Source organism: Oryzias latipes, chromosome 17 (assembly GCF_053564925.1).
Source record: "Oryzias latipes strain Hd-rR chromosome 17, Olatipes_Hd-rR_3.1".
In the NCBI taxonomy this organism is placed as follows: Eukaryota; Metazoa; Chordata; class Actinopteri; order Beloniformes; family Adrianichthyidae; genus Oryzias; species Oryzias latipes.
Genome location: NC_136253.1, coordinates 27,676,727 through 27,737,674, shown reverse-complemented (window position 1 = coordinate 27,737,674; position 60,948 = coordinate 27,676,727). Strand labels below are relative to the sequence as shown.

Below are 60,948 nucleotides of genomic sequence, written 5' to 3'. Positions count from 1 at the left end.
GTGTTCTGTAAACAAAGGGTTTGCATTTGTGTGTCAGCTGGCTCAGTAATTTTAATTTTCTTTTTAGAAACTAATCCAAAGCCTTCCAAAGTCTTTGTTTATCAATGCCATTTTGACAATTTTTACCATTTTTGTTAGTTATTCTAGGTCAACTTTGTACCCCTCAGTCCTTAATCTGTGGACCTGAAGAGTTTACATGCTTCCACAATAAACTGGATTTGGATTAAGATATTAACAAGTCACCTTAGCCTATTTAAAAAAAATGCACTCGTAAATTTGCTCTCAAGTAAATTAAGGTAAGTTTAGAGCAGAAGTGGTATGATGTGAATTTACATCAATAGGGTACAATGGTTTAAATACCTGCACTGCAGGTTCTGGTTCAGCTTCAGGTTTAAGCAAACACAAATTAAATATATTTATTAGCATTATTTTTCCGTCCCCTTTTTCTTTTCCTTCCGGCTTTTCCTTCAGGGGTTGCCACAGCGAATCAGCTTCCTCCATCACCAGCCTCCTTCATGTCTTCCCTTTTTCCATCTCCTAATTTTTACATTATCCTTTAAATGTTAGAGAATAGATCATAAAGATTGTGAAAATGATCTTAAAACCAGTGTAGTTTTCTTTCCTATATGTTTCTCTATTTTTGTCTTATACTATGTCCACGTTAACCAGATAAACCTAAGTCTTAATAAGAAAAAATATTCATCCAGTGAACCAGTAAAAAAAATCTTTGTGTAAATAATTTCACAGAATAAATGAATAGCAATACTTTATTTTAATCCTCCATCTGTCATTATTTCAAACCATTTATTAGAATTGGCTCCTTCTCTGCAGGGTGTGGCAGAGAGGTTGAGGCTTGTACCAGTGATGCTTGAAGAAGATGCTGGAAGTTTCCATCCTCTGCACCACGCCACCTCGCACAGGGACACATAAAACCAAGTAAGACCAACAAGCATGCACTCTCATCCCCTTGAAAAGTCCCCCCATCATGAAATGCAAGGTTTGGGTTTAGGAGAAATCTAAACTGAAAGAAAAATGGCTTTTTGATGTAATCAAAACTTTTATTTTTTATTGTGCAGTTACATCCAAAAACAGTAGTAATATTGATATTTGATGCTTACCACAGAGACGGCACATAACTTACCTTTTTTTAAGTGCTTTCCTAATAAAATGCTGGTTGTCTTCCTCCTACTTCTGTGCCCTTTTCCCTTGGTGGTGTTGTCCCGTCTGATTGACTGCCTTTCTCTTTGCTGGCAGTTGGAGACAGGTGCTGAGTGTTGCTGAGTCTTGCTGCGTGTGTGGGCCCGAGAGGCCTACTTCGACATTCCATTGATAGTTTGATAGACACAGTCGTTTGAGGGGGGCAGAAGGTTTGAAGGTTAGCAAATGCTGAAATGATGAAGAGCTAGGGGTTAAGTGAAGCCCAGTGAATATGCAAGGGAGTCCTAATACAAGTTCCTGCTTCCTGGTTTAATAAGTTGTTTTACTTCTTGATATCTCAGCTTACAAACTGCTCTGCAGTGTCAAACGCTCTTCCTCTTTTCCCACCCTCACATGCACAGTTTATACATGCAGAATCCTTTATGTGTGCATTCAATCTTTTTTTTCTCCAAAGGGTGGCATCCCTATAAAACCTTTTTTGTCAAGCTAACTATTAAAATTTCTATGTATATTTTTTGCTCTAACTGGAAGGGAGGTGTTTTTAAAATGTGCTGTAAATACTGGAAGCAGAACTAGACTGCAATATATTTAGAATTCTCTCTATTGTTTCACCTCTTTATTCTGTTGACACCAATAAAGTTTATTTCAGTAAATTTCTTTTACATACTGTGGCTTTGTTAATCAGTACATATGCATGTCTCACCACGTGTGTCAAACACAGTTGTGCAAATGCAAAGAAAAGGGAAGTTATGAAAAGGGGATCCAGAAAGGGGTGGCGAATGTAAGAAGTTGACCATATTTGGCATGAGTACATATTGAAAGCTGAAGATGCAAATGAGATAAGAAGTTGTTGCCATGGAAACTTGATGAAACAGTGATGGTTTTACTGCAAACCTGACCACATTTGCGATATGACCGTTGCCTAGCAGAAGGTGCTATTATGAGAGTGTGAGAGAGCAGAGAGAAGTCGATGAAGAAAGAAATTAGGATGTCAGTTCAACCCCCATTGCATCAGCATGACCCATGTTGAAGCGGCGTTGTTTGTCACAGTGGCACGTCGGCGATAGAAAGGCGCACAGGTAAACCTTCTTCATGCAAGATTTTTATTTGCACACAGCTAAAAACATCAACTAAAATGTCCATTTAAAAAAAAAGGTTTCTGTTATTTTTAATGCTTTGTTTAAACTTCTATTTTTTTTTAAGAAAACTGACTTTGACCTGGTGAGCTTTATCATTAAATGTAGTTTTAAAATAGGGGAAACTCGGCTGTGTATTGTCTAACATACTTCACGTGTTTACTCTTTTATTCTTTGTTTAGAAGTGTTAAACCTTTTTCTTTAGTGAAGAGCACATGAAGGTCTGGAATGTAGACAGCAGATAATAGGCCTGCATATTTGCTGGTTACATTTGTGCAAAAGAATCGAGGAAAGCTTTAATGAAAGTCGATGCTTCTGGTCTCTACATGTTTTTTTAAATATCTTTTTTATCGTGAAATCCATGTTTTTTGTTGTATTCACTTGCATACCTTGTGGTGTCAGTCGGTTACAAGGCAGTGTGCTATTCTCTCTGTGTATACTTCTAACCAAATGAAAATGCACCTGCTTCCTCCTGCTGTTTCAAAATGGAAGAAAGTTAAGTGAAAACCGCAAGAAGTCAAATGTGGCTGCAAATCTGCATAAGCGGAAGAACGCCTGACGAAGCTTCTGCAATATTTTGTTTGTGTTCTCCCCCCTGTGGAATCTGCCGAAATGCATACAAAGACAAAAATATGCTTGTTCTCTATACTGTTTTGGTTCTACTGTTGTGCTAAGAAGCTGTCATTTGAACAAAAACGCTTCTGTTAAGGTATTGCAGCCACTGGTGCAAGAGATGTGATCTTTTGTAATGTGAGTGTTATGTGTATTTGGAGGCTTGGTGATAGCTGAGCTGTCACAGTTTGGCATGCAGAAGCTCTTGGGCGTTTCTTCAGAGAAGTGAGAGTTCACGTCTGACAGTCAGTGTCATTTACAGACGACTGCGAACTGACATTGCTCCGAGAGGATAAAGGGCCCTTAAAGTGGAAAATTGTGTTCAACACAGACGAAAAGCAAATTGAACTTGAATGGTTAAATTGTAATTTGTCACTGAGGCTGAAACAACCAGATTAAGTGTTGATAGGGACTAGTTTATTTATTTATTCAGTAATTTGTATGTCTAAATGACAAACACTTTAGAATGGATGTAGCAGGTAGTTTCCCATAATGCAATTTTGCTGTGACCTTTCTTGGGTTATTTTTCCAGACACTGACAACGGTCCCTTGAGATTCACGGAAGACATGATACAACAGCTTTTTGGAGGCTGAATAATTCTCTCTGTGACTTGTCGAGTGCCTTGGTAAAAGTGTCGGAATTCCCCCTTAGTAGCACAGGCACACCCCTTCCTACTTTCAGTTGGTTACTATTGCTATGAGTCTCAAGTTTACTTAACGTTGGTATGTTTGTGGCTTCTTGGATTTACCAAACTCTAGAGAGAATAACCGTCATACATTCTTATGATCGGTGAGACACAAGAAATCATCACGGTTCAAGCATTTATTGATGTTACATATCAAGCATTTCTATGTTAAAATATGTACATCCATATGTACCGGTATGTTTTGCATATGGTGAAGCAGTCAAAAGCTAAATTATTGAAGTTAAGTGGTTTTGCATTCTTTATTGCATGTTTTCCATAAGTTTTGCTCAGCTGTTAGGTCTGTTTCTGGAGCAGAGGAAGTAAAACTGGGTTGTTTCAGAAATAGACATTTAATTGTGTGAAGCTTTCCGTGGGGCATTTTGGGCACTTTTTTCATTGTCGTAAATGACAGGAAGTTGATTAATCCAGATGAGTGGACACAATAAAAACTAAAAGGGAACTTTTACCTACTGTCTAAATTTTGGTGAGAATATCTTTCTTAAAGCAGATGAAACTAGCTTCAGATTTCTATCTCAATCTAAAAGACTGCAGGGAAGCAAGGCCAATGTGATTAATGGAAAGTCATCTGTGATCAAGGATGGAACATCCTACGATTTATTTTAATTTGATATTTCTACCTGTTTTTGTTCTCCCTCTGTGGGAGAACAGAATTTGTGCTGCTGCTCCCTATAACACAGATTAACACCCAGGGTTTAAGAGGCAGACGTGTGAATTAGAGATGACTTATCACCAGCTTTGCAAAAAAAAACTGAACAGCAGAAACCTATGTGTAGAGATTGAGAGGCAGTTGATGTGGCAGTAAGAGTTTACGGAAACAATCTGATATGTATGGTTTGTTGAACATGTGCTTTTCGAATTTATATATCAATTTATGATAATAATAAATACTAATATAATCCTTATTCACTTAAGTATTATGCAGCAGTTACCCCCTTTGAAAAAAACTTTGTGTCATTTGCACAACAGACTTTCGAGTTTTTTTCTTCTCTGCAGTTAAAAAAAATCTAGATAAAAGAGGGAAAACAATGTGCCTGATCAAAAGATAACTTTCCTCATAGCAGGGAATGTGTGGAGATCCCTGAAGATCATGGGGCTGCTTTTTTCATAACTGCTAGATCCTGTTGGATCAGCTTCATATAACAACATTTCAAGGCTCCTCAAACCTCTCCAGCTTTCTCTGGTTAGAAGGTATAAACCGGCTAAATCTTTCTGTCAACATTAATACATGAGAGTGAGAGTTGCCTCTGGGTTTTCTTGTTTGGAGTTTGTACTGTATTAGTGTCCAATGTACATATCAAGTGTTTACACGTCAGATGTTAAGACTGGATCTCTGTTGGTAGTAAAGTTTGTTTCCTCTCATTTCTCTGTATTGTTGTGTTGAAGAAAATTGTGTTTTTGGTGCGCCGCTCCACTATGATGCATCCACTTGCAGACAAATAGATCCATGCACGTCTTAATTTTCCTCGTTTGAGATAGTATCTGGCTCAAAACTGTACGGCTGGATAGCTCCAATACTGCTCAAAACAGCATGATCGTTGTTAAAAGATCTCTGGGAATGCTTTTAAAACAGCTCAAAAGATGACAGTCAGATAGAAGTCAAACTATGATGATATCTTTTCATTTTATTATGTTGCTTGTCTTTCTTTAAGATTCCTTTTCTACCTTTTTTCCTTTTTTTTTTTTAGAACAGTTTGTCTCTTTTTGTGTGATATATTTTTTTCCAGGTGCCATGTTTTCCTAGACTCCCCTTCCTGTTTCTTTTCTCTCTCCTTCCTCTGCCTCACTGGAAAGGCAAGGGCAGTTCTGCTGTATCTGAGCCAGCACTTCCTGGTGTTGTTTTAGGTGGGGGCGTGGCCAGCTTTAGTGAGGAGGAAAAGGAGGGAGAGGTAACTGCAGAATCTGTATGCTCAGAGCAGTCAGTGCTCCCTCCTCCTCCTCCTTTTCCTCCTCCTCCTCCTCCTCCTCTACAGCTGTTGCTACTGCCGCCCAGCTAGCAGCACTTCCCTGCAGCAGACAGACAATCCAGAGGCTTGGGAGTCAGTAAAGACACAGCCCAGCCCGTCTCAGCACGGCTCTGCACAGCCCAGCCACTTAAAGAGGCTGGGGAGGGGAGACACTAGCGCACACAGCCAATGCTGCAACACACACAAGGGCGCGCACACTCATACGCAAACACAGACTTGCACAGACAAACACTCCTCCTCTCTCTCACTCTGGTGCTCGGTTCCGCACAGCCCCTTTACTCATTTGCCGCTGATTCACTGGCTCAGTCGCTTGCCCCCTCTGCCAGTCGCTCTGCCTCGCTGTGTTCCGCCTGCCTGCCTGCCTGAGAATGGTCCAGCCGGTGCCTGAGGGTCTGCTGTCGCGGCCTGTCTGAATACACGCAGAAACATACAGAGCCTGTCGACACGCGGAAGCACACAAACACCAACCGGAGAGCAATGTGAGAGGTAAGAGCTTGCTCTATTACCTTCCTCCCTGCTGTGTCGTTTCATCTAGATCTTTCTTCCTGTCTGTGCTTCTGTCCTGACTTTCTAAAGTAAGTCCATGCAGTACAGTATAGACAGAGGTATGGAGGCTGTCTGCCTGCCTTTCTGTCTGTCTGGCTTATGCCTGCCGTGTATGTTCAGTATTCGGACCCTGGGGCTAACTTTTATTTGTTATGATTGTTTTTGCAGGTATAGCCGCACACACACTGAGAGACGCAATCTAGGCTCAAATCAGACTCACAGCAGCAACTTCTGACAGGTCGTGCTAGTTAGCAGGAAAATTTGCTGCTGTGTGTTTGTGTGTGGCAGGCCGTGGTTGTTCCAGGAAGTAGAGAATCGATAGATCGCCCACTCAGCTTTCATTCCCCTCCATCTAACTCAACCCTGTACGTTAGGGGTTATCTTCCAGGGCTCGGTCAAGTAACAGTAAAAGTGAAAAACCTGCTGAAAGCGTCCGTCCCTTTGCTGTGTCAGCGTTCAGTTGGGGGAGCATGCTTTTGCATGTGGATGCGGGTTTACTAACGGTGGCGTGCTTTGTCAAGCAAACTCCCGCCTTAAATGTATGTAAATGTATTTGTGACATGTGAAGCTGCTGCTTCCTTATATGGTGAGCAGTATTTCAGTACAGTAGAATCTTGCCAAGCATTCCGGGTCGTGGGAGGAGAGTGTTAGACAGTCAGTCTTTCTGTGTTGTGTGTGTCTAAGTGTTTGCACACGCCTGACAGGAGGGTATATGAGTGAAAATGAAAAGTTTAAGGGATTGGGAAAGAGGAACAGGAACGAGAGACAAACGGGGGATAGGAATCCAGTAAATGTTGGATGAAATGGAGTAAAAGTGAGTTACTTTAGGCTCTTCTACAGTGTTTATTTTAAAGAGGTCAGGATTTTAGTTGGTATTCATGGAAACTTTTATCCTCTGCTTCGCAGAGGTTAAAAACACAAATGTTGTTTAAAAGAAAGTAAGCAAACAGAAATATGAGAGCTGAAGGATGTTTGAGCCTTTAAACTGTAACCTACATTCCATCTTCTCCTTTTGCTCCTCTCCTCACCATCTCGTCCCTCCTCCTCCTCTTCCGAGCCTCTTTGGGTTTCCTCTTGGTGGTATGGCTGTGGTCGAGGCACTAATGTGGAATGTTGTTGTTGTGACTGAGTTGGATTCCCAGTGGCTCAGACAGTAGCACACACAGAGGCAGGCGCAACACTGACAGATGTGTGACATTCCCTTTATGATATTTGTCTAAATCCTCTATGTAGCACTGCTGCACTCGGGCTGTCAGTCTGTCCGGCAGATGAGCAACAAGAAGTGATGCATGACTGTTTACACATATCAGGTCTGGTGCTAACTTTTGTCCGCTTTTCATTTCGCCTGCAATCTGTCCTGCAGACAGGATTATGCGCTTGCTTGACTCTGCATTGACAGGTTAAGCCTCTATGTCACAGGAGCAGCTTCCTGTTATGTTATGTTATGGTAACAGTTCGGGTTTAAAGGACAATACCACAAGTCCAACCTCATGGAAATTGACTTCACAACCTATCAGAGCTTATTAGCCTGATAATTAACCCGTCATAATACTTAATTGTTTCTCTAAAAATTATGTAATTTGCAGGATAACAGGCAGAATTTTAATTTATAATAACATGCAAGAAAAGTATTCAAATCCCATTCAGATTAATTTGGCCAATTTAAATTGTCTATCATTATGGAAGACTGTAAACATGTCTCTAATTATCAGGAGTTCCTTTTTATTTTTTCATTTAAAAACTTTATCTTTTTATGCTGCAAATATTCCCAATAGTGAAAAAATACTTGTATGCTTTCAATTTATATAGAATATACAATATTCTTTAATTTTGCAAATTACAGAAAGCCAATGAAGAAACGCTGCCTAAATAATTTACTCAGTAACTAAAGTAATTATCAATGAACAATAGTCTTCCTTTAAACAAACTGAACACAAAACTCTTAAGTTCAGCTAAATGGGATCTGCTGATCTAGTTTTTGCTGAACACTGTTTAAAATGTCACTATTTTATTTCAAACATTTTATTCCTCTTGAGGCCAAAGTTACATGGATTTGTAGATCTGTACAGGCAAAAAGCAGCGCTATTCATTCTGCCATGAGGCTGAGCATTATGCTGTGGATTTCATCACATCTTTACATTCACAGAGGTGCAGTGTTGCGCACAATTAGATATTGACCCCAGCCAAGGAATGCTTGGTGTTAGGAAAGACAGAGGTTGGTGTTTTTGCAGAGGTTTGCATTTGTGTGTGTTGTCAATGGGTTGTCTTTGAGTGTGCGTCGGTGTGTGTATGTGTATGTGTGTAGTTCTGTCTATGTATGCTAAACAAGAGATCTCATTGTCTCCAGAGATTTGGTCCAAGAAGAATCGATAGGCATTGTTTATTTTGCTTTTCTGGACCAGGCCTCCCTTTCAGAGCCGCTTGATATAATTGCTGGACGAAAGTCGTAATGATACAAATTGTTAATAGAGCTAGCTGCTGTGATCATGAGGACAATAATGATGTTAGAATAAAAGGTTACCAAATGAAATGAGACTCAAAGTTTTGTCAAAAAATTCATTTTAGTGGATTTCAAACAAAAAATAGTTTTATTTAACTTTTTAATCAGCGTACTAAAGCTTGTGGACTTACCGTATATTAACTAACTTCATATTAGAGTCTACAAGAAAAGAGGAATGTAACAGAAAATACTTAACAGATAAGCAGATGGTCTTATCTAAAAAACAAAATTCACATTCTCATTCTGTATGTGTATCTATGCTCTAAAATATACAACTAAATCTAAAGGTTAGTGAGGACACTATTGACAATCTATATTCAGAGCAGAAGGAGCAGTACAAGCAAAAAAGACAGGGGGTGTTGTATTTCCTGATGCTTTTTCTGCTGTGATAGCCTGCATTAGCACACTGTCACCCTGACTCCACTTCTGTGGAAATGCTGAGACTCTTCCCCCTCTACTGACTTCTAACAAACCACGAGAACCGAACGCTTCAGACTCTGTAGTCAAACCTGACAGCAGCAGCCTGTGCTCACTAAGTTGTCTTAATAACCATGGATCTAACCAACGGTATCACTCCACTTATGGTTTGACTTTGTTGCAATGAGTTTTTTTATTTGCAAAATACACAAAGGTCTGGTTTGGACCTAAGTTGTTTTCATCCAAGCACATGATTGTTCTTGGAGAGGGATCGTTTCCTCTGTCCTCTTGTTTCTCATGAAGTAAGGCACTCCGTATTTACTCTTTAATCCAAGCTTGACTGCTCCTATCACATGTCACTCATTCATTTGTCTAGAAGTCTTTTCATAACTAAAGTGCACCCCCCCCCCCCCCCTTTGGTCTCTAAGAGCTGCAGTAACAACAATCTTATGTTTCTTTGGATTCTAATGTTCTTCACTCAGTCAAAATGTGTCTTGTTGGCGAAAAATAAGGCGGTCTTCTGTCATTTAGGGCATTTTCGAGGTATCTAAGCAAGATAAAAGATCTTTTTTTGTCCATGTCAGAACCAACTTTTCATGACTGTATTACCTGTTCTTGCTGCATCAGACGTGCTGCTGAAATGTCTTAATTTTCTGCATGTTAACAACAGATTCTCAGAGCATTAGGAGGACCTCATTTTTCAGTTTCTTTCACTCAAACTGATAACTTCTGTAGGTGACCTTGCACTGACCTTGACCTTGAAGGTTGAAGTGGTGATTCTGAGGATGATGGACATTTTTAGATCTTGAGGTGGTGAAACTAGTCGACAGATCAGAGAAATCAAATGTAGGAGTTACAGTTTTAGACCAAAACAACATCTTTTTGAGCTGAAAAAAGATCTGAAGGAATCTAATAGCACTGGCACATATAGCCGAATGAAGGAAAAACACTGTCATGTTAACCAGGGTAACAAAAAAAAAAGAACTCAGTAGGGCAAGGTTAATCCATGTCCAGACATGATGGATCACAGTGAGTGCTCATTATCACTACAATGTTTTTTCTCTCACAGATGTGCCCTTGTCTGAACCTAATAGGAACAACAGAAACTGATTTGGTAGAAAAGGAGAACTTAGGGGGGCATCATTTCTTCTTGCACCCAGTCAGTTTCCTCTCTCACGGAGACCGTTGCTCAGGCCTTGACATGGAAAAAAAAATCTTTAAATAGATGCTTCTGTTTTAATTTATTGATAGTCTGGCTGCAGCTATAATCTGTTTTTTGTTAAAATATCAGCATTATATAGTAAAAAAAAAAAAAGAGAAAACACCCCCCAAGCCACTTAAAGATTTGACATGGCCGACTTTTCACTGAAGTGTTAGTAAAATAAGCAAAAACCTTTTAATCATTTCAAAACAAAAAGTTCAGTCAAGTTACTCTCAGTCCACCTTTTGTATTTAAATGTTGTTGTGTTTGAAATTAATTTTCCTTTTTTTTAAAGGGGAACGTTTGATGAAATGTTCCATTTATTTTTAAAGTCCTGCTCCGCTCATCTTTTGATCTATTTTAAAAGCGTTCCCAATGGTCTTTTAATTATAAAAACATGACATAGTTTCTGCAGAGTGGCAAAAGTTGGTCCGAAATTTGCCTTGAGTTGTGGCGCAGCGTAAGCCTGCACTCATTTCTCATGATCCCTTTGTTTACACTCTTCCAGTAGTTTATAGTCCCTCTGAACCCTAACAACAGGCGAGCAATATCAGTGCTGTCTAGCTGTACACTTTTGAGCCAGATGCCAGGTTAGATGCGGAAAACAAAGATGTACATGGATCTATTTGTCTGCAAATGGATGCCTTGGAATGGAGCAGAGCAGAAAGCTTGTGGCCTGCCAACAATAGCAGCTGTGTCACTGCAGGCTTTTTCTGCTTCTGATTCACTACGATTTGAATAACCAAATACTCAGAAATGCTGGTTTAATCTTAATTTTATTGGTATATGTCCTCCATCTTTGGAAAAATTCTACATGAACATGTTGAAACACCAAAACACACGATAAATATTGAAAATGGAAATTCTTGAACTTTTCTGCATTATGCATCCGTCACAGACGTTGTGCCCATAGTGTGAGCTTGTGTGTGCACTTAAGTTTGTGCAGAACTGTAAGTGTATTTGTGTTAGTGTGCGTTTGCCGCTGATGTTCGTGTCTTTCAACAGCACCGTTTTGCTACAGGGGTCATCCAAGGTGAAAAGAAGCAGTTTGTCCTTACTCTCTCTCCCCTGCCTTCCCTGTTTTCTCCAGGGTCACGGTGGCCTGGGCTGCACTGCTGCAGAGACTAATGCAGTGTTGCAAGCGTTGTAAAGCTAGTGGTGGTTTTGTTGCATTGCTGAAGGTGTGTGTGTTTTCTTTTTTTTTCTGGGGAAAGCAATTTCTCTGCACAGGGTGTGGTGACTCATGCTGTTTGTGTGATAAGAACAGAACGGGCCCCTGGGAGCCCAATCATGCAGATTCCCCCCATCAATTGAAGTGCTGCACAATGAGTACATCAAACATAGAAACAAAGTCTGAACAGAAACACATCATGCATTGTGATAACAACCTGAAAACCACATTATTACACTTTTTAGCGAAAAGGAATCTTTTGTAGTTGTACTAAAACATTCATCCAACAATGCCTTATTTGGATTCTTTATGACTTGTTGTGTGACACATTTATTTTTAATCTCCTCAGAAAGCAACAGGTTGTCATAGAAATAGAAGACATGGTGTTTATTTCAGTCTGCGTCTCTGTTTTTCTCCAGCAGCGGGCAGGTCAGCCGCCTGTTTGCTCCTCCCCTGCTCTCACCTGGCCCTCAGCCCAGAATGTTGCTGCAACTCTGCTCGCTCTCATTGGTTACCCCCTTTCACAAGACTTTGCATGAAAGGAAATGACTAACTTCTTCTCCTTCATGCCCTGGCTCAACTTCCCTCTTGCTTTCGCTCACTTCTTTTTCTTTTTACCACTAAACACATTAGCCTTGCTTTTCCGGATCGCATATGATACAGGATTTGATCTGGTTTTCTCGCGTCGCCCAGAAGAGGTGGAAAGTTGTGAATGGCTGCTTTGTGCATTTTTTTTTGTGTGTGAGTATGATTTCAGTGGCGTGAAGAGCATGTGCGTGCCCGATGTGAGTCTCGAACGCAGCTCAGGGCAAAGGTTTTATTTGTTTGAGCTGTACATTTTTAACATTTTTAAATATTTTCACTCCCCGGCTGCATAGCGTTGCTCTGAAGGACCACAAAAGACAATAAAAATTGCACCAGATGGGATGATCTTTAAATAGCAAAACAAAATATTTAGTTTATTTCTTTACAATTGCACTAATCATTTTGTCTCTCCTCTGTTGTATCTCCCTTTCTCCTCAGAGGAAGTGCCTTCCCTGATGTCTGCTGCAGCTTTGACCTGCTTCTCCAGCTGAAGCTCCACCCTCCCCCCTGCCTCGCTAGCTTGCTGCCACAGTAACACGAGTGCAAGGACAGCAGCCACACCATCCTTGCAGCCTCTGCTCAACGCGGTTCTCTCTCTTCTACCATCACCATTCACTGCACACAGTCAGGTTCCAGCCTCAGATCCTCCCATCAGACGGCCTTGTGGCCAAACACCACCAGCTGAACCAGCCTTACCACTGCAGCCCTGCACACCACTCGGCCCACACAGCATTTTTTAACCTTCGCCTTCAACCCCAGAAGCCTCCACCGAGCCTTCAGTGTCTTCACCCTCCCTGAAGCAGATTTCACCCAGACTGCCACCGTTGTTGCCTGCTTCACTTACCTGATCGCAGGGCTCACACACCGGCCCGCCGTTTTTGCTTGGGAATGCTGTAGATAAGGTCGTTGTGTATGCAATAAACAGTGACGGCCAAGCAGGGAGAGATAACGTTGGAGGATAAGTTCCTTAGGCGTTTTTTTTTTTTCTTAGCTGCTGTTTGACCAGAGTAATGAACCGTTAAAATCAACAGCAGATGTCCTGCAACATTTCACCTTGGAAAAGGATCACTCCCAATCTGTAGGAGTTTATTTCATTTTTTTAATTAATCATTTCAACTCTTTAAAGGAAACGCTGAAACGACACCAAGACAATAAAAAACAGCTCCCCAACACTTTGGATTAATTAGAGCTACTTTATTTACACGTGAACACATCTCTGCTAGGATTCTTTTGATCTGTGCGCCATCATGGCTATGAACATAGCGCACATCCGTGATACAAAGTGGCTGACTCTAGAAGTTTGCAGAGAGTTTCAGAGGGGCACGTGCTCTCGCTCCGACCAAGAGTGCAAGTTTGCTCATCCAGCCAAGAGCTGCCAGGTGGACAACGGACGCGTGATCGCTTGCTTCGACTCACTGAAGGTAAGAAAGGAGAAGTGATGCGCAGAGAGTCGACAGCATGAATTTCAGGCAAAGTAACAGCTGACAAACAGCTTGACAAGTTTTGGAAATGGTTTGCAAACGGAAAACATACGTTATGCACTATTGAACCATAGCATGTAATTAACTTATTCCTGCCACTCATAGTCACAAAAAGAGAGGAAGTTATACTTTCTTGAAGCCAAGCAAATCTTTAAATAGAGTGTACTTGAAATTTTTGGAACTGATTCAATATTTTACCAAGAAACACAGTTTTTAAAACTAGATGTGTTTCCAGTTGGTTAAACATCATCCCTTTTAAGAAAACTTATTTTCTAGCTTTTTTAAAGATTAGCTCAAATAGGGGAAACACTCATTTTGGGGTCTAGGGTTTCAACAACGAGACAACAAGATAATAACATTGCCATTTAGCTCTCATTCACCTCAACCGCTTCCTGTGCAAAGCCCCGTAGGACTGGCTGGGGTGGTTGTGTGTCTATTTGCTCTTTCATGTGTCGTGCAAACTGGTGGGCAGCGAGAGAACTTTCTGCAATTATCCTTCACTTTTTTTGTGCTGCTGCAACAAAAGGCTATCTTTCTGTCCTTCTATTTCATCGTTTAGACCCATACAGACTGGCAACCCAGTTTCAAGTCATGAAAAACTCTGATGCTAAAAAGCCTGATTGTGCATGGTTTGTTTACTTGTTGAGTTTTACACCTGCAGACTCTGGTGCCTTGTGGTCATTGACTGTTTCTGAGCAGGGTGGAATTTAGATACACGTGTCTGCAGCTGCGTGTTTTGGTGCATTTAAATCTATTTCTAAATGCAGGTGTGGACAGTGGAGTTATGTCCTGCTTATTCACTCTCTACCTTCTAAAGAAAATCTACGACATTGACTCCTAATTTGAAGGTTTTAGCTTTTATTCTGAATAATAAGTCAAATTTAGGTAATTTCCCCTTTTTGGGATCAATGAAGTCATATTTTATTTTCAATTCTACATTATTCTATGCTTTATTTAATAATAATAGTTTCTTCTTTTTTTATCCCACAATGGGTAAATTCTTCTCCGTATTTGACCCGTCCCCTGGGGGAGCGGTGAGCTGCAGCCGAACCGCATTCAGGAGGCAGTAGCGTTGAGAGTCTTGCCCATTGTTCATTACTCTCCGGGAATTGAACCCTGGATTCCTGCGTGATAGCTTTCACCTTACCAACCGAGCTACCCGGCTGCTATTTATAATATAACACCTGTTTCTTGTTTGTTTTTATTTCATATCTTTTTCAAAAAATGACACTTATTACATTTTATAATTTTTGTTTTTTTTCTAATCTGAACATCAGGCATTTTTGGTGGCATTATCCAATACTATTTTTAATCAAGCTCCAACAATAGATTTTTATTTTATTTTATCATAAATCTTACTTTTTGTTGTAATTATTGAGATTTTTTGTCTTTCATTTTGAATATCTTTTGCATTTTTATTCAGTTCAAGAAAAAAACGTTAAATGAGAACTTCTTTTTATTAATTAAAACATTTAAGAAATAAAACAAAATGGTGCACACTTGTTTCTAATTAAATATCTTGGGCTTTATTTAATATTCTCCTGTTTTTAGAATCTAAACCTCCAGGCAATCCTTTGAATGTTTGGTTGTTTTTTTAATGCCGTCAAGCTTTTAGAATCTCTGTAAGATTTGTTGAATTGATATACAGACATAAAACAAAACTGCCCTTGTGCTGACTAAGCTGAAAAAAATATTTTATAAAATGCACATTGAAGGAAAAATAGTCATTTTGTAAAGCAACTTTTTTATTTCAAAAATGTTGGCCAGTAAGAGAAACTGGAACCCCGTCCTGAAGGTGCTTGTGGCATTCTTGTGGCTTTCTTTTGCCAATCATGAACCCCTCACTTTAGCACGCCTGACAGGGAAGTGGAGCTTTTCACAAAAGGCACAGCGGCCTGGATGCATGCATGTATGTTTAGTTAATCAATTTAACCTGGAGGTCACCACCAGAGAGGAGTTGCCGTCAGAGACATTTTAGCTTTTGAAAGTTGGCTTATTTTAGTAGTTTGGATTCATTTCCCAGTAGACCAAAGCCATTAATGGAGGTGGTTGATGCTTTTTTTAACTGCTTACCCCATTTTTCCACTTGTAATGAAAAACAGCAGAATTTAACTCCCAGATTAGGAACAAAAAACAAAAGAGCTAACAAAGATTTTGAAAATCAGAAAGTAAAATTGAAAAAACAATTGAAATCACTTTTTTTTTGCAAAGACCATTCAGTAAATAATCTGCTGTCCTACTTCACTTTAACACAGACTGAACTGTTGAAATAGGACAAACTCTCAAAAGAGTTGTGTTACACAAATACATGTTGCTCCCCTTTACTAGTCCTGGACACACTAGTTCACCCTTCTGGACACGTGTGCAGGCTTCTTGCCCATGAGAGAGGATCGACCTTCTTCTTGAGAAGTGTATAATTAGAACAGGTCTCACATGATCACCAGCACATAGCTGAGCAGGTCACACCCAAACCAAGTCATTTCCCCCCACATCCACTCTATCTCTCTTTGCTCTGCAATTGAAGAATTTTACAGAAACAAACATGCACATGAAACAACCACTTTTGTTTGTCAAGTCTTAACTTTAGAAAAAAAAATATGTACTGAGAATAGTTTATTAAAAGTTTTATTATTTTGAGAATAAATGAAAAACATGTGGCTGATGTGTCCCTTGGGGGAATTAGATCCAAATATGCATCTGAGCCGTGGGGTTAAAACCTCATTGAGTGTTTTAGTACCAATATGTCAGCCCTTGATCGATGTATGTGTGGGCGCTCACTGGCCTTAGACTTGGCCTTAACCCCAGAGCTCAGCCTTTTTTAGGAGACTGTCTATCTGGTTGGTGCAGCACAGACAGCTCAGCTATGTTGAAGCAATGTAAATATTTGGAGAAGGATAATAGCGGCATGGACTTCCAGATTTCAAGTCATCTTGTAACTCGGTCAGTTGATGATTAACAGATAGTTTAGACTGACTGACTTAGTTTTTTCTTCTTATAAGACTCAATTGCAAGTGGATTTAGAGACATTGTCTGCCAAAGGACTACATTTAATTGTTGCATTGCTGTTTCAATTATCACTTAATGTGGTTAAAGCTGCAGAAGCAGCAAATTCCCTAGATTATGATAGGTGGAGTAATCTGGAATATTTTTTACTTTGAATGAACTTGTTGTTTCTTGTTTTTGATTCTTGTTTGGCTCCTTCTTCATTTCCTGCTCAGTCTGTGTTTTTTTTTGTGTTTTTTTTGCCTCATTTATGTCAAAACCACACCCGTGCCCTTACTGCAAGGTTACATTACAACCTGCTACCATCCCCCCTCACACACACACACACACACACACACACACACACACACACACACACACTAGGGCAAAGTGAAAGTGCTCAAAATAGAGAGATGATCTAAACCTTATATGCATGCCATCAGAAAACACATGCAAAAGTTTTCTTAAGTTAATTTACCAAGACAAAGGACTTTGTGCAATTTTTTATTTATGTTGTGTGACTTTTATCAATGCCGATTTGTTACTTTGTGACGCAGGGTTTTAGCTAAATTAAGGATGGAAGGTAAAGCATGTGCAGGTAGAGGCATCAAATGCCTTAACACTACACTATATATAAAGTTTTACTTTATATAAAGTTAAAACTGTCATCTTGTATAAGAGCCTTAAAAAAACAATTATCGTATTTTTTCAGAGTTTAAGTCGCAAATTTTTGCGTAGTTTGGCTGGGGGTGTGACTCGTGTCCATCTGTCCGTCTTCATTACCTTCTGTATTCCTTTTCAATTCAATTCAATTCAATTCAATTTTATTTGTATAGCCCAAAATCACAACAACAGTCGTCTCGATGGGCTTCGAAGTAAAACATGAACTCAAAAGGATCATGAATACAAAGAGTTCAGTAGGAAAATACTAAATTGAACTAACAAACTGACTAAGCTAAACTTGACATCCCTGCCCTTATACCTCCCTTCGCGGTAAGGAAAAACTCCTAAAAAAGCGGATTCCGGAAAAAACGAAGAAACCTCAGGGGTGCCCACATGAAGGAGGGATCCTCCCCCAGGACGGACAGGCAATTTACCAGAACTCTTAGAGAGGAATTAACTTATCTAACTCTACAACTACATATATAAAGTCAGGGGCGCGACTCGAGCCTGAGACAGGAACCACAGCCAGGTGTAGGAGCAGGAGCAGAGACGAGGTCGGGGTCACCCAGCTGCCAGAGCCTAACCTGGCTAATGTTCGGCAAAGGCAGGGTACACCCTGGACAGGTTACACAATCCCACACCCAAAGCTAGGGACAATTTAGAGTAATCAATTAACTTATAAAGCATATCTTTGGACTGTGGCAGAAAGCTGGAGTACCCACGCACAAACGAGGAGAACATGCAAACTCCACAGAAAGGTCCCAGCTGGGATTGGAACCAGGACCTTCTCGCTGTGAGGCGTAAGCGCTAACCACTGCGCCACTATGCCACTATAAAAGTAAATTCTATCAAGCGCTAGACACATATTTACTTCCTCCAATGTTTCATGAAGCTTAATAAGCATCAGTGTGTTACGGTAGTAAAGCGTGCATATATTACATTTATTATTGTTATCTATTTCATTATAATGATTTGCTTCTCAAGATGAAATGTTCGTTCTTGGTCGCATATTTTGTTGAATACATTTTTCCCAAAAGTGTGACTTTTATTGGCTGCTGCTACTTGTACTCCAGAGTGACCTATTATGCGGAAAACACAGCATGTGTAATTGAAACATCAGCAGTTAACTATAGGAGATCACTGACCCGCTAAGGTTGGTTTGGAATAGTTAGACTTTACGGACAGAAGAGAAAAGTGTAAAATGTTGAGTCCCGGAAATGTTTGACATAACCAGATTAACGTTCCTCTTTGTTTCTTGTTAAATGTTTTTGTTATGAGATTTACAGTTGAAAGATTAATGCGCAGAATCCAAATCTGCTCATAGAAAGTTGTCTTTACTGACTTTGCACCACATGTTAAAAAACCAAGAAGCAAGTGTTCTTAGATTTCTGTTTTTGTACAAACTGGTGTCATCTGTGTTTGTTTTGTAGAGCCCAATGTTAATCTTCTGCAGTAAGGTTTAAAGGTAGGAAGGTTTCTTTCCACCCATCTCTTCTCTGCAGCTTCTAAAGACATATTTTACCTTTTTTTTTCGGTGAATGTGCTCCTTCCCTTCTATGCCTGGACATAACAGGCAGACTGCACCGCAGTACCTTTATGATAATTTTGTGGTAGTATGCTGCTTCTTTCAGGTGCTTTTATCCTGACTTTTCATGCTGGGGGATTACAATCCTAACCTCAGCACACTGAGCCTCACAGAGCCATCTTGCTCCGTCTCTTTCATGGTGTGTGCATCCTTGTCACATCAGCGTGGTTTAGCATCTTGTCTTCGAGCTTATGCGACAGAGGATCAACGACAAAAGTCTTTTCTTTTCAGTGTCAGCCGTCCCTGTCTCTCTGTCACACAGGGCCCATTTATAACCGCAGTGATACAATGATTGCTGACTATTTAACATACAGATCAATTAGACAGCTTCAGTTAGCATTTTAGCAACAGTGGTTTCCTCACAGCATGCTAGGATTAACTAAACTCCTACAAAAATGTCATTTTTTAAAATGCAGTTAATGAGCAAATCTTTGTTTGAATCTAAAAAGTTTCTGCACAGATGAAAGCTGTCGGTGTTTCCTGGTAAAATGCATTGATCTACAACTGACCCCGACACTTTGTAATTAAATAAAAGTTACCGTATAATAAAATATACATCTTCTTAAAATATACGAGGTACAAAATTTACAGCATGTATATAAAGAAATGTTGCACTATTCTGAAGTTTCAAGCAAAGTAGAACCATAAATGACAGTACAAATTTATCGTTGACCAGAATTTAAAAGTAAATCATGTTTAAATTTGCAAACCAACAGTAACTTTCTTGTTTTCCCTTTTAGTTTCTAAATTATTTCTTCTAAACTTTCTGACCAAATTTCCATCTTTTTTTTTTCTCACACCGCTTTCATTACCACATATTTGTCATGTTGACAGACATACGGTACATTCAGGCTACTATTATACTCCCATTAGACGAGTGAAAGAGGAGCTTGAGGGCAGCTTGGGGAAGCTTTGCAGTTTAGACACAACTCTCAGCATATTTTTGCTTTGCCTCTCCCACATGCCAGCTGGGAAGTTTACATTTGTACAAGTTAGCTCTATCTCAAGCTCAAGCATTCAAGCGTTGATTACTGTTTCTACAAAAGCGACTAGTAGTAAATGAAAAGCAAAAGAGAAAGGTTTCTTTAATTTAATGAAACACTGTCTTAGCATCTAATGTAAATAGTCGATTTGTTTGATTCTTGGTATAGATTACAGCCTTGTTAAATTAAACTTGCTCTGCTGAAGTCAATACTGTTTTCAACTGCTCCTGTTTCTACACCAGATTGTTTTTCTTTAAATGAGCTATTTTTTCTTTCAAGTGAAAAATAAAGACAGTTTTTATTTATATCAAACTTCTCTTTGTATTAGCTTTAACTATTTCATGTTACATTTATTAGTCCTTTATTTTATTTTACCCTCTGTATATGGAGTTAAATTAATACAATTTGATTTATAGCTCATATAATTGTATTCTGCCCCTCCTACCTCTTTATTTTATTTTATAAATTGAACTTCAATAAAAAAACAAAACCTGCTCTTTTGAATTTATAATTCAAATATTTGTTTTATAAAAATGTGTCGAAAACAGTTGGCTGGTCAGCAGAGTGGTGTGATGTTTGGGATAGTGGCCTCAAAGCAACACACTTCCTGGTTCCAATCTCAGCTTTCATTACTTACTGTGATAGCATCCAGCCTCAGAATAACCCTAAAGAGGAAGAAAGACCAACATTAAATGGAAGGATGAAAGATTCACCAAAATTAGCTCATAAAATCAAGGGGAAAAAAGTTGAAAACGGATTATGTCACACAGAAACAGGATTAGACTAGTTTACAGTGGGATCAGAGTTATGGATCAGATAACAGACTGCAAAATGGGATTACTTGGATGCATATCAGATTAAATATGTTATTGCTGCAAGCTAAATTAGTCGTGAACTCTGTTGACCACAAAGCTGTGAGACTTTCTGTAATCTCTGAGTCTTGAGGGAGTAAAAAATGCACCTTTGTACAATTCTAAAGAGTGCATGCACTATATACAAGCTCTTTTTTATCTGTTTTATCTCCATCTTATAAAACCAGTTTTTCATTCTTATTCACATCTGCTGTGACAAAGATAATCTGTCATCTATAATAATCACGTGCTGCTTTTAAACTGACATTCTTAAGATTATCGACAATCTTTGTCATTTTATAAATACTAGCATCCTTACTTACACCCCCCCCCCCCCCCCCTGCTGGGGCCCCGTGACTGTTGCACAGTAGCTAACTGTTGTTTTTCACTCCCTCTGGAAACCGAAGCTCAGGGATGATTAAATGAACATTCCTAGACTTCTTGTATTCACACTCGGTTTATGAAGCGCTGCTGCACAAATCCATACCTGCCTCATTACTGCTAATAAAAATGGCTAAGAAAGTAACCTGAATAGCCCTCACTGGAAAAAGTGGCACATCACAGAAAAGGGGGTGTAGAGGGAAAAAAAACTGGGTTAAATAGAATCACATGAAAGTGTATTTATGTAAAAAAAAAAAAAGACGAAGATGGCTGCAGAGAAACAGGGCATGTCAGAGGAAAACAAGGAGTTAGTGAGTGTGGATCCAGAACTCCTGTGTACAAATCATTTGAGCATCAACATTTCTGAGAACTCTGTTCGTGGAAAAGGTTACGATTGATATGAGTTTATAAGAACATTTTTGAGAGTCCCATTTTGATCATCTTTTGATCTGTTGTAAAAGTCTTCCTAGTGGTCTTTTAATTGTGATTATGCCGTTTTTAGCTAAAATCTAAAAACCTGTGTTGTTTTCTAGGACGTAGGCTATGTTCAAATTCTCTGCCTGCTCCCTAACTGCTAAAAAAACATATAGTGTCCTGGATTTTAAAAGCAAATTGGACACCATGCTTACCACTTTTTCTTTTTTTAAACAGCAAATATGATGTCACCGATTTACCATAGTAAAAAAGTAATAAATATGAACATTTCACGAAGACTATAAATTCGCTTTATATTTTTTTTAATTAATTAAAATAACAAATTTACTCACAGAAGTTGTTCAAAGCAATGCATTGTGGTCTATATTTGCCAGTCTATTGAGCATCAATGCACACTGGTTTTTCAAAATGGGGAACGCACGATGGTGCACTGCGTAGTTAGTAGTGAAGGAGTTTGGACACAACCATAGTTTTTGTAGAGGAGCAGAAATTTGCCTCTCTGTTGTGGGCTAGACTGTTGGCGCAGAGTGAGCCACCCTTCATTTCCCCGCACCCTTTGTTTACACTCTCTACCGCTAGCTTACAGCCCCTCACAGCCCCAAACTAACATTAGTGGTGCAACAAAAATGGCAAGAAAATATCAGAGGTATCCAGTCATACAGCAACAGCATTTTTTCGTCTGCTCCTGATTCATAAGTATTTGTATAAGGAAAATACTCAGTAACCCAGTTTTAATCTTAATTTTTTTCAAATATGTGCTCTAACACGAGGAAGATGCGTAAAAATTGGAATGGGTCTTTAATCTTTAATATTTCAGGTTTGCCAACCCTCACTTCAATCCTAAGCTTTGGGCTATGATCAAAAAACTATGTGATGACTGAAAACGGCTAACATGAATTTTCTCTGGACATTTTCCAGGGTTTTACCTTATAGATGGGGTAAAGCTCTCATTTAAAAAGAGATTTATAGTAGTATAGATACCCTGCAGCACTGAAAAGAGCCAACATCTGGTCAGGATGCATTCTTGAAACTGAGTAGTTTTTCAAAGAAACCTCAGAGCATATGCACTCAACCCTTATTGAAAATAATTTGGCTGTGCCCAAGTTCTTTCTCTCCTTTTTTTTTTTTTTTTTTTTTGGCGAGTGGCAGCATTGCATTGCATTACAAAGTGTTGGGGATTTGGTTCAGGATCTGAGTAGATATTGACCTTTTTATAATAGTTGAGTAGTTTCATTAAAATATTGAATAGTTTTTATGGCAAAAGAGAAACTTTTATGTTAGATTTGAATGATTTGGTAGGGATGGCACTTTACCTTTTGTGCCTTTGTTGGATTGTTAACTTGTTGGCACTTTTTTGATTTTAGCAAAATGTACTCTGGAAGTAAATTTGCCAAATAAATCCATTTGAATGGAATCTTGAATTATGAACTGAATCGTGCATATGTGAATCAAAGTTGAATTGATGTATTTTTTTTGCAGTCATAACCAGCTCTTCTAAGTTGAATCTGTGGTGTAACAATGCTTCACGGTTACCACGCTAAACCGTTATCATAAACTTACATTCTCTCGCTCCTCCATATCTCTAAACCTCTACTGGTCCTAACAGCTGTTTGTGCTCTGAGCAGCACAGCGTGGATCAGTGTGCCTATGGAAACCAAGCAGGGAGATATCGACATAATCACAAGTATGACTGTGTGTTTATCCTCTGCTAAAGAAAAGGAAGTTTAATAAAACATCCCTACATTTCATACAACTGCTTCTGCTTTGGCTACTCTATAATTCTTTTTTTGTCTTGTTTTCCTCTCACTATTGCATGTTTTCTTCTTTCTCTCAAACTATTCTTAAGTTACTGGTTAATCACTTATTTTAAACAAAATCAGAAGCTAAATATTAAATTTTAGTAGCAAAATGTTTGGAGATGTACCCCCAGATGAGATATTGAATCTGAATTTTTCAGGTTTGCAGGGATATTTTTTCATACTTGTCTCATTTACTTATTTCCTCACTGAGTTGATATTTATATTCTATCCTGTATGAGTGCACAGTAGACAAAGAGACCAACCACTGGGCCGGTTCCTTTGAGTCTCTGCTTCTCTCCAGCAGAACAAAGCTACATTCACAGTGTGTAAGAGGAGAAAGGGCTTTCATCTCTGTAGATGTTTACAGCGAAGAAAGGGCATGGCGGAGAACAGTGAAGATTTACACACAACTCCCAAGAATAAAATATTTGTTTATATATATATATATATATATATATTATTTATCTTGTTTAAAGGATCTTAGATATACAGCCATTCGTGTTCATCCTTTAAACAGAATTATGTCTAAAATTTAATTAGTAATAAATAATTTAACTTGTATTAAGCTCAATTTATAAGAAATCTAAATGTCAAGAGATGGGTTACGGTAGAAATCAAACATAAACTCTACAAGAAAAGGCTTGCGTATGTTTTTGCAATGTATTTTTTCTCTAGTGAACTGCTGCAGCTTGACCTCTGCAGGTCCCTGAATTATTCTGGGAAAAGGAAGAAGGAATCTTCCTGTAACTTAAGCAAACTACAAGCCGTCTCAAGTAAATAGTGGAAACCTTTACATTAAAAAAAAAAAAAAAGCTGAATATTTTTTAACTAATAATTCTCAGGATTTTTTTTGTTAGTTTTTTCAAAACATTAATTTGGGTGACAATATTTGGAAAGAAAATGTACGTTTAGGCCACTAAGGACTAAACATTTAACACATTAAGACCACTCTAAAGATGAGTACACAAAAATATATTTTTTAAAGGAATTTCTGACCTTTTGTCTCAATTCACACTGAATAAAATATAAATTGTTGCTTTCACACATGAAAAAAAATCTTGATTATGGAAACACTTTGTTGTGCTTTATTACATTCATCATGTAAAGACCACATGGAATTGGCAAATCTTCAGGTTTATTCCATATAATGGAGTAGAAATCATTTTTACTTTCAAAACAGATTAGAACCAAAACAGATTATTATTTTTATTTTTTAAATATTTCCCAGTGAAACTCAGTTTTTCCTTTGCACAGGTCCTCTGTTCTCTCACATACTGAGACACGTGCATCCAAAAACCTTGCCACATGCTTCATACCTTTCCTTCAGAAAGGATGGGATTGGGTCACACCCTGCATTCCTTGCACATTGGTTCACTGTTTGTGCAAATCCCACATACACTCACAAAAGCAGGGTGTGTGTCGACGCCAAAAGACAAAGTGTTAAAGAGACAGTGATCGGGGTGGGACGTGTTATTACAACTTATCATCAAACAGCCTTCCCAGTAGCCGGAGGCTTCATTGTTCCTAGTTTGACCTGGTTTTGGCCAGGCCTTTTTCAGAAGAAAAAGGTAACAAGGCCACTGTTGATAAAAAATTAAAAAAAATGTAAACCATTAGGCTTAGACCCATAAAACCTTATAAAAAATAAATAGATTGGCCAATATTACTGCACACCAAATTTAATTAAATACTAGATAAAGATTTGACATTAATAACAGGATCCTATTATCTATTGAGTAGCAACTTTTAGGGTTTAATTAACCCCTCCCTAAAAAAATCCTTCCTCTTTCTATACCTGCTTAATCCCTTCTGGGGTAAGGCGTTGCTGGAGCCTGTCCCAGCGACTGTTGGGCAAAGGCAGGGTGCTTCCTAGACAGGTCACCAGTCTGTTGCAAGGACAATATTAAATATGCAATATAAATTGTTAAATTTAACTTTTAGAGGCTAAAAGTAAAGCTTTATTGTTATGAAAGGATATGAATTATTTATTTATTATTCCTCTCTAAAAAGTCTCTTATAACACACTAGAATAAATCAATATGTAACTTAATTTTTAAGATTGTTGTTCATTTGCAAGTGAAATATTGCATAATCTATCCACCATTATTCCTATAATCATTTTTTCCAACAACACAATGTTTTACAAGTTGCAGTACATATGAAAACAAACACACACAAAGAGCCTCTGAGCTAACCGTTGCTGTGGAGCCAGCTGTTTTGCTGTAATGTCATATATGCCTGCAATCAAGCACAATCTGGGAGTCACAGCGTAGGAGGTGGCCCCTCTGTTGCCGTGGACACCATCTGTAGCTACACCTCAAGGCCACTGATGTCACAAAGACAGACGCAGGACTGAGGAGCAACATCTTCCCGTCTTCTTTGTTTGCATCTGAAATCCCCTCTCTCCTCAGTATCAACAGATTGTCTTGTCATCTACAAATTTCTAAAATGCAGTCTCTCTCTGCTTCAGAATCGCCATTGCTTTTACTCTCTTATTCTCCTTAGGAAGGCTGACGTTTTGTCCTCAGGGAACTGATTTTCTGTTTTATTTTTTTGTTCAAAATGTCTGCCAGTGGTTGTTGGCAGGCATGTACTTTGAATGGTTCTGATAGGAGAAAAGGGGTACCTGAAATACTCACACGCAGCTGCTTGAGCTTATCTAGCGGCCGACAGTTGGGGTCATTTGCGGTGAGTGTAACATTATCTTTTATGCCTTTACAACCACCCCTGGCTTCACATAAACATGCACGCTCCCCAGCCCCTCTGGATATCAGGCTTACTCTGTGGACCGAAGTCAGAAGCCGCTTTGAACTTTTCCTCTTTTCACCCCAACACAGCAGTTTCTCTTTTATCTTGTTTTATTGGATATTGAAAAGAAGGAAATGTATTATGGAAAATTGTGTAGCATTCGCGAGGTTGTGAAAAATGATGCATTCTTATATTTTCACTTTAAAACATCAGGTCAGACAGGTAAATCTGTCTGAAATAAAATTATTGTACACAGAAAATACATTCTATTATACAAGAGCATGCACTGCAACTTGCATTCAGCCATCCCCATCCAGGTAACTTCAAATGAATTTTACCAAAAATCCAAGAACATGTGGACAAAGAAAAAATGCCTGAAAAAAAAAAAATTCCAATACCCCCTCACTGGTGCTTGTCTCTTCCTCTTTCCTTTGAACATGTTTGATGCCCAGTGTCAGTAAAAGTGAAGAATATGGAATAGCAGTATGAAGTCATGACCGAGAACAGAAATAAATCCCAAAGAGGCCGGCGCTGTCAGCAGGGGAGAGCAAAGCTGCCACAGTCACATCAGCTGTGCCACTGGGCTGAAAGCAAATACGTCTTTCCTGCACTCTGGACTTGTTTGTGTGTGTCTGTGTGTGTTCTTGTGTTTGCATTAAACATTTCTACCACCTGTCAAACAAGCATGATCTTAATGAGAGTGCTACAAGCTTTCTTGTTTGCTCAAAAATGTGTGTCGAACCGCTTTTTGTTTGGCTCCTCTTTAAACAAAACGTAAAAGTGGATTTTTACAGCAGGCAGCAGACAGTAGACGCTGGTTCGGATGATTACTCTAACTTGTTGCATGACCCCTGAATGACTGTCGATATGATATAGACAGATCATATGAGGGGACAGTATTTTTAGAGGCAGTTTTAGAGAGATGAAGCAAAGCTTGATGTCTGGAGCAGCACAGACCAGTGTCAGTCATGAACCCCAGGGGTTCACACACACACACCAACAAACACACACTGACACACACACCTCCCAGCTATAACTAACAAAAATAGCAGAGTTGTTATGACAATTAGTGAGGCTGAGACCCGGACGTCATGTGAATTTGAGTCTGCGGATATATATATTACGTTCAAAAGAAGTAGCACATTAAGTCATATTTTGAATGTATTTGTTAGGTAAATTAGCATTTTGATATTATGAATCTAAAGGTCAAAATCCAGAATAAAATGTGATTTATCTGCACCGGACTTTTTTTTTGTTGATTGTTGTTCAGCCCGACAGCCATACGCCATGCAATATGTGATGTTAATAACTGACTCTTCCTCCTTTCCCTTTCAGGGTCGATGTTCCAGAGAGAACTGCAAGTACTTGCACCCCCCTCCTCATCTGAAGACCCAGCTAGAGATCAATGGCAGGAACAATCTGATCCAGCAGAAGAACATGGCCATGCTGGCCCAGCAGATGCAACTTGCTAATGCCATGATGCCCGGCACACAGCTACCAGCCATGGTGAGAGGCCACGCATGCATGAATGCACCACAGCTCCTGGAGACTCACATAAACTACTCTTAAACTCTTTTCAAAGTTAATTTCGAGTTTTTGTACGCTTTTTCGTATTGTCTCTGTCTTTTTCCCTGCAAAGCATTACAGTTCATTGGAGTGCTTGTGCAAACAATTTATTTTTCATTTGATTTCTTTGCAGCCCATGTTCTCAATGACACCAGGCCTGGCCACCAACGCCGGTGCAGCAGCAGCTGCTGCAGCTGCAGCTTTTAACCCCTACCTAAGCCCCATGTCACCAAGCCTGATGCCTCCAGAGATCATGCCCAGCACCCCTGTCCTCATGGCATCCAGCCCTAATGTCAGCCAAGTCCCCAGCGCTGCTGCAGCCCAGAAACTACTGAGAACCGATAGACTTGAGGTAAGGAGAGAATCCTGCCATTTGTGCCATTCAGTTTTAGAGGCAAGCACTTTATCCAGAGGAGAATCTGCTGTCTCCTCTGAAACAGTTCCTACCGGTAATTCCTAAAAACATTACTGTGCTAAGATGTGCTTTTGCAAGCTTAAGAACCCATTTACTGGCCTAAACAGCCTTAACTTAAATATTAACATCAAGTTTAATCTAAGAAGTTGCCATAAACTATAAATTAAAACAGATTTTAATGTTTTTGGACTTTATTTACCTTTAATTCTAGCATTCAGCATCAGGTTTGAACTTCTTATTACACTATATTTTCTCCTAAAATATCATGAAATATTATCTTTTCAGATGAGAATATTGTCAAAAAGCTATGATTTGTTGTCAATGCAGCTAAAAGTGTTATCATAAAATGTATACGTTATTTAATTGTAACAGAATTGTTTTAGTTTTACCTTGTCAATGTTTCTGCAGCGTATATTTTAAAAGAGAAGGCTGCCCCCTGTTGTCTACAATAGGGACTACAACCGTCACTTTTGTCTTGAATATGTTTTTCAACATATTTTTTTATTACTGGTAGTTTGTTTTTCTATTTGATTTGATACAGACTGTAAAATATTAATTTACTAATTAATAATTTAATATTTTACAGTCTTACTGAACTTAGTTGTATTTTTAGATGAGCTAAACATGAGATTTTAAATTTGTAAAATAGTTATTACAATGACCTGAGTTTGTTTGTTTACATAGTTTCTTCCCCATATCTACTTAAGGTCTGTCGAGAGTATCAGAGGGGCAACTGTGCTCGGGGAGAGGGCGAGTGTCGCTTCGCTCACCCCGCCGACAGCACTATGATCGAAAACAATGACAACACTGTCACCGTCTGCATGGACTACATCAAGGGTCGGTGCTCCAGGGAAAAGTGCAAGTACTTCCACCCGCCAGCCCATCTGCAGGCCAAAATTAAGGCTACCCAACATCAGGTGAACCAGGCCACAGCCGCCGCTGCCATGGTGAGCACTCTGCACTAATGATTTCACTCCTGTCACAGCCACGTGAGGAATGATGACCTGACATTAAGCATCATTGTTTTAGAATTCCTCTCTTCAGAGGTCATGCCCTGTGTCTCATGCTGACATTGTCAAAGTCTTTTTATCTTACGGATTGCTATCATGCAGCAAATTTCAGTTCTGCTTTACTTAAAAGTTCTGTTAGTTTCCATCTGGATGACGGGAAGGACAGGACAATAGCACATTGTGACCCTGAAGCATTGTCATGTCAAATGGTTTTTCTTCCTAGTTTGACGCACTGATTGTCTTTTTCCCTCTTCATGTCATACCAGACCATAAGGCAGACAGTCCAGTTCCTCTTTGTTCATCTCTCTGGTGGCCTGGACTTAATTATGACTCAATTGTTTCTGTGCTTCCCATCTATAACTTCTCTTCCTCCTGACATTAATAAAAGGGATTTGTTGTGCTTTCAGTCCTGTCCTGCAGTAACAGCAGCGGTGAACAGTAGTGCAGCCACACTTGTTTGTCGATCATAGTGTTTTGTTTTTACATCCTCCTTTTGACAAAGTGATACAGAGAGCTTGGGGGTGAATCATTGTAATGTAAACTAGACTATGATGTGCACAGTGAAAACACAGAAGTAGGAGCTCCCACTTAGATCCACTTAAAGCTGTAGAACTTTTTTTCTCATCGCTCTATCCATCCATTCCTGTGTGACAAAAACTAATGTAGAGGCGTAGTTACCTTTCACTCTTGATATTTAACTGTTGAGCGGTAGATCTAGTGTCCACACTGTGCATGCCTTAGTCTTGTTATCCCCTTGTATATTGCATTCCAATGATTTGTTTTTTTATTTGTTTTTGTTTTTTCTCACCTATACCCAAACTGCACTGCTGCCCCCATGATGCACCTCTGCTTGCTGGTTTATGTTAATGCGCTTGAACCCCATTGGCCCATTGCCATCATGTGCTCGCTGCCTGCTAATTAAGACTCAGTCGGCTGTCAAATCACTGAAGCGACCCCTCGACGCAACCTTTGACCTGGTACTATGACCTTTCACCTTTTAGCTTGGCATGTGGCTTTGTTGTATAGTAGTGTCTTAACCAAACGTACCTAGCCGTCTTTGTTGTTGTTGTTGTCTTATGGCAATGTAAGTTCTTTCTTCCTGTTGTCCTAAATGCCTGTGGTCAAATGATAGCGGCTTTGCTCATCACAATCAACCAAAAAACCTCCTCATATAATCGATGCAAACATGACTTCAAAGCTATGATACAGAGTCGCAATCATTTCATCACCTGCAGTCAACTAACAAAAGTCAGCGAGGGCTAGAACAGTAGAGCTGTACTTGGTGGCATGGCTTCAGGCTTATTTTTAAATGTCCGTAATGTGGAGCAGCTCAGTCGAATGTGTGCATGCCTGTGTCGCTAGTGCATGTCAGATGGATATGGGTGGGCTAGGAGGAAAAGTCTTTTACAAGGATCCAGTAGGTCCCACCATAACTGGGTATCACAGTTCAAATGATAGTTCACTCATCACCAGAGATGCTCAAGCCTCAAGAATGGCCTCACGCCAACATCCGAACCATTAGTGTTTGTCATGCAACTGCAACAAATCTCTATCTCATGTTTCTTGGCCTTTGGCCATCTTTGACCCTTTTTCTCAAGAGTGAACCATCACTTAAACATGGCTTATACAGATTATCATGGAGCTAGCAGTGCAGCCTCCCTCTCTGTGCTTTTTACCTGTTCCACCTTGTTAGCGACCTTATTGTTTTTATAGTTAATGCTTGCTTATGCTGCATTTAGTCAGCCTTAGCAATACAAAGCTAGTCAAATCCGATTCAGAATAAATGAATGCTCCTAGCACATAGCTCAGTAAGCACCATGCTTCTGCTTGTCTAGTATTTGTCAGACTGCTGCTTGCTTGCTACTGATGATATGATATTGTGATTGTTGTACACACAAAGATGTTTTGACACCTCTCCTCGGATGTTCTCTAACGTATGTGCCTTTTTTTGTTTTCTTTTTTTTTTTGCATCTTTCTAACACGCCTCTCTCTCTCTATTCCACACACTTCTCTCCCTGTCTTTCTGTCTGTCTTCGCCTTTTATCTTCTATCTCACACCCCCAAACCCCACCCTCCGTCTGGATGGGCAGGGCATCGCCCCTAGTGTCATGGCTCCCCTCCCAAAGCGGGCAGCCCTGGAGAAGGCCAACGGGGCCTCTGCTGTGTTTAACACCAGCATGCTCCAGTACCAGCAGGCCCTGGCCAGCATGCAGTTTCAGCAGCAGGCTGCTTTTCTCCCATCAGGTATGGACCACAAAGAAACCATCACAAGTGCTCTCGCCACCCAGTGGATGTCTGGATCCGTCTAAGCCGGCTTCTGCTATGCTGGAAGAGCAATATATGGCATACGTAGTATTTTTTTCCCCCAATTATAAAGGGTTGTTGTAGATTTATGAAAAAAAACATGATCACGTCAGACCAGTGAAGATTTCCTATGTTTCATAATGTAGTTTAAAAGCTTCGTAATGTTCTTCATAATCTGTATAGCATTGCATGGCTAATGGGTGTTAGTGGGCTTTTAAGGTCTTTCTTCGTATTGCCTTTTCTGCATCACTGCATAGCTATCTGCACCTATTAGCAAATAACTTTAGCAGCAGAAAGATTAAGCTCTCAGGGTTGAAGGCTGTTTAATGGTACTGAATGGTTCTGAGGCTTTTGCTTGGGCTTGGATGAATGGGAGTGGATGGCTTCAAGAACTGCATAATAGTTGGGTAACAAAAGTGAAAGCTTGGTTCTTATCACCTTTTACAGATTGCAAACTGTGCTGCTATTTGTACAATTTACAACTTTTAATTTATACGTAATTTCTGGGTTACATTTAAATAGAAAGTCTCTTTTCAGACTTTCAACACACTTCTGTATGATGAGTGCAACATTTCACCTTCTCCAGTCCATGATGTCCTTGCCAGAGAAATATTAACCCTGTTTTCCCCCCCACGTTATCTCTCCCTTCACTCTAACGAACCTTGTGATGGGCTGTTTTGATTTCTCCTCCCTATCCAATCCACTTCCTGTTGCACTGCATGATGGGCAGGCTCAATATTGTGCATGACACCTGCAGCCAGCGTTGGTAGGTTCCAGCTTTCCTTCTTCAGTCATTTGTATCTCCATGTCTGTAAGCCAATGGTCATCAGAATCAAACCGTACAAACAAAACTGTGGGCTTTTTTATGTTTCTGTTTTACTATGGTGACTTTAAGGTTACAATTTTATCTGAAGGGAAATATATCTAGAAGCAGACGGATCAGTCTGCACAAAGAAGAGAAATATTGTTCTTTATTATTTGCAAATCAACTGTTTTTGTTTATGGAATCATTTCAACTGACCTATGCTTTGTCTTACTACGTACATCAACTCTTCTGCTTGATCTAAACTTGGCTTTTGGCTGATCTAACCTGGTGCTCTTTGAAAACAGTTAAACAAACCAAGAGACTGTAGTAGAAATGTTCACCATTATCCCCTCTGCCATAAAAACTTTGCTTTTCAAAGTTCTTTTTGATGTTGACTTATTTTTGTAGTTAAATTTAAAGTTATTACATAATATTTCCTGGAAAAATGTAAAAAGAGAAGCTGTTATTTTACTTAAACTGAATATACAGGAAAATCTCAGTGCTTGCCAAACAATATGCAATAAAGAAATCATAACACAAGTGACGAGTCAGCACTGGCAGAGAGAAGAAGGGGAACCAGTTCAATCGATTTCCTCTTTGGCTCCTTCTCTCCTTCTCCTTTCACCTGCCTTGTGTGCCTACACCGCTCCTCCGTGTATTTATGCTTACATGATTTTTCCTCCCAAAAAGTTCCCATGATGCACGGTGGTACTCCAGCCACTGTGTCTGCAGCCACATCATCTGCCACAAGCGTTCCCTTCGCAACTGTCTCCACCAATCAGGTTTGCACCTCTACCACCCCATCCATCAATCAATCTGACAATCCATCTCTCCCTCTCTCTCTCTCTTTCTCTCTCTCTCTCTCTCTCTCTCTCTCTCTCTCTATCTGTCTGTACACATTGACAAACTGAATGCTTGTGTCTTGTTGGGGGTTGGTTGGATAAATAGCGGTACTCCCTCTTGTTGGCCTTCACTAGAGTCCAACATGCACTTTTATTTTTGTTTTTTTATTTACCTGTCATAACATGTACAGCATATACATGTAATTATAGAGATAAATATATACAACCACCGCACTGGGGAAGCATTCTGTATTTAACAAACTGTATGTCCTCATTGTAATTTGAATTTTTGTCCTTTCCCATTTTGAGGACTCTTCCTTATCAAAGTTGACTACCAACGAATACATGCAATTGGTATGTATGAGGTAGTTATTTCATAAAATAACATTTTAGAGTCGTCTGCACAGCTTGTGCAATCGTTGCTATCTTTGGTGCTTGGCTTTTTGTTTCTTTTTTGTTCTAGTTTTTTTTTATTCCTTTTTTTCTTTTTGCAGCTGCTTCCAGCACATAAAGTAAAGCTTTCCCACATTCTTTATCTTTAAAAGCTGGATATTATCTGTAGCCAAGTCATTTATGAATGTATAAACTATAAATAATTTTTGCAACACAAGTTCTGCAGCTGTTTTTAAAATGGTTTCGATCAGAAGGTAAAAGATTTGAAGATGAAACACTGTGTCAGGATTTTTTACTCTCATCTAGTTTCCTTCATATCAGTGAAGTGTGCAGGTCAACAACATGGAGGACTTAGATTTGCATGGGGGAAATCACCTAATTGACAGTTTCCCACCCACCCTTGTCGTCTCTTACTTTCTTTAAACCGCCCTCTTGCCCTCCCTGCTACCCACAAGTCTGTACTCTAATATTTGACATACCTGAATCCGTTGCACTTCAACTGTAATCAAATAGCTTTTTTTTCCCATCTCCTCATTGAACTTTACAGCAGTGAACTCATCCTAATGTGAAACCAGGCGATTCATCTGTGCTGATGTGTTGGTCTCAGGCTGGAGTCCTCTTTGCGTGTTTTCTGTTGTGTGCACTTCATTTGATCTCTGTTTTCTGCCCTCAGATTCCAATAATATCTGCAGATCATCTGAGTAGTCACAAGTACTTGACTCAAATGTAGTTCCTCTCAAGAACAGTGAGTTCCTATTTCAATTCCCTCATACGCTGTTGTCGTTTTAGTGCTCTCCTCCATTCCCTTATTTGTTTTCTGTGACTTCTGTTAACTCTGGTTCAAGATTATAATTTTTTTTACCACTTTTTACCCCGAAGTCATGAAATTTTCTCTAAAAAGGTTTTTCTGTTTTCAAGGGGTATTCATCATCTCTTACAGATCAAATGAATGTGTGCTGGCATCGTCCACACCAAAAGATCTCAGCCTTTATGTACATAACCTTCAGAATGTCAAGCAATGGGACACAGAGGATCTGCTATCGAGGGTACAACATGCCATGTGCGCCATCGTCCCACATACCAATAACAAATTTGCTGCCCAATACGACATCCAGCAGAAAGAGGAAGAGGAGAAGTTGGTGCCAGGAGTCAGTTGGTAATGCCTCTGTGGCTAACTCAATTACAAAACATAGTTTATTCGACGGATCATCTATACTGCACAAACAGAAGGTCAAGAGCGTTGTAACCATAGACCACATCAAGTGCTGGTACGTTAGTAGACCAAGATTTTATTATTTTTTTCCTGCCTTTTAATTTCTTTTAATTGATAGCCATATTTCATAGTTTACAAATGAAATACAAAACATGCACCTTGAATATAAATTGAAATTTAAAAGGCACAATAAAGAAAAATCTTGTTTGCCAAATGCATTGGGCATGTACAGTATTGTGTTTTTTTATGGCTACTAGTGAAACTAGGTGTTGACATGAGGGTCTTGGACTTATGAATGTTCTGGGTAAACCAACATACCTGTGTACCTTGAAAGTGCAGCCAGGCTAGTTTCTCTCGCCTTGCCATGTGCCATCAAGGCCATACAGATAAAGCCAGAGTGTTATCTCAGCAGTGTTATTTGTTTACCGAAGGTAAAAGTTTTGTATGGCTCTTTTTTTGTATTGTTTTTGCTTTAGAATATTCATTGTGAGTGTTTTTTTAATCTTCTTTTTTTAATTAATCAGTTTTAGAAGTGTTTTTTAATGTGTTTGTTTGATTTAGTTTTGTTTCCTTTTTTTTAAATCAAAATTAGAGGGCTTTTTTGACTATTGTTTATACCTGTTCACTAAAGAGTGTCTTTTAATCTGTCAGAATTAATTTGATCAAGTCCATTGACTCTAAAGCCTGGTGAAGTCTAAAGTGTAGCTTCAATTGGCATTGTGTCCCCCTTCCTTTCTGAAGAGTAGCCACTCTAAAACTGTCTGCAAAGAGGCTCCATTGTGCTCTGTGTCGATAAATATTCAAACAATAGACCCAAAGGTCTATTAGCTCATTTAAGCAACACTTCATCTGTTTGAGTAATGACTTTATTGGTTCAGTTCCCACTTTTCAGACCATGACTTTTAACATTTGCTAAAGTACAGGACATATTGTGCTTGTATCTTAAGCAAAAGCATGAAGATTTTTATCAAGTCGTAGATCTTTACTCAAACCAAAGCACAGTTTGTCTCACAGTCTTATTATAATAATCATAGAGGTTCTAGAAACATCTTTAAAGAAGCTTAAACCATTAGGGACACATTTATCATTTTTAATTACCGGTAATTGTTGTTTCGTAATTACTTTCCCTTTATTTTCCTTTTCTACAAAACGGTGTGTTTTTACTGATTGTTCTGTACCTAACAAAGCCTTAGATTATAATTAACGGGTCTGTGCCCAATCAAATGTCCTCTCAATCACCATACTATTAAAGAAAAACCAATGATGTTTTATAGTTCTCACACAGCACTTGTGATCTGTTTTTTTCTCAGTGTAAAAGAAAATATTACTCTCTTAAATTTCATTTAACTTATGTGTTATGTACTACTTAAGGATTTGAATCTGTTTGAGATATGTAGTTTTAGATTTTCCTTTTTTTTGCCTTACCATGTTACTTGACAACATTGATATAGCCTTTGTAGATATTAAGGTAGAGTGACATTCATAACTTTTTCAAAACATATAAAGGATAAACGTGTTGAATATTCACTTTGTCATATAGCTGGATGCCTTTCTCAGTTGATGTTACATTGTCAGTTAATTTTTATTTTTTTAAACGAGAGACGTCATACAAAGAACAGCTAATGTGTCGCTGCGTCTCTGATTGGACAAGAAACTGTTTCAACCAAGTCAAACTTTCCTTGTAACACGTCAAAGTCATATTGGAAAATATTATATTGTGTGGAAATATAGACTGTCCATGTTTTAGAGTAAAAGAAATACTTTTTCTACTGTATCCATTTCAAAAAGATATGTAGATTTCCTTAAATATTTCTTAAGTTTGCCCTGAATGTCAGGTCAAAACGAGCATTGAGACTGATGTTTGGTGAGATTTGGAGTGAGAAAAGCAAAAACTCCTCTGTGGAGGAGTCCGAAATGCTGCAGATGAGGAGTTTAAACCTAAGGCGCGAAGGTTGACTTTTTGCACTTCTGTATATAGTCAAATGAACAGAGAAAAAAAAAGTGTATCATATTGAGATATTATTTTGAATAAAAAGAAAAGATCTATAATTATAAGGAATTTTGTTAGATTAATTTAAATTCTTAAATTAGAAGACCAGCTAAAATTCGCTTGCAAAGAAGGGCACTAGTTTTTTGGCCAATGCATTCAGAGAAAGCTATGCGCTTTTTGTCTTATTTTATAGGTGGCTCGTAATGCCAGGGAATGTCGCCGGGGAGTAGATACCCCATGTTATGCTAACTCCACACATCACATAGGATGACAAACTCAATAATGTCCTTATATCATGAGTTGGACTTGGTCATGCATCATGCTGCTCCCATGGTACAGTTAATAACAAATCTGTTTGAAAATGTATTCTAGTTTAATTTCACTGCATGTAAAAGTACAACCATGTAATTAAAAAAAAAACGAAACTACATAGATATGTAAGGAAAAGTAACACCTTAAGCATACACAATGCATTTCTTCCTGTCAGTTTATGAATACAGTAGATAACACATCCACAGTGAGCAGAAACAATATAAGTCATTTTTCTCATCTGTTTCCAAGCAAACATGTTATTTCAAGAGTAAAACCATAGAAGCACTCATCCACCCTAAAAATGTTCTTATCGAAAGAATTGCAGCACACGCTGACTCACAAGCAGTTGATCCTGCTTTCATAGCTGTGCACTCAGCAGGTGAAGGCTCCTCACCAAATGTGTATTTGGCAAAATAGTCTTTCAAATGAATGTAACAGTCGACTCCCGGCTGCTTTGTATAGTTGCTACAGAACCAAAGCACCGATTTCTCCAAACAGACACCCAGTCATCTGGCTGTCCCTCTTCCCTGCTGGGCGCACATGAACGCTTTGACTGCCTTTTTTTTGTTTTTGTTTTTTTACTTGTAAGTGCATCTACCTGCTATGTATTTGCTAATATTTGCCACACAATAATGTATTACTATGTCATTGGATTTGTTTATGTCCATTTTATTGTTGCCATAACTGAATCTTGCTGTATGGATGAAAAATTCTGAATAAAACAATATTTGATTTGCTCATGCAACAACTAGATGGTCCCCCGTGTATTTTGTGTGTGTGTGTGTGTGTGTGTGTGTGTGTGTGTGTGTGTGTGTGTGTGTGTGTGTGTGTGTGTGTGTGTGTATGCATGTTTGTGTTTTAAGCTTTCCTTAGATTGGGGTGTTTGAGTTTACATATCATCACCCAAGCTTATTATAAAGCATCAATGTATAGCTCCAAAAACTGCAAATATTATCAAAATTTCAGGTCAAATGTGGAATGTTGCATTATATTGTTAAATTAGAAGACTGGTGCAGCAATTGGCGCCCTTTCCTCACAGCAGGAAGGCCCTGGTTCAAATCCTGGCTGGGTCCTTTCTGTATGGAGTTTGCATGTCGTCTGCATGCATGTGTGGGTTTTCTCAATGGACACTTCCTCCCACCGTCCAAAAACATGCTTCACAGCATAGGTGGTGTCTCTAAATTGTCCCTAGGTGCGAGTCTGGCCCTGCAACATACTGGTGACCTGCTCAGGGTGTACCTCGCCTTTACCCAACAGTAGCTGGGTTGGCTCCAGCTGCTTTGTGACCCCAAAAGGGATTTGGTGGGATCTGAAGATGGATAGATAAAAAACTGGAAAGAAATTTTGTGAGTTTTATATTAGAAAATATCTCTATTTCCTGTTTTGTTTTTCCATAACTCATACCTCTGGTCTGGTCACGTCTAGTCATTTTTTGTTCAGCTGTCCTTTCATTCCAAACTGTCCTTTTATACCACATCAATTGCTTGTACTTAATAAATAATAAATGGTATAAAGCCTAAATAATCACCAAGGCAGGCTTGTGTTTTACTAAATAAAGCCTCCTTCTTTCATTTTCCTATTCCTCACAGAGATCAGCAGAATTCTGTTTCTGCTTATAAACCGTGTGGGTAAGATTTTGCACATGTGGCTGCTCTGGAGGAAATATGCAGCACATCTGATCAATATTACAGCCGTGTGTTATGGGTTGAATTTTCCCATCATCTCAGACTTGACCCGTTTCTCACCAGCATTCTGGTGGTTCTCAACCTTTTTCAACAACACAAACTTTCTAAATAAAGCCAGGCAGCTTCTCCTGAATAGCTCAACTATTAAAATACAGAGAAAAAAGCAGTTGTAGGAGAAAAACATGAAACAGAAGAAAAAAGTTTACAAACGCTTATGTTGTTTGGAAAATCTTTCTCCAAATGAAAAATGTTCCAAATTAAAAAATATGAATAATCAAAGACTAAATCTAGTGTTTGATTTAAAAAAAAAACTTGATGTTTTTGGGGGAAACTAACGGTTTATAATTAACAGTTCCTTTATCTAATGAACCTTAAAGGCCCACTCTGATCATCTTATGATCTATTGTAAAAGCGTTCTCAGTGGTCTTTTAATTATGATCATGTCGTTTTTAGCCAAAATCAAAAAACTTGTGTTGTTGTCTATAATTTCTGCAGGCCAGTAGTAATCCGTCAAAATTGGAGTAAGGCTTCTGTCATTTCCCATCATCCCTTTGTTTACACTACTTTGTTTACCACATTTCTGTGCAACAAAAATGACAAGCAATATCGGAGCTATCTAGTTGTACAGTTTGAAGCCTGATGTCAGTTAGGACAAGGAGAACAAAGATGTACATGACCCTAGTCGTCTACTGCAAGTAGATTGATCAGAATAGAGAAGAGCAGCGCACCGATTGTAGCACCTACGTCACAGCTACAGGCATCTTCCTGCATGCTCCTGATTCACAAAAAAATTAAATAAATACTCAGAAATGCAATTTTAAGCTTAATTATCTATATATTTATGTCCTTCATCCTGAGTAAAATGCTACAAGAAAATGTCAAATCACCAAAACCGGGTCTTTAAATAACAGTTTTTATTATAATATTTGTCAACGTTGGAAATTTGTGTTGCTTTTCAAAAAAAATCACAGAACTTCAAACCGTAATAGGCTTCAGCACACATTGGTTATTGATTAAGTGACTGATCTCATTAGCGGACGCTCGTGTTGCGGGGAAACGGCAGCTGATGCGCGTCTGCTCGCGGGCACTGACCGTGAACGTGTTTTCTGGAGCGCAGAGGTCGCGCGCGGCAGCCCACTGCCACGGGCGGCGTGTCTGCGCCTCTGATTGCTGCTGGAGGGGGGTGTTCGGGTGGCGGCTCCTTTAAGGAAACGGAACTGAGCCTCTGCGTTTGACGCGCTGAGGATGTGGGCAGGAAACGCCATGCAACGGCTGAGGAGCGATCACGCTTCCCCGCAGCGTTGCACAACAAAGTGCCACCAAAATGCGCTGTAATTGCGCCAGCTGAGGTTCCAGGAGCCGCCGACCCCCTCGGATCTGACGGCTATCCGAGCCAGAGGGCAGCCTCTCCGCCTGCGCGAGCTGAAAACAGCGGGGCTGGTCAGCGGGTGGAGGACAGAGGAGGCTTCATCGCGGAAAAAAGGAGGCGTCTGCCTTCCCCACCACCACCGCCACCGCCTCACCCCCGATCATGAGGGAGTACAAAGTGGTTGTTTTGGGGTCGGGAGGAGTCGGGAAATCCGCACTGACTGTCCAGTTCGTGACTGGCTCCTTCATCGAGAAGTACGACCCCACGATAGAGGATTTCTACAGGAAAGAGATCGAGGTGGACTCGTCCCCGTCCGTGCTGGAGATCCTGGACACGGCCGGGACGGAGCAGTTCGCCTCCATGCGAGACCTCTACATCAAGAACGGCCAGGGCTTCATTTTGGTTTACAGCCTGGTCAACCAGCAGAGCTTCCAGGACATCAGGCCCATGAGGGACCAGATCATCAGGGTGAAGAGGTACGAGAGGGTGCCCATGATCCTGGTGGGGAACAAGGTGGATCTGGAGGGGGAGAGGGAGGTGTCGTCCGGGGAGGGCAAGGCCCTGGCCCAGGAGTGGAGCTGCCCCTTCATGGAGACCTCAGCCAAAAACAAAGGCTCGGTGGATGAACTGTTTGCAGAAATAGTCAGACAGATGAACTACTCAGCTGTTCCCAGCGGCAGGAGCCAGTGCTGCTCCTGCGTCCTCCTCTGAAACCCCCCCACAGGCGTGAAGAAACCCTGTCTGCTTGCAGAAGTCTCTCCTCACACTGTTGTCTTATTGTTGCACACAAAAGGTCGACAACAATCGATGATGTATCATGTCTGGAAAAGTGTTTACATGACAAAGTACTTGAATGTTTAGGGAGTTTTCTATATAAATATATATATCAAAAATGCATATATATAGCTTTGTATTTGACACTTCTCTGGAAATGTGCCTCTATGGGAATGTCTATTTGTGATACCTAAGAGACACACGATTTTCTGATCATTTTGCAGTTTCATTTTGTAAAGTTGTGTTGCTATATCTTCTTGCTATAATTTCTTTGGAGATTGGCCATGATGATGATGATGATGATGATGCTTATGGGGAGTTATCAGACACCCTCCCCCCTCCTACAGGCAGTAATGAGGTTGCTCACCTTTCTGGCCATTTTTCTTTATTCTTTCAATAGAAGGTCTGAAAGCATTTCAGGTCAATCGGAGAATCACCACTCGAGCCTTGCACAGGTTAACATTTACCCCAAACATGAGGTTGTCAAACACGGAGATGCCGCATTTCAATCTGTGGCGTGGATCTGTGCCAAGCCCCCCCCCCCTGCCCGCCTGGCCCCCACTGACGATGTCCCTCCTCGGTGTGCACAAACTCGGACCATGGTGCCATGCTGTCGTCAAAGTGCCTTTCCCGAGAAATCTGCGACTGTGCCAACTGATGAGCCCTTCTTCCTCTGCAGCGCGTCTTGATGGCAATCAGAACTTTTACACAAAAAAAATATTTTTTTTTCAGCTTCAACTCTCACTTTCATGTACAAATCGGAGTGAGTAGTTTCAACCAACTGATTCAGGATCAGATTCCGGCCATTTCTAGAACCATGGAGAAGAAACAACTTTGCCTATCGGGATTTTTGATTCAGTGAATGGGAAGCCATGTCTGTGTATATTAATATTTCTCTTCTCTTTTTTAAAATGTGAGACTTAACTGTAATTCTTTAGCCGCCAACTTGTCAGTTTGAAAGACTTGTAATACAAATCCTGTTTTACCTAACAGTGAGTGCTGTACTCGAGTTTCTATTCTTATTTTAGGCGTTTATGGAATTTCATCTTGTCTGTAACACATTTTAGTATCAGATATTCCATTAATTTGTCATTTTTGATAATAAATTACTTGAACTAAAATATTAACATTTATCTTGAGCAGGTGAGGCCGCATTTTGTGTTAATGTAACCATCTGAGCACCAACAAAAAAGTATTCCAGATGTAAGAGAAATGTCCTAAATAAACATGTTTTCTGAGTTTAAACGCGATAGCAAAGGTCTGAAAAATGTAGCCGCTTTACTTAGGCAGGAAGGACAGTTGGAGTTGAGTACTTGCTCTTATGAGTGAGTGGGCATTTTTCAGATGTGACATAAAGAGCCTGCTGTCAACCCATCATAAGGAGAAAAGCCAGTGGCTGAATAGAAAAGCTTTGCTCCGTTGGTTTTGTACCTTTTCATTTTTAAAGTCATCTCTTATTTCGTGAAGGCCTTTAGTGTATAAAATTTGTGTTATAAATAAAGTTAGATTTGATTTGCTGTTTTTTTTTTAAATAATCTGCTTTTAGTGTGTTTCAGGTGAAACTGCTAGTATTTGATTTAAAAGCTTGTTCCGGTAGCATTAGAAAATGCAGCCCAGTCATCACTAATCGTGAAGCTGTGTTTCAAGCTGCCAAAATGTTATTTTGCTTATTATCCAAGTTAATTCCGGGTTTGTTTGCGACACATTATGGTTGGATGTCCTCAGAACGGGTTTGGGAAATCTGACCTCGAGTTTTTGCGGTCAGAGGGACACTTGTGGCTGCAGACCGATGAAGGACTCACCGAGTGCCTGTCGGCTGACTGAACTTGGCTGCTGACACAAAAAGCTCTCTCTGTGTTCCACTTCGTTGCCCAGAAAACATGCGGCAGGAAGAGGGGAAGCAGCTCTCCCCAACTAAAACACACTCTCTGGAAACCCGCAGCACTAACCAAACAAGCAGACAGAAACGTGTTCACCTTATCACACTGACTGGTGGCTGAAAGCTGTTTAGAAGGTGAGATCTTCCGCCAAAGCTCTTTAAATGTGATAGTTTTCATTTCAAATTAGCCTTTTAAGGTTTATAAACTATTATAACATGAGTTGGAGTCCAAAGACTCAGAGAATGGCCTGTTTGTAAGGACTTAACTGAATATAGAGGGTGATTTTGGCTAACTCTTAATTTTAGGTTTGATTCTTTTTTTTTACATTTAAACATTTTAAAAAGGGAATTTCTAGCTGCTGTTTTATAGAAACATATATAATACCATCTAATGTTTAATTAAAACATGTCTCACAAATTCAAGCTATTATTCTTATTACAAAATAAAAAAAGTACTCAATGTAAACTAGTTAAACTATTGCCATTACAGGGAGCTACTAAAGTAAACCATACACATAAAGCACTTATAGTAAAGGTGTCATAGCTTTATTTTACATGATTTAACAAAGCTTGTAGTAGAAGCACCACCTGATGTCTTTACCTGCTTTGCAAATGCAGAGATTTCGTTTTAAAGTTCACGTTATAACTCCAGTATCTTTTTATATTCTTCCTAAATGCAACACAAACAATGTTTTTCCAGACTTCTGCTTTTTGCACAGTTCATGTTTCTGCAGTAGTGCAGCCTGACTCAGCTGGAAATAGTCACAGTTTGACTCAGTCGTGCTCAGTAAAAATAAAATGCTTTCTCATCAAAACTGTTGAAAACAACAGTTTGGGCATATTTTGTCGTATGAAAACTACATATACAAAGAAGCTAAATAAATAAATTATTTTATAACTACTTTGCTACAGTTGAGTAAAGTTTACATTAAACTGACGCCGCTGCCTGTTTACTGTAAAATCACAAAACCATGCTTTTTATAGGATTTTACTTGTATTTATTTCCAATCGTTTAGCAGGTGTAACAGTTAGTTCTCACATTATGTCAATCGATCATGCCCACCTAACTGCGCTGCTCTCTTTTAAGCACGTGAAGGAGAGGAAGGGTGGGTGACGGGCACTTCCTGTGTCACGTCATGTCAGATCTGCAAAATGATGAAACAGATAAGCAGTTCCCTTTGAGAGCACACAAATCAGGACATCACTTTGGTCTTGTAGTTCTCAGAGAAGTGTGTTATCTTGAGGCACCTCCATTTGATGAACTGAAAGAAAATGAAAGAATTAAAAAAGTGTAAAAATGTTTGACGTTGGCCTGCAGCGATGCTTTGTGCTCCATGATCTTAAACCACCCAACCACACAGGCCTATATTAGTCTCACACACTTGTCAACAAACACTTGCAGCCCACATTGGCCCTTTTCACACTGGAGAGTTTGGTTGGTGTTATTTTGTCTCTTGTACTTGTCTAATTAATGGGAAGTCAGAAATGTTTGCAATTTCAATTTTCAACAAATAATTTTTGACTGGTCATTGATTTTCTGTCCCACAAACTTCCTGTATTTATCAAACAATGGAAGACTGCTGTGTTTAAAGGTTAACAAAAGTGTCCACATTTTGTGCTAAATTAGATCCAAAAACCAACATTTTATTTAAAATGTGGTAAATACTGTGAAACAAAAATTAAAACTGCATTGTTGAAGTCCCATTATTGACACAAACAACTAAATGGGGAAATCTGTTCTCTGCTAATGAACCTACTCCCTGGAGAACAGGTCAATTGTCACATCTGCGTTTGGGAATCCCCCCCCCCTTGTCTAACCCCTTAGCGTTGATATCATGTAAAGAGGCATTGGGCGTCATTTTTTAAGTCTAGGGTATGAGGAGAGTTTAAACTCTAACACAACTTCCCAATATTAATGATTCGGTGACATTTGGCCACCTGGCCACTGATCTGCAAATGCAATGCAGGTTGAAAATTAATTTCTATGGATTAAGCGCTAAAACAACTTTGTGAGAAACTCTCGTCACACATTAAGACTTTAAATAGACTTCACCACCTTATATTGTCTTAATCTAATAAGAAAATTATAATAAAAACAATTAAAGCACAAATTAGTCCATAAGTAAAAGGGAAAACCTATAAAATGTTCCCAAATCTGCAGTAATCATGAGGCATGCATTTGCTTTTTTATATATTTTTTTTTATAACTTCTGTCTAAGTTAAGAAATCATAATAAATCATAATGTTTGATGGAACAACATTGATTCATTCAGTCATTTACAAGGATGTTGTCAACAGAGGTCACTTGAATTGCCAGGTGGTACAGAAAAACCTCTTTTTCATCAGTAAAAGTAAAGTAAAAACTTTGTTTGACTGGAAGAACAAAAGTATCTGGGGATGATCACAATTTTACTTTCTTTGATTGAATATGTCAACAAAAAGTTACAGTTTTACATAAAAATGCCTTTTTTATTCACTACAAAAATGATTGGAAAAAGTTGCCATTTGCAGGTTCACACACATCATTGTGTTGGTCAACAGGATCTCTGTGCTAAAAAGAAAATCACAAAAAGTTGCTTCCAGTTTTACTTGTTGGCTGTGAGAGCTTCCATGAAATTATAAATGACAACATTTTATTTTAATGTTCAATATACTAAACCACACGCAATGTATTTATCCTGACTCAGATACTTTCCTCCATGATCAAAATATCACAACAGAATATAGACTTTATTCTTCTGCAGAGAAAGTCACTTAGAAGCAATATGCAATAATCAAAAAGGAGAGATTTGTTTTCATACTGACAAACCCATTTCCAGAAAAACTGGTTTGATGGAAAAAAAAGCAATTTCTCGTCTATTTAAAAATCCACAGATCTGATTTATTGAGATAAAGTCGAGCACAGGGTTTGAAAATGTGTGCACTCTGTTGGGCTACCGAAATTTAGCAGACATTTTCAAATGTTGATAAACTGTGTGAAACAGAAATCTAATCTTGTCAGTATGAAGAGAAAACACAAAAACTGAAACGTGAATGTGTGGCCTGAAATAGACCACAAATTCTTTTTTTTGTTGGATCCCAAATCTTGTGTTATTTTAATTCATCCATGTAACACTTCAGTTCAGAGCTTCTGGAACGGTTACAACTGAGGATCACACTGACAAGAAGAAATGTTGTGTGCTTGTTAGTCCTGTTTTTGGAATGAAAGAGGCTTTTTCTTTTTTTCTATTTAGAAACTGGCAAAGTTTTGTTTGTTCTAATGAAAAGGTTGTTTTTTTATCAACTTACAGAAATAAATTGTTCATATCAGAGAGTTTTAAAGCAAAAAAAAAACACTGATTTCTGTACAGTATTTGATCCTGAGCCAAACTATATGCACTCTGTTGGGTTCATGTGTAATATTTTCCAGGAAGAAATCACGCAGACCCATTTGTGACACATTGTTCAGGCAAACTGAATAAGGAAGTCGCTAGAAAAGGGAAAAAGGATGCGTTGTTTTTCCTGAAGGTTGTTTTAAAATGTTAAAACTTATACACAGTAATGAAATGAGTTCCAAAAACCACAGATAAAGTTTCTGGTTTTTTAACTCTATTCTTTGTTTTATTTATATATTAGTTGATAATTATGTAAGAATTGTTATTGTTTTATGATTGTAACATCTCATATCCAGCATTTTTCTTTGGTTAGGTGCATCACAGGGAGAAAAACGAATCAGCATAGAACTTTTATCTACATTTTCTGTTGATTTTTACAAACAGATCATTAACAAAAATTCCTTTTACAAAGCTTTTTATTTTATACCATTTTAAAGCCTGTGTTTTTGGTTGACTCCTTTGTATTGGAATGAGGTAAAAGTTCAACACATGAATGAGAAAGCATGCTCAGTTTCCATCAGTGACTGCATGTTAACACATCAGCATTCAACTCCTCTCGCAGATTTTCTGGTCGAGTTTCCTGGTTCCTGCTTTCTGCATGTGACTCACTCGTATCTTGTACAGAAGAAAAGACCTTACATATCTACGGGCCTGAAATAGACCACAAGCGCAGTATCTGCCTCTAACACTGCACACTGAGTGGGAGGATGGCAGACACGCAGGTGCTCTCAGCTCCCACACAGAGATTCTTCCAGCATCTCTTCTTTTGCAGCACAGATGCTCAAGCTCTCAAGCCTGAGAATGAGATGGACGTGTCTGTCGGTTTGTTGGTTGGTTTGTCTGTCGAAATATTTTCAATAGAATGGATGAAATGGCTTTCTCCAAAACAGAAACGTGCAACATTTTCCATTTAGTGATTTAGCAAAATAAAAAATGTAAATCTTTTTAGGAGGATTTGTCTTGTTTTTCCATAGCGCAAACAAAACATCGGAAAAAGAAATATTGGATTTTATGAACAAAATCAAGTTTTTGGGTCCTGCAGGTTTGGTCTAACTGCTTCTTAGTTACATCAACATTTTTTGACAATTTAAGTGCTCCCTGTAAAGGCCACATGTCAAATTGGTGGTCAAATCTTTTTTCTGGCAAATACACTGATTATACAGGATAACCCCTCTCCTATCTAAAAAATGTCTTGAGATGGTGATTCACGCTTTTATTTTTTTCCCGTTTGGACTATTGTAACGTACTTTACACATACCTTTCACATCAGAGTGTGTATAAACTCTAGTTAGTCCAAAGTGCTGCCGCCAGAATGAGAGAACATCTTACTCCAGTTTTAGCGTCTCTGCACTGGCTACCAGTCCGTTTTAGAATACATTTAAGATTTTAATGAATGCTTTTAAAAGACGCTGTGGTCTGGTCCCTAAATATATAGCTTATCTCCTCATTCCTTGTGTACCTGGTCGCAATCTTAGATCTTCAGCAAAAGGCTTTTTGACAATCCCACAATCCAGATTGAAGACCAAGAGAGACAGGACTTTTGCAAGAAGAGGCCCAACACTCTGGAACAGTCTCCAGGAAGAGATCAGGCTCGCTGAATCCCTACCAGTATTAAATCTCTTTTAAAAATGTACCTTTATAGCTGTACTTTTAATGGTTTTACTGGTTCGTAAATTTAAACTTATGATATTATTGATTTTAGTGATTTGATTGATTTTAACCGCTATCACTGTTTTGTGTGTGCTGTGTTGTATTTTGTCATAATGTATAGTATACTGTTTTTAATCCTGATCCTTTGTTTTATGTTAATTGTACAGCACTTTGTAATCTTGAATACGAAAAGTGCTATTTAATTGAGTTTATTATTATTGTTATTATTATTACTTGTTAGCTTATGATTTATCAAATACATGTTTGAGATGAGAGTTTTCCAAAAGTGATTAGTAAAGAATAATCAAAACGTTTTATTTGAACCATCACAATAAACTGTTTTTTTCTTTAAATGGTAAAAAAAGAACACTTTGGTTTTTGTTTTTTTGTTTTTTGTTTTAGATTTTTGCTATTGTGCACAAATAATTGTTCTGGTGTGAGAGGGAACGGTAGAAAACCTAATTTATCCCGAACCTGAGAGGAAGGACTTACAGACATAGAGGCATAGAGTGTCCTTCCTCCTGTTTCTTCTATTCTTCTAACCCCTTGAATGAAATCTAAATTTAGAGCTTCCAAATATAAACATTTTCAGAAGATTCAACAATGATTCTAAATGTCCATAATTATGTCTTTAGACCTTTTTAGTCTTCTCTTTTACAACAAAAGGAACAATTCTTCGTCCATTATCATTTCTTGTTTTGTCTGCAGGGTAACGGGGGTTGCTGGTGACCATCCCGGCTACCTTTGGATGAAAGCGGGGTAATCCCTCACAGGCTACCAGTCTGTTTAAGGGCTGCATACCAACAAATAACAGCACACATTCCCACTCCCTCCTTAGGGGCAGTTTGGAGGCACCCATCAACCCAAAAAGCCGGTTTTTGGACTGTGGGAGGAAGTGAGAGTGCGCGGAAAAAAAACACACAGGCAGGGAGAACATGTGAACTCTGCACAGAAAAGACGCAGCTGGGATTCAAACCAGGGCCTCAACACCACACTTCCATACAGCCAGAAGGGGGAACGGTGATGTCTGGAAGGGAAAAAGTCAAATATGGCAAGCCTTGACAGTGAGTATTTGGACATATAAATAACAAAAAACAACACATTTTATGATATTTTTTTTTACAAAGTTATTTTATTTTGTATTTTCTTTGAATTTAACATGGTAAACACTAGCAACTGTCGTGCACAAAGTGAGCACTATGGACACAGCCACTGCTTTTAAGGCATTAGACAGTTTAGAGCTGGCATGTCCAAAGTCCGGCCCGTGGGCCAAAAACTGCCCGCATTCAAATTTCCACTAGCCTGGTCATAAAATCTATAGTATGTGGCCCCCAGCATTTTCTAAAATTATGTGGATGATTTCTTGATTGTGGTTGGCTAAATTACATTTAAAGTCATTATAAACCTGTGGCAACACTGTTCTGTGACCCTTCTGTTACATCTTCTAGCTCATTTCTAAAATGTCTACTGTAAATAACAAAAGCTGAAGGCCACCACCAGGACAAGTAAAAAATGGTGTATTTTTTCAGTGAAATATGAAACCCCTGTGTCTGCCTAATATGCCAAAAAGACGGTGTTCTCCAGGAGTTCAGCATCAAGAGGCACCACCAGGTGAGACATGCTAACTACAACAAAATAACTAGGAAACATTGCACATGTACAAATTGACAATAGTTTGGGTAAAAATGTATGTATATGTGTTTGTCTTCTTTGTGAAGAAATGAAAAGTATGCCACTGCAATAAAATGTCCCTTGGTTAATTTGCATTTAATGTTATTAAACTAGTTTAAAGAAGCTCAGGCTGAAGGATTGGCCCTCAGTTTTTTTCATGTCTGGGACAAAATACACACATTTATTTATTAAAAATCAAACAGTGGGATTGCTGTGATACAAGTTACTAAAAAGCAATGACTGAAATTTTCATAACTAATTAGTACTTTTTGCAGTAACTGCACATTGTAACACATTACTGTGAAACTTTAATGCATTACTCCGTACACTGATCATGAACTTTAATACTTTTAAAACAATGGCTTTGTATGATTTCTTTGATCATTTTTATCAGTATGTCCCTTACTCTTAGTTCAAGATTTTATTAAGTATTGTAATTTTCCTGTGTGACAGAGCAACATGTTTCTGAGTCACCAGCTAACTAATCTTTGTCCACAAGAGGGCAGCCTGATTCAACAAACCAGGAAGAAGGAGCTCTGCATTACCTAGGTGCATTCCTCTACCATTTTCCTGTTTAGTGGTGGGTAAAAGATTTTTCTTTTTAAAAATATTCCTACTAAACAAAGGTGCAAAACAATCATCTGTACTAAAGGTTAGAGTTTTTACATTTAAAAAAGAAAGACAAAATGGGAATATTGTCTCTAGAATATCATACATTTTAGCACAATTTAAAATAGGATTAAGAGATAAATTACCTCTGGAATTTGAAATCCCCAAATAAACACATTCAATTAAGGGGAGAACCATCAAGGCATAAATGACCGAAGTGGGAGCTTTCCTCTTTGGTGGGACATTTTTCAGGAAGCTGTTGTCTAGAAAAGGGGGCCATGATGCCAAAAAATCTGGCTTTCCAGTGTCTGATTAATTGTCAAGAGGCCAGAAGCTGATGAAACTGAGATATGGGAGGTGAAATCGGGAGCAAGCACGATCAGAAGTTGGGGCAGGCAAAATGTGAGCAGGCTGTTGGTAAACAGTAAAAAATAAAATTAAAGAGCGAGCTAATAGAGAGGCTAAAGCTATAGGAAAAAGAAAACAAGTTTAATCTTTTCCATGATATTTTCTGGTATGAAGTCAGTGACAATAAACCTTTAATTTGCTGGAAGAACCACTCGTCCAACTTTAGGTCAAAAATGTCAAAATAAAATGCTATTAGATCAGATTTATGTTGTTAAGGACTTTAAAAATGAGATGATGACTTAAAAAAAAAAGAAAACTTGAAAAATATTCTAAAACAGGGAGCAATATGGGACTGTGAAAATGTTGCCTTTTACGTTCTTTGCCTTTATTTCCAGATCTTTTTAGGAAGACAATAAAAGTTGTCTCTATAGGACATCAACTTCAAGTATATGATGATTTCTGAAAAACTTTTTGATAATGTGGAACTAATGTACATTGGCTAACAGGAATATTCATTAATGAGAGTGTGAGCAAATTACATACTTTTTTACATATTTTACCTTTTATATTATTTCATTTCAGCACAATACAGTTCAAAAACAAGAAAAAGAAAGAAATTGTTAGACACTGCAGACGATTTATTTTCTCATTTGTAGAAGTCAACCAAAATATAACTTTCCTCACTATAGTAATATTAAAAAGAAAAAGTTCATTTTCAATATTACAAAACACCTAAAATTAAAATGTTAAAAAACTTTAGTGTCATGTGTAAGTCGATTAAACAAATAACAGTTAAAGACATGTTTGGATCTTTTTGTCATGTTCTGTTTTCTGGTTTTCCTCCTGCCAGTCGCTTCGGGTTCTGGTTGTCAGCTGTCCACAGCTGTCTTTATTTCATATAATCATCCATCCATTTATTCATCCATCTATCCATCCATCCATCTATTCATCCATCTATCCTTCCATCTATTCATCCATCTATCCTTCCATCCATTCATCCATCCATCCATCCATCCTTCCATCCATCCATCCATCCATCCATTCATCCATCTATTCATCCATCCATCCATCCATTCATCCTTCCATTCACCCATTCATCCATCTATCCATCCATCCATCTATCCATCCATCCATCCATCCATCCATCTATTCATCCATCTATCCTTCCATCTATTCATCCATCTATCCTTCCATCCATTCATCCATTCATCCATCCATCCATCCATCCATCCATCCATCCATCCATCCATCCAAGTGAATCCCTTTTGGGGTCATGGGGTTGCTGGTGCCAACCCAACTTTTGGACAAAGACACCTTGAACAGGGTTTGGTCAATTTAAGTGTCTGGTTTTCAGGTTTATTTGTCACCATTTTGTTTTTCTCACTTTCTTTCATAGTTTTGTTAAACTTTCAATATATATATTTTTATATATACTATATAACTATTATTCACACTAAATTTAGACATTTTTACTTTAGATTATATAGATAGTATATAAAAAGGAAACTTCAGATATACTACCTCACTTTTAGTATTGACTAAGTATGCTAGTACACTATTTAGACTATTTTCTTGCTTTTTTTCCGCATTCTGAGCAAAATAATTAATATTTAAGACAAATAAGTTTTAAAGTCTTTTCAGAATTTTCCTACTACTGCTACTACTACTATGCTACTACTACTACTACTACTAATAATAATAATAATATAAACTGTTCAATCTTATTGTGTTGCTCTGCCTACCCTAAAATTACTGCACTATCTTAACAAAAAGCGATTATGGGAGGATACGTGCCAGCACAGTGATTTCTTCTGGGATCTGTTAAAAGCCAAGTCTGCTCTAAAATATATCAAACAGACACTCGTGCTTTCATTATCAATTAGCAAAATTAGAGATGTAAATAACTAATTAGCTTGGCACGGCAATGAATTTTTAGTAAAATACATTATATTCTTAAACAATCTATCATAATTTAGTTGTATTTTATTTAATCTGAGCTGGATTTCATCTGAATTCCTGTTAATGATCTGAAGTATATTTGGATTTCAAACTAACCTAGTTATACTAAATTAACTTTACTTGTCAGGATTTTCAACTGTATTTTTTGGCCTTTTCTGTTGTAAAATCAATACATTAATGTATCAGGGCTAGGAATTAGTCTGGGTTTAGTTGATTATAAACTGCTGTTCACTTGTCAGTTGTCCATCAAAGGGAAAAGGGAACTTTAAGGTGTTACAGTTTATTTTCAGAGATAGCATCATAAATAATAGCAGGATTATTTCTGCTTTGTTGTGGATTAAATTTAGATACGTCTGCATGATCTTCAATCACCGATGTGGCGAAAAGCACACCAAGCATTGGTCACCGCCAATGCTGAAATGTCTGTAAATAAATGTGATTTATAGAGAAGAAACGTCCTAAAGTATTTAGAAAAAGTCGCCATGTTGATCCCCTCTCCCACTGTAACCGAAGCTTTGGCTGTAACTGAAGCCACAGGTTGTCCAAGCATCCAAGAATAAAGTTGACTTCACAGGTTTGACTCACAGAGCTGTTTCTGGCCTTCTCTCTATTATAACCTTTGGCTCTGTTTGTGGGTTTGACTTATTTGTGTTTGGCTGTCAGGCTGTAGCGGCTTTTTCAAGCCATGTGTACTTGGTGTGAAGCCTCTATGGTAACTGTGTCAAGGTAGTAATCAAAATTCCTCCGATAAGCCCTCAGGCATGACAGAGATACTCCAGCAAGAGAAATCCAGAAATCTCAAGCTGCTTTACATGACTGACGTTCCGTTGTTCTTAATAGGAATTTGTCAAAGACTAAATATATTGGAAGGGATTTGCTAACAAAAGACAGTGTTCTTTCAGCCTCTGTGAAGCATAAATCAAAAGACAGCCTGTGTCCAAGAGGAGAAAGGGACCAAGGTGGTGGTGACCCAGTTCTGCCCTAGTTCTATTCACCAGAAGCAGGGTGAACCAGACAAACGTCGGACCAATGAAGGGAAGTCTTGGAGCCGAAAGAGCAGCGGAATGCAAAGAAACCTGTTTGTGTTCAAGCCACAATTTTAGAAACTTCTACTCATCTTCATGACAACATGGTTTGCAGGTATGCTGTAAGTGGAGGACATGCTCTCTTTAGTCATTGTTACTGAGAAGTGCTTTTATTAACATCAGCTTCACTACTAGAAATGTTTACCTCTCGCTGAACAACAGCATGTTTCACACTTCTGCAAAAAGAAAAGCTCAAACTTTCATTTAGTTTTTACCAAATCTTTTTTTTTTATTTCATTTTAATGATAGGGAACTGTCAGATGTTCTCTGCTTTATATGTTCACATATATGTTAGCTGAAACCTATTTTACATAGAGCTGTTCATTAAAGTGTGGGAAAAAAGATGTTTTGAAAGAAACAGCAAATAGTGAAAGGTGTTGGTACAGTAAGAAAAACCCTGCAAGCTGAGGGAGCTAAATTGGCCTGATCTTTACTTTAGATTGCTAATCCTCTGCAAGATGAGTGTTCCTTTTTTTTATTTAGGTTTAGAACTTTGGCTTTTTTAATTATAAACCAAAGTGCAAAATCAAGTTTTAGTTTATAAGAGTTCTTTTTATGTGTCACATCCAACAGTGTTAAAATATGTTTGTGCCCAGACTTAAGGCCAAAAATACTTAAAAACTTTTGTTTTTTGCATTTTTCTAAATGCAGATTCATTTGTTTCATTTGAATTTCAGCATCCGCCTACCCTAATATACCCTAAAATAGCATCATCATATAGCTATTTGTTTATTACACTTTTTAAAAATCTGCTGCTAAATTAAACATTTAATCTCTGGCCAAAAATGATTAGCCCTTTCTCCATCCACTAACAAATTCTCGGGCAAAAAAAGTACGCTCATTTATGAACCCACATAAAAACAAGTGAAACTGTCTTTATGCTCACAAATGTTGACATGTTTCTGTGTCATTGGTTCCAAAAAATGTTTGTGTTCTGTTAAATCAGCAGATTGGATCTGCTGAATTTAGGCAAACATTTGTCTGTCAGTGCTCCCTCAAGCAATATTTAAGGTAAAGCTATTTCCTACACTTTGCTTGCTCTAATTTACTACATTTCAATTGTGTTTTTATCTATAAATTGAGTTGTAGTTCACTATATGAGAACATACTGGCAAAAATGATTCAACTTATTCTCACAAGGTTATCTGCTTTAATAGAATTTTACTGTTTGGTAAAAAGTATAATTATACATTTGACAATGTCAGGAGTGTAACATTAACTTTATTGTGAAATCTGGAGTGATACATTTTTAAAGTCCATTTACTGCTTTCTAAAAAGTTGAGTTTTCTGTAGCCTCAATCTAATGTTGGATAGTTTTATTGAAAATCCATAACCTGTATTTGTGCAGCTGTTTTTTTGTCCAACAACTCATCTTATTTATCTTATTTATTGATTTATTTTTATGATTTACAATGTGCATTTTAGATTATGCTTTTGACACAAACATCTAATACACATGATCTGTTTAACTAATTTAGTCCTAAACTTTAGTCCTTTTTAGAGGCTGGCAGGCTGCTAAATTTGTTCATCTATGAATCTAAGTGTTTCACCCTCACAAATAATGTCCCTTAATGTTCAACTATAAAAGTGCAGGCCTGCTGGGCAAAAGCATGAGCAACACAAGGCAGGAGGCATCTGTTGAGGCCAACACACTGTCAGCATTTGACTAAGTCACTACAGGGGGTTCAAAGTCACAGACGGCAATGATATAAATGACTGTCTGGATTCGGTGGAGGTCTTTCCTATCAAAACTTCACCTGCTCCTTTCCTCATTCAGCTGTTTTCATCTGTGTTTCATGCACTTGCTGAAATGCATGTTTCAGCAAAAAGGTAGACAAGAGGCAAAAAGTGAGTAAAATGAGAGACGGTGTTGCTGCTGCAGTGCCACTGAAAGCTTTTTAGGAAGGTTTTCCAGCTTGTTACAGATCAAAAGTAGGTGAAAGCAGATAATGAAAACTCTGTTAGACAGTAAACAGTCTATTGAGCGTGAGAGTGAAATGTGCAGTGTGGAGTGCTTACAGGGGCAAAGAAGCAGCACTGTAGACTGTGCTTGCAAAGTCATAGCTCAAGGAAATTATTGCTATTGATGCTGTGGTGTGCCATCGGGCTTCTCGGACAGATGTTGTGCCTGCTGGAATCCAGAATTAGGTTCCTCTAATGGGATTTAACGTTTCTGTCAGTGCATCATCGTGTGCACACTCACTTTGTGGCGGTTTAGCAACATTTTCAGAACTCTATTAGAGACTCCTAGAAGAGCAATTAAAGCAAAGTGGGCTGCCTCAGGGCAACACTGTTATCAACCGCTGGGGATTCCAGCCGAGGATCTCGCACCGGCGCTTCAGACTGGCACATTTTGAAATGGGATCAACTGAGAGAAAATGAAAGCTTTGGAAGTGCTTGTGGCATTAGACATGTGTTTGTAGCTACATCCAACTTACCTCTCCGGAGTGTTCAAGAGTTGCATGCATGGGTCAAAATCAGGGTTTTCTTTAGGAAAAGATGTTAATGGCAGCATGCCAAAGCTGATGTAACTTCTTAGAGTTTGTTAAAAAATGTGGAATTTAAAATTATAGACTATATGTGTATATATCCAGACAGAAACAAGTTTATAGAGGATCAGAAGGGAGTGTACCGGTACTGTAAGAATACTTTTGAGTGTGTGTTTGAAATGATTTGTCCTCATGTCATAGTCTGCAAATCTGCCACATTTTTACAACACTATGTGTTTGTAGAGTAAAATTATTTTTGTTAAGAGTTGAATTAATTAAAATGTTGCTTCTTACTGTTCAGATTTTGATTATTTTAATTCCCCATTTCCTTTCAGTTGATTTTATTCATTTAATTGTAATTTAAAGTCCCACTGGAATCATTTTTTGATCTATTTTAAAAGCTTTCCCAGTGGTCTTTTAATTATGATTAGGCGTTTTTTAGCCCAAATCAAAAAACTTGAGTTGTTTTCTCAGACATAGTTTCTGCAGAGTGGCAGGAGTTCATTAAAAATTTGCCACTAAGTTGTGGATGGGACGGTTGGTGGGGAGCAACCCCACCTCCCTTCCCCTCCCTGTTCCTTGAGAGCTCAGAGCAGGGAGCTTGTGGCCCTCCCAGCGTATTTTCTACATCACAAATAAACTCTTTTTTAAACTGCATTTTTTCGTCTACTCCTGTTTCACAACAATTTGAATAAAGAAATACACAAAAATGCTTTTTCATGCTAAATTTTCCAACAAATGTCCTCTATAAATAGAAAATGCCACAAGAACATGTTAAAAAAAAAAAAAACTATTTTTTGACTGGATCTTTAATTTCTAATTTACTAAGTAATGCTTTTTAGTTCATGGATCCGAATACTCTGTTTTGACTCTCTTCTGAGTCCACTGTTTGTGGTTGTTCAAAAGCACACAATCTAGAAATATAAATAAATAAATAAATAAATAAAAGCCAATGCAGAAGTGAGTGAAGATGCAATCCAGAGTTGGGCCACTAAGTGCCAAATGTTGAAGCTCTACTAAGAAGCAGGACTGAAATGGACATTATGTAAAAAAGAAACGATTTGGGTACTGAAGCATATGAACACATTCTGGGAAGTCCCCACATTTGGAAAAAAAAACACATTTGCATAGGTTTTAGTGAAAGTCGTTAAACAAAAAAGAGCCTTCCTGATCTAATTTCAAACGCTTCCCTCGTCAAATGTAAACACTGTGATCTAAATAAAGCTGTGTGGGCCTCGAGGTGTGTGGAAGCTCTATCAACCATGAAAGCTAGCATTGTCGCATTCCTGCTACATGGGGTGGAAAGGAAGGTGCAGCTCTGCTCAGTGGTTTTTATGCTTTGTTACACGATGTCAGTGTGACTGACCTGCTCATACAGCTGCTCCCAAAACTCTCAGTGCCTCATATTTGAAAAGGCGAAGTGAGCAAGGATGTTATGTATTCATAACTGAACAGGTGCAAAATCAATTTCTAGAGTGGCCGCTTGTTTTTTTTTTTTTTAAAACATTAGCTTATTGTGACAAAATCTTATATAAAGTGGGGGCAGCGAGTTAACCAGTTGAATCTGGTTGTTGCTTTAAAGAGTCACTCCAAAGAAAATCATGTTTTTGGTGTTTTAAACATGTTCTTGTGCCATTTCTCTCATGATGGAGTTAACATGTAAAGAAAATAAAGCTTAAAGCTATGTTTTTCTTCAATCAAATCATTGTGAATCTGGAGCAGATGAAAAAAAATGCAGTTGGAAAAAGCCTGTAGTAGTGAGCCAGGTGCTACAGTTGGCGGACGACGAGCTCCCTGCTCCAATCCATTCTGATGCATCCATTTGCAGACAAATAGCCAGACAAGTGCAATATTATTGCCATTTTTGTTGCACCGGTAATGTGAGTTGGGGTTGTGAGGGGCTGTAAGCTGGTGGGAGACAAGGTAGACAAATAAATGGTGGGAAACGAGGGCAGGCTTACTCCACACACAACTAGGAGTTGAATTTTTAACGACCTGCTGCCACTCTGCAGAAACTGTTTTAGAAAATGACAGTTTTTTTTAATAATGAATAATTTGTCAACAAATCAAAGACACCACTGGGAACACTTGTACAGTCCATTAAGAAATGATTGGAGAGGGACTAAACACACACAATACATTAAGTCACATCCTTGCATCTCCATTCAGAATATAACTCTCTCCCCTCCTCTCTCTGTGTGGCGCCATGGTGAAAAGCACTGCAGTTCTTTCGGGCTCTCAGTCAGAGCCAGTCGCCTATACACACATGCTCTCCCCCTCACTCAGCGACTGCTGTACTCTCTTCTCTCAGCACATGCTGCTCCTCGCCTCCTCGCTGCATCTGTTCTCCTCTCCCTGAAGTGAGATACCATGCATCCTCTTCTATCCATGTCCTTCTCCTCTCTGCATGTCTGTTCCAGGTTTCCTTTATCAATCAGACCTGTCTCACTGCAAAGCCGGGGACCCCAGCAAGCTCTGTGTCTCCCGTGAGGACTTTGGAGACGGGACAAGATTCTCTGCTGGGTTCGAGGACAGCTGTGGGTTGCAGACCTTCAAGAGACCTCTGCTCTCTGCGTAACACCGTTTGATCCCTCTCAAAGTTTAACGGGAGCACACATCAGTACATCCTGCCTCGTCTGTCTGATCTCTGGCAACCCACTGTGTAAGAGCACTTGTATCAGTTTTTGATGTGTGTGTGTGAGCGTGTGGATGGAGGCTAATGCAGCTGTTTGGCAGAAAACATCTGGACGTGTACAGTTTTGTTCGCAAGGATTTGTGCTTCTGTGAAAGCATGATCTTCTTCCTGAGATGAATGAGTGCACGTGTTTTTGATGATGTGCATGTGTGTAGCACAGTGTGATGGTGCTCTCAAATGCTCCCCCAAAAAATCTAAAAGAAAGATCCTTCCGAGATAGAAGTGGATTAAAATGACTGGGTAGGAGTCCAAATTTTAGCTGAAAAAGGGGAAATGGTACAGGAAAAAAAAAGCAGCGTCGCTGAAAAGATCAAAACTGGGCCACACAGATCTCATTTGTCGTGTTGAAGGAGCTTAAAGATTAGGGCAGGAGGTTTTAACTGGGGAAATTGACACACTTAACGAAAGCACAGCTTTTCTTTTCTTTACCAACTCCTGACTTTTTTTCATATGTCTGCCTTCATCTCTTTCTTATCTCATATTTTCAGATACAGTCTCCCCGTCCAAGACAGATCATTCCAATTGGGACGTTGCACAGGTTGGAGATCCCTCCCTGAGAAGGAAAATAATAACAATGCCATGATCCCGTCCCTCCCTCCTGTGACGTCTACATTCAGCTGTTTTACTCTGCACTGGCCTGGATTTCTGACTTACAAATAAAAACAAACACTGTGTCAAAGCTGCAAGGACAGAAAGGAGAGACTCGAGCACTTTAAGGACATAAAACACGCCTTTTTTTTTTTGGTTTAACAAGTGGCCTTTGCCTGCAACAATGCAGGTGTCTTTTGCATGCACGGACCATGGGCTGAAAGCCCCTCGTAATGGTGAGCACAGCAAGCAAAACGCCACCAGCCCCAACACAACCAGTCATGCCCGGGCTCGCTTTCGCACCGTGGCTCTGATCGCACGCAGCCTGGGCTCCTTCACCCACCGATACCACCACAACCTGAAGGAGTCAACCGCCAAGCAGACTGGCATGAAGTACAGGTACGCAAACTGATGAGGAAGTTGTTAGAACAAAAGGAGAAAGATGGAGATACAGTGCTGCAGACTAACAGCGGAAAATAATAGTGAAAAAAGAAATCAACTGAATAACAAATGGCAGAAAGGATTATATGAGCATGGACAGGCGATGAGTGGGATGGTACTACGTGTCTGTGAAGACAAAAACTTAGTGGTTTGCTCTTGCACAGATTTATGGTGATAACATCCAGAGAACTTAAAAACACACACACATTCGTGTTAAATTCTATTTTTGTTACAGGAATTAGTGAAAAGTAACAGAAAGGTAGTAATCAATGGCAATTTAATTATGAATACTTAATTATTTTGACCAAATACATAAACTGAGGATTAACATTTTGAACAAAGACAAAAAGTCAGACTTTTTTTTGTTTGTTTTACAGAAAAACAAAAATGTCTGTCAATAGAAACATTGAACATAAATTAAGGGTGTCCTGAGATGAGATTGAATTCATTCAAAATGAGAAATACTGAAATACCAGACAACACGTGAAATGCAAAGAATTCATTTAGAACAATAAAACATGAAATACAAACAATTCAGGCAGACTGATATTTAAAAATAGAAAAAAAAAATGAAAAATAACAGAACAGAAACAAAGTTATGGATAATCAAAACAGTTAAGTGTTTGTGATTTTTTTTATTTCCCTGCAAAATACATCAGCTGAACAGACCAGAAATAGTATTTTTTGTCATTTACGGCTCTATGGAGGAAAGATTTATCCCTTTTTTTTACCTATACTCTTACCTAAAATGTTTACTTTTTCTACTTGGCATATCCAATTTTTAAAAGCATAGCCAAAACTGGCCCTTAACAATAAAATAAAGATAAAAACTAAACTTTTTTGTAACTTTGTCATATTTTACAAAGAAATTGAGGCTTTAAAACTAAAATCTTATAAAAGACTGTAGTCATTCTCCACACACTTCTTGATAACTGGACATAATCACACCACACATTCTGGAAAGTGTGACAGTCAAGCTGTGGCGTGCGGGCGGTGAGGCTCTCCATGTGTGTCTGTGTGGGAGTAGAAAGCAGGCCGGGCCAAGCAAACAATGCTCTCTTATCTGTGTGAGTGGGCTCTCCATGCAGACCACAGGAGTAAAACAGTAGCTCTCACCTCGCCCTGGTAATCACTGGAGAGGATGACATCACTGTTACCTTGTCAGGGTCAAAACAGACACAGGTGAAGGGCCATTACAGAAAGGCGTCCAGCCGGAAAGGAAAAGGAAAAAAAAGAAAAAAAGGGGAAGAAAGAAAACATGGTTAGAATTAGAAAAAAATCTGAAGGGACAACAGGGGCACATGGGTCAGTTCACCTAGAAGAGACAGCAAAAGAAATAGATGTGAGGAAATCAGATTATTATTTTAGAGCCTTTATGTCACTAAATTTTAACTTGTTTCCATGACAACATTGAAACGAAAAGACAGGCTGTCACACTTCACAAGCTGGTCTTTTCCATCAAATGAAACGATTAAGAATAAAAGCCTTGTTTTGCAAGAACATTAAAGTTCTTTAAGTTAATTATGTTCAAAAAATTGTCACAAATGAAAAAAAAGGGATCTAAAGGTCAAAAGGTT

General features: G+C 38.7%; 3 protein-coding genes and 2 long non-coding RNA genes across 38 annotated transcripts in view; 4 read left to right on the top strand and 1 right to left on the bottom strand.

Moving 5' to 3' along the window:
* Window positions 1-749: 749 nt before the first annotated feature.
* LOC105356234 (uncharacterized) lies at window positions 750-1,280 on the bottom strand. Its single transcript, XR_910450.4, has 2 exons — window positions 1,142-1,280; window positions 750-911 (listed from the first exon to the last, which is right to left on the bottom strand). It is a non-coding gene; the product is annotated as an uncharacterized LOC105356234 (long non-coding RNA).
* Window positions 832-37,503, top strand: mbnl1 (muscleblind-like splicing regulator 1). Of its 33 annotated transcripts, none has more exons than XM_020711053.2 (12): window positions 832-936; window positions 12,436-13,418; window positions 27,241-27,411; window positions 27,605-27,823; window positions 28,594-28,833; window positions 29,820-29,873; window positions 30,987-31,140; window positions 31,931-31,966; window positions 32,696-32,787; window positions 33,157-33,201; window positions 33,914-33,985; window positions 34,181-37,503. In XM_020711053.2, exons 2-11 carry the CDS (start codon window positions 13,245-13,247, stop codon window positions 33,968-33,970), a joined length of 1,242 nt encoding a protein of 413 aa, XP_020566712.1. In that variant the 5' UTR covers window positions 832-936; window positions 12,436-13,244; the 3' UTR covers window positions 33,971-33,985; window positions 34,181-37,503. The 33 variants fall into 33 exon arrangements, with proteins under 33 accessions (XP_020566712.1, XP_011485081.2, XP_078791203.1 ...); XM_011486779.4 differs by lacking the exon at window positions 832-936 and adding an exon at window positions 2,016-2,237; XM_011486782.3 differs by lacking the exon at window positions 832-936 and adding an exon at window positions 5,609-6,063 and having other exon boundaries at window positions 33,175-33,201.
* Window positions 37,504-39,445: 1,942 nt separating this feature from the next.
* LOC101168899 (ras-related protein Rap-2b) lies at window positions 39,446-41,828 on the top strand. Its single transcript, XM_011486776.4, has one exon. It carries the CDS (start codon window positions 39,972-39,974, stop codon window positions 40,518-40,520), a length of 549 nt encoding a protein of 182 aa, XP_011485078.1. The 5' UTR covers window positions 39,446-39,971; the 3' UTR covers window positions 40,521-41,828.
* Window positions 41,829-42,477: 649 nt separating this feature from the next.
* LOC110016894 (uncharacterized) lies at window positions 42,478-48,453 on the top strand. The gene is made up of 3 exons (XR_002292197.3): window positions 42,478-42,597; window positions 48,195-48,245; window positions 48,325-48,453. It is a non-coding gene; the product is annotated as an uncharacterized LOC110016894 (long non-coding RNA).
* A 4,529-nt stretch (window positions 48,454-52,982) lies between these two features.
* kcnab1b (potassium voltage-gated channel subfamily A regulatory beta subunit 1b) overlaps window positions 52,983-60,948 on the top strand; it is a 34,903-nt gene continuing 26,937 nt past the window's right edge. Inside the window, exons 1-3 of one of the 2 annotated variants that reach the window (XM_011486775.4) lie at window positions 52,983-53,213; window positions 58,068-58,309; window positions 58,831-59,329. In XM_011486775.4, the coding sequence (XP_011485077.1) occupies window positions 59,115-59,329 (215 nt within the window). In that variant the 5' untranslated portion in view covers window positions 52,983-53,213; window positions 58,068-58,309; window positions 58,831-59,114. Of the gene's footprint in view, window positions 53,214-56,087; window positions 58,310-58,830; window positions 59,330-60,948 lie in introns of those variants that run through there. The other variant, XM_078935066.1, reaches the window with a different exon arrangement.

Excerpts from the sequence above, each read along its gene's own strand:
- mbnl1 (XM_020711053.2), top strand. The coding sequence starts at position 13,245 with ATGGCTATGAACATAGCGCACATCCGTGATACAAAGTGGCTGACTCTA. Across the intron at positions 27,824-28,593 it reads TGAGAACCGATAGACTTGAG|GTCTGTCGAGAGTATCAGAG; the intron begins GTAAGGAGAGAA and ends TATCTACTTAAG. Across the intron at positions 31,141-31,930 it reads GGCTGCTTTTCTCCCATCAG|GCTCAATATTGTGCATGACA; the intron begins GTATGGACCACA and ends CATGATGGGCAG.
- LOC101168899 (XM_011486776.4), top strand. The coding sequence starts at position 39,972 with ATGAGGGAGTACAAAGTGGTTGTTTTGGGGTCGGGAGGAGTCGGGAAA.